General features: G+C 39.6%; 1 protein-coding gene and 4 pseudogenes across 1 annotated transcript; all 5 read left to right on the top strand.

Annotated features, from left to right (window-relative positions):
- Nucleotides 1-8,590: 8,590 nt before the first annotated feature.
- On the top strand, nucleotides 8,591-9,214 carry LOC110286363 (THO complex subunit 4 pseudogene; annotated as a pseudogene).
- Nucleotides 9,215-24,381: 15,167 nt separating this feature from the next.
- LOC110288362 (THO complex subunit 4 pseudogene) lies at nucleotides 24,382-25,089 on the top strand (annotated as a pseudogene).
- Nucleotides 25,090-35,840: 10,751 nt separating this feature from the next.
- LOC110288359 (THO complex subunit 4-like) lies at nucleotides 35,841-42,379 on the top strand. The gene is made up of 2 exons (XM_085837853.1): nucleotides 35,841-36,366; nucleotides 42,348-42,379. The coding sequence occupies exons 1-2, from the start codon at nucleotides 35,841-35,843 to the stop codon at nucleotides 42,377-42,379; spliced, it is 558 nt and encodes a 185-aa protein (XP_085693979.1).
- A 1,268-nt stretch (nucleotides 42,380-43,647) lies between these two features.
- On the top strand, nucleotides 43,648-44,359 carry LOC110288360 (THO complex subunit 4-like; annotated as a pseudogene).
- Nucleotides 44,360-55,992: 11,633 nt separating this feature from the next.
- LOC110288361 (aly/REF export factor 2-like) lies at nucleotides 55,993-56,721 on the top strand (annotated as a pseudogene).
- Nucleotides 56,722-72,089: the final 15,368 nt, after the last annotated feature.

Here is a 72,089-nt window from a genome sequence, read left to right as displayed (position 1 = left end):
AGAATAACTGAGCCTTGCATCCTAGAACTGGATTCAAAATTTAAGTGACCTTGTGCAGATGGAAGACCTGCCCTAAACAGACTGAAGGGCATCTGTACTGGGAAACGAGTCGGGAATCCCAGATCGATTTTCTAAACCACACAAACTGTAGTGAACTGTTAGGCAAACATTTTAAATGAAGACATCACGTCCAGAAAGAGCCAGATGCCCATCAGTAGAGCAATTCTGTTGAGAAACTACCGCAATGGAAGTGGAAATGCAGAGGGCACAATGTGTTTCTGTGCTGCTGAGCAGTCTCTTCCAAGCCAAGGTTCAGAGCTGGAAGAAAGTGGTCTTCAGAGAGCATCCGGCCCTGAGCTTCTGCATCTAAAAGAGTTCACCACAGAATGGAAGAAAATAAATGAAGAGCCACTTTTACACACACATTCTTAAATGTGGGATTGGTTTAAGTCAACACACCCAGTACTTACAAAACATTTTTATACACATTTGGGTGTGGTGGCACATTTCCTTAGTCCCAGAACTGAGCAGGTAAAGGCAGATGGATATCTATGCATCCAAGCCTAGCCTGGTCTGCATATTGAGTTCTAGAGCAGCAAAGGATACAAGGTGAGAACTTGTCTCAAAGAAACCCAAAAGATTATATATGTAACATTGAAATGAGCTTTCAGGCAACAAGATAATATAGACATGGTTCCTGTGAATAAAGGGGGTGATAGTGGTAGTTTTTAGAACAATAATGTGACTTTCTTATTGTGTTAAATGGTAAGGAAATTATTTTTACAACTAATATTTTCAATTGTGTATATGCCATCATTCCTTCACAGTTGAAATTATATAGTAAGCTGAATGTGAATACAAATAAAAATAGAAATTTTTTGAAACTATGAGTCCTAAAGCAACCCCAAAATAAAATAGCCTCACATGAATTAGTCATAACTGTGCCCACGAGTATCAAAGATCAGGAAGCTGATAGCCTCTCAGAACATTTGGACATTAAAAGTCAATAGCCATGTTTATTTGGGGCATAGGTCACGTTACAGCTCTGTTTTACTGGTACTTGAAAGCCAGTCACAAAGGTTTAAGGATATCTTGTTAATGTCACAAAGGATGCATTATGAAAAAGGATTGGATTAAAATTATTGTGTTAAAAAATACCTGATCCCATGGACCTCCTACAAATGAACCCTTCTCATTTCATCTATAATTTAATTCAGACTTAGAGGTGAAGGATTTATAGTCTCTTCTTTGACGTTAGTGCTAACTGAATTTTAATCTCAAGGATGATAAGTGCTCAGAAGCAATTCTCTCTTTATAGAAAGGGAACACTACTATGAGAAAAGGCACACCTAGTTATTATTTACAGTTTGTGGTTTTTTTTTTTCAGTACAGTCAACTTTCCATATAAAGATCCTGCATACATGGATTCAGCCAATCAAAAATTATGGGCAGGGGATTGAACTGGAAAGAAATATAAAAAAAAAAAAAACATTTTTCTTGTCAGTATTCCCTAAATCATCAGCACAGCAACTATTTACAAAGCATTTGTTCTTGGTTAAGCATGCTTAACTTACCTAGAGCACACAGAATGGTCTCTGAAGGTTTTATACAAAAATAACAAACAAACAAACAAACAAACAAACAAAAAAACCCTGAGTATCAGGTACTCCATTCAAATATAATAGAAAATTGTTTAAACCTTTGATTGAAGAAACTTAGTGATGAAATTAAAGGGTAGTGTTGTAAAACAATGAACAATCAATAGGATTCTGAAAGTTGGTCAAGACAGATAAAGTACTTGCAGAAACCTAGAAGCAGCATGGGGTAAAAAATGAAGAGTTGATGTGGCCACAGCCACTTTTGAGTCCAGCAGAAGGAGCAGTCGTTTGAGGTTGTTCTCAGTTTCCCAGTGAGAGATCAGTCTGAATTACATGAGACTCTGTATCTACAAAATACAGTTAAAAAGCAAAAAATGGAGACCACACTTGGAAGGTAGCTCAACAATATTAATTTTAGATAGCATTAAGATATGGTAAAGACAATCTCTCTACAATAAAAATTCAAAAACATTTGCTGCCATAATTGCCTGAAAAGCCAAATACACCAGTTTCCTGAGCTCCTCTACCAGAGCTGTGAGTCCAGACATGTGAAAATGGTCTTTTGCCCCATAACAAATTCTCTGGGAAGCCAGTGCCTCTGCCATGTGACCGCCTGTGTGAGAACAGATTTAGAGGACCGAGCTCCTTCCAGCAGGTAGAACCTGTTTAAAATTAAAGAACACATAAGATTTACAACAAAGCGAGAGACAGATCAGTGACTACCATGACCCACCACCTAACCTGAAGGATTTCCCATCACAATGCAGTTGTAACCACCTATACATCCCTTTTGAATGTAACTCCTTTTCTAACCACAACTGGGGCAACCATTCTTTCTCATGTTTGATCTCTGCTCTGCTCTGTGATTTGCTATGAACAAGAACCAGGAAATCAGCCGGGCGTGGTGGCGCACGCCTTTAATCCCAGCACTCGGGAGGCAGAGGCAGGCGGATTTCTGAGTTCGAGGCCAGCCTGGTCTACAAAGTGAGTTCCAGGACAGCCAGGACTATATACAGAGAAACCCTGTCTCGAAAAAAACAAAAACAAAAACAAAAAAAAAAAAAAAAAAAAGAACCAGGAAATCTCAAAGACAATAGTCAGAGGACAGCATTAGGACAATTTCTAAAGACATTCAAAGGGTCAGTGAATGTATACGTGAAGGTATGTTCAAATTCGTTAGCAATCACGGGGACACAGCTGTTAGAGGTGTTGATGGTAAATAGGTGAGGCATTGTATAATGAAAGCCAAGTGTTAGAGAGGGAAGAGAGACAAGATACAAAATATTCACGCCTGTTGGTAGGAGGGTTCATTCATACAACAGTCTAGAAAACAATCAAGAATCTCTTGTTCAAATCAATGTAGCTTTACACTGTTCTCCTGCTTCCTCCCTGCACCCCCCCCATCCCCAAATTGTTTCATAGTCATTGAATCTGTGTTTGCTCAATGTGACTCCCAAGGACTTTTCTTTGGGGGGGGAGGGATTTGGGTTGGTTGTTTTGTTTGGTAACCTAGCTGTCCTGGAACTCACTGTGTAAAGCAGGCTACTCTCAAACTCACAGAGCTCCTCTTACCGCCACCTCCCAAGTGCTGGAATTAAAAGTGTGCATTTCCAGGCACAGCTTCCTCCTTTCTTGAAAATCACAGTGAGAACTGGAGACATCTTACATCTGGTAAGTGGGTGAGTACAGTGTACGCGGCCTTTCTCCTTGACCTACTGGCCAGTGAGCAGCTGGAAGCAGGACACATGGCTCATAAACATAGGACAGTTTTTAATAATCCAGTCATGGATCTAAAATACCCAGGGATGTGGCACACACCTTGAATCCCAGCACTTGGAAGACAAAGGCAAATTCTCTGCGAGTTTGAAGTCAGCCTGGTCTACATAGCAAGTCCCAGGATAGCCGGAGACTGTCTCAAAAATAAACAAACAAACAAGCCTCCTATCACAATACCACTTTTGCTGAAAGGAAAAAAATACAAAAACCCCTGCAGGACAAAGGTGACTGCTGAGCTGTGTGGTTTGTCGCTGTCCATTCACATTCTCGCAGGAGTCAAGAAGTTGGCAGTTGTGAGCAGACCCTGTTCACTGGAGAGGCCTGTGCAGTAAAGTGTAGATCCTTTCATGTACTGTACTGTACACCTGATACTGTAAACATACTGTAATAATAATGCCTCACATGGAAACGAGAATAGACGTTGGGTCAGCAGCAAGCTGTAGTTTTTAAAAATGTTTTTAGTTAAATGTTGAGGAGAAAAAAAATGGCTTTTCCCCCAAAGTATCCTGTGTGAACCTACAACGCCCTGACCTCTTTCTATCCTCCTTGATTGTATGAATAGCCCTGCAATCAACTCTTAGAACTGGTTTTAACCTTTAGCTGCAGCGGCTGCGCTGCCACGTGTGTATATATATGATGTTGTACATTGCACATACCCTTGAATCTCCACAGTTTGGTCCCCTTCCCAGCTATCCCTTTATAGTATGGCGAGTTAACAAGTTGGTGACCTGCACAAAGCGAGACACAGCTATTTAATCTCTTGCCCGACATTGCCCCTCTTGGTGCGATGCTCTACAAATCTCTGTAAAAAGCCCTTGCTGTCTCAGCAGCCAATCAGCTCACAGTTTATTTTTTTATGGGTTTTTGTTTTGTTTTGTTTCATTTCTAATCGAGGTATGAAAAAGTTCTAGGTTCAGTTGAAGTTCCTGATGAAGAAACACAATTGAGATTTTTTTTTCAGTGATAAAATCTGTATATTTGTATTTCAACAATGTAGCTAAAAACTTGATGTAAATTCCTCCCTTTTTCCCTTTTTTGGCTTAATGAATATCATTTATTCAGTATGAAATCTTTATACTATATGTTCCACGTGTTAAGAATAAATGTACATTAAACCTTGGTTAAAAAAAATGTTTCTGTCCAAAGAACAATGTCAATACCCTTGTTTCATATATACATAATATGTAAAGAGTTGCTGATATTTCAGATTTATTTTTTATAGAACATGATTTTTATAATTTCAACTGTTAATATTCAATGAATAGAATAATAATTTTAAGATGTATTTCATTGTTATGTCTCCCTTTCCATTTCTGATTTTATTAACTTAGTTAGATATTGTCTCTGTACCCTCTGGTTTGTCTGGCTAAAGGTTTATCTATCTTGAACTCTTTTTGATTCTATTTAGTTGATTTTAGCCCTGAGTTTGATTAATTCCTGCGGTTTATTCCTCAGTAGTTCAGTATTCACTATCTATTACTTTGATGTTTCTTATTAGTACAAGCTATTTGCAGTGTCTTTTAGTTTATGTTTTTCTGATCCATTCCCATAATTAGGGTTAGGTTATACATAAAGCTAGGAATGTGATTGAAATTATTATTACTTTTCTCTTTATACCTGCTCAGGAGACACTTGATGGTTTTTCTCATGATTGAAATACTGGCTTTGGCAATCTTGTTAAGATTGTTACTACAAAATCATTATTCTTAGAGATAATTGTTTTTCTATGTCATTAAGAATTATCTCTGGGTTAGAACTTTAGGACTATGGAAATATCTAGCAGGTAATGAAATTGAGGTCACTTTGGTCTACAGATCAACTCCAAGGACACCAGGAGCTTCATGGAGAAAACTTGTCTTTGGTGTGAAAAAAAATCTAATAAAGAATAAGGCTGAATATGGCTGTGGTCACCTTTAATCTTAGTAGTCAAGAGGAAGAGGCAGGCAGATTTTGGTGAGTTTGAGGCCCATGAGAAGAATATAGTGATACCCTGTATCAAAAAAAAGAAAAAAAGAAGGAAGGAAAAAAGGAAGGAAGGAAGGAAGGAAGGAAGGAAGGAAGGAAGGAAAAAAGAAAGAAAGAAAGAAAGAAAGAAAGAAAGAAAGGAAGGAAGGAAGGAAGGAAGGAAGGAAGGAAGGAAGAAAGAAAAAAGAAAGAAAAGAAAGAAAGAAAAAAGAAAGAGAGAAAGAAATGGAAAGGGAAATGATGGAGTAAAGAAAGGAAAGGAAGTACGGAAGAAAGAGAAAGAGGGAGAGAAAGAGACAGAGACAGAGAGAGAAAGAGAAAGAAAGAGAGACAGAGAGAGATCTCAAATATAAAATGTTAAAAAGGATAAAAAAATTATTGGCACGGTCAAAATACTGCTATGTGACCATATTCCAAGCTGCTCTGAGGACTGTAGGTTGGGCATGGTGGCACAGACCCTGTATAACACTATCTCAGAGACGTAAAGGACCTCTGAGAGATCCTGGCCCACTTCAACTACCCAGTAGTACCAGGCCAGCTGGGTTGCACAGTGAAGACCGTCTCAAACACAGAAGAAACAAACAACATTTAGAGGGCTAAGACAATCTGATAATCTCTTAACCCAGAAGTTGAACCCCAAAAGAAACCCTCGCCCAATCTCTGAAAACAAACAGATGATTATGGGGATAAAGTGACCATGATGGAAATTCTTGGTTATCAATGTGATTACATCTGAAATTAATGAAAATCTAAAAAGAGAGGGCACACCTGTTTGGGATTTTTGGTTAATGTGACATGGAAAGATCCACCTCTAAAACAAATCTTGAGGCTGGCAGACACACACCTTTAATCTGAATCTTGCTTTAGGAGGACCCACCTCTAATCTGGGCCACACCTTCTTCTGGAAGCCTACATAAAGAGGCTTCCAGAAGACATGCAAGAGGAAGTGTTTGCTCATTGTCTGCTTGCTCTCACATAGCTAGGAAGTCCATTCCTTCCCTGGGATCCCAACATCTCTACTGAAGACCAGTTGAGACCTCCTGCCTTGTGAACTGAGTGGATTGTGGATTCGTGAATTTTCCAACCATTGTAATAACTGAACGGCAGCTTGTAAGTCATTCAAATATATCCCCTTTTTATATTTAGAAATTCATTTTGACTAATATAGTGATGATGGATTTAATTTAGAAGATTGAGAAGAAAGATATTTCTTTCAAAAATCTTTCTCTGAGCTGGGCAGAGTGGCCCATGGGTTTTATCTGAGAACTCAGAAGAGGGAGGCAAGCATATCTATGATTCTGAGGGAGGCCAGCCTGGGCTATGTATCAAGGTCTACACTATATAATGTGACAAGGTCTTAAAGGAAAACAAAACAAAAACAAAAATGTCTCTGTCTCCACCATCAAAGACATTGAGATGAATCAGAATGGGGCCCAATAAGATTCATTCTAAAGGAGTTGATGGCTGAGCCCAATGTCTTAAACACTAATTCTCTGTATCTCAGTGCCTTCCTTCTTGTTATATAATATCCATCCATTTTATTTTTCTACTTAAACACATTCACAGAGGGCTCTGAGTGTGTCTCAGTGGCAGAATAATTGCTTGGCACATGTACAGCCCTGAGATAGATGCCCAGTAAGAAGACATACAGTTAGCAGGGGTCTGTCTTTGTGGCACCCCTCTACAGGACAGACTTGGATGACCTGTGTGTTGCAGTGATAGAATCCTGTGACCTGTGACTATTTTTTTGGCTTTAATTTTTGTTCCATAGTTTTTTTTTTTCTTGATTTTTGTTTTTCTTATCTAATGGGAGAAGTTATGAAAGGGTTTATTGAATGATTAGGTGTCAAAACCTCATCTAAGCACTTGGGAGGCAGAGGCAGGCAGATCCCAGAGTTGGAGGCTATTTCTGCTCTACACAGAGTTCAAGGACAGCTATCACAAACAAACAAACAAAAGAGAAACAAACAAACAAATCCAACTGATGTAATGGTGTTAAGAGGGATAAACTGTTTGAAGACTTTTAAGAATGAAACTTTCATTCTGATTAGTGGGTATAACACTGAATTAGCCACAGTCTTTTCTAATGGCATCTCTGTTAAAGTTCCCAAACATTGCTCTCTTTTGTATTCTGCCTCTTAATGAATTCTAAGGATTTCTGGTGAAAAAAAGATTCAATTATTAGAGATGATAGGCTTATCTAGGGAGGGGGAGGTTCTTGGGAGTAAAAGAGGAGATTGGAGAGGCTTAACAGCACACTTGAGAGAGCTGAGGCAAGCTACAAGCAGTGCAAAGGGTTCTCCTCTGCAGTCTCCCCTGAGAGAGAAGGCTTGACAGAGAGGTGAGTGAACCACACCAACCAGTCTCTAGGAGCTGAAAGTCTCCGAAGAGTTTTCAATCTCTTCAGAGCTATGAAATAGTTCTTTCCCAAGACTTAAACATAACATTCACCTCTAAATACATTTGATTTTAAATAATTCAGTTTTTGAAATTTGGTTGGTGGTTTTCATTCTAACTATGTTTGTTAACATGTTTTATCTTCTTCTGGTAAAATATTCAGATAATGTCATTTATTTCTGAAGTTCAGGACTTACAAGGCAAACCCTGGAGAGTCTAGAGCTGGCTCTGTGTGCCAGGCTATCATGGAAGTTGGAAAGATCCTCCTGCCTCTGCTTCTTGAGGAGTGGGATTAAAAGCATTTGTTTTTATTATACTGTATTTTGCTTCTGACAATACATCCCTATGTAGACATAAACAAACTGGTGTTATTTTATTTCCTATTCAAATTCTTTCTGGTGTATTTGGTATTGTGTTTCTGTAGCAGGCAGGCTCAGGTCAAATGTCTTATATGAGAGAATTATTCTCTCCTCTGACTCTGGCACCCAGACACTGGGCTCAGCTCACTGGTTTGCTTCTTCCAATATTTACAATATTTTTGTTTTGAAACTGTGGTGTTAAGGAACTGAGTTTGGGTAGGGATCATTCTGAGTAGACCAGAATGGTATTTAACTAGTTCGATTGCTTGCAAAATGGATAGAAGTTACACTTACATATACCAGTTAAATTCAAACCTTTGTGGGTATATACTGATTAAGTTCAAACTTCTTGGTTTTCCTAATCAAGTTCTCAGGAACTCTTCCCTATTGTCTAATGATGCAATATGCTGAAACCACAGATGCACTTTCAACAAAAATTAAAATTTTGTTTTCAAATCAGGTAAGCTGGATCCAGGACCCAATTCCACACCCGCCATGGCTGACAAAATGGGCAGGTCTTTAGAAAACATCATTAAGCTGAACAAGATCCAGCAAGGACGTCACAACAGACCAAATTCCCGAGTGAATCGAGGCACTGGGCCTAAGAGGTACAAGCCCGCCATCACCCATAGTGGCAGAAACAGGCTGACACCATACCACAGACTAAAACAACTTCCAGACAAGTGGCAGCATGACCAATTCCTTGGTAGCTTCAAGGCTGGAAACCACATGGATACTGGTGGGAAGCTGCTCCTGTCAAACCTGCACTTCAGAGTGTCAGATGCTGATATTCAGAAACTCTTTGCTGAATTTGGAACATTGAGAAACTCTGCTGTGCACTATGATCGCTCTGGACGAAGTTTAGGGACAGCACATGTGCACTTTGAAAGGAAAGCAGATGCCCTGAAGGCTATGAGAGAGTACAATGGCGTCCCTTTGGATGGCTGCCCTATGAACATCCAGCTTGTCACCTCACAGATTGATACAAATCGAAGACCTGCACAAAGCAGAAACAGGGGCAACATGACAAGAAACCCTGGCTCTGGATGGTTTGGTGGTGGATGGTGGATTCCTCTTTTGATTCTTTTTATTTCACTTCTTATTTTCCTCCTGTTTTAAAACTCATGTAAAGCTCTTTCTTTCTCTTTTCTCTTTTTTTTTATTTTTTTCCTTTTTTTTTTTTAAATTCTGAAACAGACTTGTTTTATACTGAGTTACCTTGAGGATATATTATAATGCTTGCTTTTGTTAAGGTGCCATTTTCACGTTTACCATAATAAAAATGTGTGTAGAAATAAGCAAGTATTCTAGAGTCATAAAGTAATAAACCAGAGAAATTAGACAAGAAAAAGAGGTCAAAGGGATACAAATTGGAAACGAAGTAGTCTAACTATCACTATTTGCAAATGATATGAATGTATATATAATTGACCCCCAAAATTCCACCCGAGAACTACTAAATCTGATAAAGAGTTTCAGCAAAGTAGCTAGACTTAAAATTAACTCAAACAAATAAGTGGCCCTCCTCTACACAAAGGATCAACAGGCTGAGAAAGAAATTAGGGAAACAACACCCTGAACTATAATCACAAATAATATAAAATACCTTGGTGAGACTCTAACTAAGCAAGTGAAAGATCTGTATGATAAGAACTTCAAGTCTGAAGAAAGCCATGGAAAAACAAATCAGAAGATGGAAAGATCTCCCACGCTCATGGATTGACAGAATTAATATAGTAAAAATAGCCATTATGTTCAAAGCAATCTACAGATTCAATGCAATCCTCATCAAAATCCAAATCAAATGTCCACTGACTTAGAAAGAACAATTAGCAAAGTCACCTGAAATAATAATAATAATAATAATAATAAAAGCATAGAATGGCAAAAACTATTCTCAACACTCTTCTTGTAGAATCAACACCCCTATCCAAAAGCTGTTGTACAGAGCAACTGTGATTAAAAAAAAAAAAAAAGAAAGAAAGAAAGAAAGAAGAAACTGCATTTTATTGGTAGGGTGACAGGCAGGTAAATCAAGGGAATAGAATTGAAGAACCAGAAAAGAACCCACAAACCTATGGTCACTTGATTTTTGACAAAGGAGCTAAAACCAACCATTGGAAAAAAAAAAGACAATATTTTAAAGGAATGGTAGTGTCTCTACTGGCAATTAGCAAGTAGCAGAATGCAAATCATTCCATTCTTATCTCCTTGTACAAAGCTCAAGTCCAAGTGTATTAAGGACCTCCACATAAAACCAGATAAACTGAAACTTATAGAGGAGAAATTGGGGAAGAGTCTGGAACATATGGCCACAGAGGAAAACTTCCTGAACAGAACACCATTGGCTTGTCCTGTAAGATCATGATCAAAAATCGAGACCTCATAAAATTGCAAAACTTCTGTAAGGTAAAGGACACTGTCAATAAGACAAACAAACAAACAAACAAAGCAACTAACATGTTGGTAAAAGATCTTTACCTATCCTACATCCTGTAGAGGACTAATATCCAATATATACAAAAACCTCAAGAAGTTAGACTTGAGAGAACCCTATTCAAAATGGGGAACAGTGCTAAAAAAATGAATTCGCAACAGAGGAATACCATATGGCTGAGAAGAACCAAAAGAAATGTTCAACATCCTTAGCAATCAGGGAAATACAAATCAAAGCAAACCAGAAATACCACTTCACACCAGTCAGAATGGATAATATCAAAACTCAGGTGATAGCAGATGATGGAGAGGTTGTGGAGAAAGAGGAACACTCCTCCATTGCTGGTGGCATTGCAAGCTGGTACAACCAATTTGGAAATCAGTTTGGCAATTTCTCAGAAAATTGGAGATAACACTACCTGAGGAACCACTAATACCACTCCTGGACATATACCCACAAGATGCTCCAATATGTAATAAGGACACAGTTGCCACTATGTTCATTGAATCCTTATTTATAATAGCCAGGAGCTAGAAAGAACCCAGATGTCCCTCAATAGAGGAATGTAATCAGAAAGTGTGGTACATTTACAAAATGGAGTACTACCCAGCTATTAAGAACAATGAATTCATGAAATTCTTAGTAAAATGAGTGGAACTATAAAATATCATCCTGAGTGAAGTTACCCATTCATAAGTGTACACACATGGTATGCACTTAATGACGACCACATAATAACCAAGAAGCTTGTTATTCACAATATACAATTCACAGACCACATGGAGTTGAAATAGAACAAAAATCAAAGTGTGCACACTTCGGTTTTTCTTAGAAGGGGGAACAAGATAGCCATGGAAGAAGATCCAGAGAAAAAGTGTGAAACAGAGACTGAAGGAAAGAGCATCCAGAGACTCCCCCACCTGGGAATCCATCCCATATACAGTCACCAAACCCAGACACTATTTGGATGCCAACAAGTGCTCTCACTGTCTTTCTGCCAGTGTCTGTCAAATACAGAGGTGGATGCTCTCAGCCAACCATTGGACTGAGCATAGGGTCCCCAATGGAGAACCTAGAGAAAGGACTAAAGGATCATAAGGAGCTTGCAGCCTCATAAGAATAACAACATGAACCAACCAGGATCATTAGAGTTCCCAGAAACTAAACCACCAACCATAGAGCACACATGGAGTGACCCATGCCTCCAGCTGCATATGTAGCAAAGAATGGCTCCTCCGTCATCAGTGAGAGGACCTTGGTCCTGAGATGGCTCTATGTCTCAGTGTAGGGGAACCCCGGGACAGTTAAGTGGGAGTGGATGGGTTTGTGACCAGGGAAAGAAGGGATGGGATAGGAGGTTTTCAGAGATGAAACCAAAAAAGGGTATAGATAATATTTGAAATGTAAATCAAGAAAATATCTAATTAAAAAAGAAAATCTCAAAGCCCATGTAAAGAATCTTGTCCCTTTCACTCCATTATAAAACTGCTGTATCATGTAATAGGGAATTTTTATACCCTTGATTTTGCTCCTTCCCTGAAAGATTATCTAGACCTCCCTTCCCTTAAAACATGCAAAGTTCCAAGACAGAAGTAAACATTCCTGTGCAGGATTCCAAAAGCACCCACATGAAAATTTTAGTCATTATACCTTGTCAATAGATAATACGTTTCTTATGTATATTAGCATCATATTTGGAAACTGTCTTAGGCTTTTATATCCTGATGTCATTTTCTTGTGTATTTTTTGCTTGTTTTTTTCTTATTTAGAGATGGGGTCTCACAAGGTAATCCTAGGTGGCCAAGAAATCACTATGTAGTGAAGGTTGGCCTCAGACTCTAAGGATCTGCTTGTCTCTGTCTTTGACTCAGTTCCTACTATCAATAGTTTAAAATGTTAATATAACTCAAAGTAGACCTAGACCCACCAAATGACTGGACACAGACTCTTACCCTCGTATACCCAGGAGAGCACCTGGCATGAGGTAAATTCTGGAATAACCCATGCCTGCCTCAGTAGTTCAGTATTCACTATCTATTACTTTCATGTTTTTTTTTATTACGTATTTTCCTCAATTACATTTCCAATGCTATCCCAAAAGTCCCCCATACCCCCCCCACTTCCCTACCCACCCATTCCCATTCCTTTGGCCCTGGCATTCCCCTGTACTGGGGCATATAAAGTTTGCAAGTCCAATGGGCCTCTCTTTCCAGTGATGGCCAACTAGGCCATCTTTCGATACATATGCAGCTAGAGACAAGAGCTCCTGGGTACTGGTTAGTTCATCATGTTGTTTCAACTATAGGGTTGCAGATCCTTTTAGCTCCTTGGGTACTTTCTCTAGCTTCTCCATTGGGAGCCCTGTGATACATCCAATAGCTGACTGTGAGCATCCAATTTCTGTTTTTGTTTGGCCCCGGCATAGTTTCACAAGAGAGAGCTATATCTGGGTCCTTTCAGCAAAATCTTGGTAGTGTATGCAATGGTGTCAGCGTTTGGAAGCTGATTATGGGATGGATCCCTGGATATGGCAGTCTCTAGATGGTCCATCCTTTCATCACAGCTCCAAACTTTGTCTCTGTAACTCCTTCCATGGGTGTTTTGTTCCCAATTCTAAGAAGGAGCACAGTGTCCACACTTTGGTCTTCATTCTTCTTGAGTTTCATGCGTTTAGCAAATTGTATCTTTTATCTTGGGTATCCTAAGTTTTGGGCTAATATCCACTTATCAGTGAATACATATTGTGTGAGTTCCTTTGTGATTGTGTTACCTCACTCAAGATGATGCCCTCCAGGTCCATCCATTTGGCTAGGAATTTCATAAATTCATTCTTTTTAATAGCTGAGTAGTACTCCATTGTGTAAATGTACCACAATTTCTGTATCCATTCCTCTGTTGAGGGGCATCTGGGTTCTTTGCAGCTTCTAGCTATTATAAATAAGGCTGCTATGAACATAGTGGAGCATGTGTCCTTCTTACCAGTTGGGACATCTTCTGGATAGATGCCCAGGAGAAGTATTGCTGGATCCTCCGGTAGTACTATGTCCAATTTTCTGAGGAACCGCCAGACTGATTTCCAGAGTGGTTGTACAAGCTTGCAATCCCACCAACAATGGAGGAGTGTTCCTCTTTCTCCACATCCTCGCCAGCATCTGCTGTCACCTGAATTTTTAATCTTAGCCATTCTGACTGGTGTGAGGTGGAATCTCAGGGTTGTTTTGAGTTGCATTTCCCTGATGATTAAGGATGTTGAACACTGATGTTTCTTATTAGTACAAGCTATTTGCCGTGTCTTTTAGTTTATGTTTTTCTGATCCATTCCCATAATTAGGGTTAGGTTATACATAAAGATAGGAATATGATTGAAATTATTATTATTTTTCTCCTTACAACCTGCTCAGAAGACACTGATGGTTTTTCTCATTATTGAAATACTGGCTTTGGAAATCTTGTTAAGATTGTTACTACAAAATCATTATTCCCAGAGATAATTGTTTTTCTTTGACTTTAAGAATTATCTCTGGGTTAGAACTTCGGACTATGGAAATATCTAGCTGATCATGAAATTGAGGTCACTTTGGTCTATAGATCAAGTTCTTGGACACCAGGAGCTTCATGGAGAAAAGTTGTCTTTGGAGTGAAAAAAAATTAATAAAGATTAAGGCTGAATATGACTGTGCTCACCTTTAATCTTAGTAGTCAAGAGGAAGAGCAGGCAGATTTTGGTGAGTTTGGGGCCCATGAGAAAAACATACTAATAACCTGTATCACAAAAGAAAGAAAGAAAGAAAGAAAGAAAGAAAGAAAGAAAGAAAGAAAGAAAGAAAGAAAGAGATCAGCGCCGGGGTAGCTGGAGCGCAGGGTTACCTGACATCCGCCAGCTACCCACGACCCCCGCCGCAGGATTTTGGGACTGCTGGTGAGTGGAACACAGCTTCTGCTCCAGTCCAATCACGCGGGACCTGAGACTGCTCTGGTTGGGGAGAGAGAAATGCGGCCTACATAGGGCCACAAGCCTCTTCCGGTCAGAAAAGCACCGGGGCAGCTGGGGCGCAGGGTCAGCTGACACTCGCCAGCTACCCACAACACCCACCACAGGATCTTAAGACTTCTGGTGAGTGGAGCACAGCTTCTGCTCCAATCCAATTGCACGCGGGACCAGAGACTGCATTAGTTAGGGAAGCAGAAAACCGGCCTGAGTAGGACCACAGGCCTCTTCCGGCTGGACCAGCACCGGGGTACTGCCAGCTACCCACGACCCCCGCCACAGGATTTTGAGACTGCTGGTGAGTGGAACACAGCTTCTGCTCCAATCTTTAAACAGTGACAACGACAACAACTAACCCCAGAGATTACCAGATGGCGAAAGGTAAACGTAATAATCTTACTAACAGAAACCAAGACCATTCACCATCATCAGAATCCAGCACTCCCACGTCGCCCAGTCCAGGGCACCCCAACACACCGGAAAAGCTAGACACGGATCTAAAAGCATATCTCCTGATGATAGTAGAGGACTTCAAGAAGGATTTAATAACACATTTAAAGAAATACAAAGGAACACTGGTAAACAGGTAGAAGACAATAAAGAGGAAACACAAAAATCCCTTAAAGAATTGCAGGAGAACACTGCTAAAGAGTTACAAATCCTTAAAGAAAAACAGGATAACATAATCAAACAGGTAGAAGTCCTTAATGAAAAACAGGAAAACACATCCAAACAGATGATGGAAATGAACAAAACCATACTAGACCTAAAAAGGGAAGTAGACACAATAAAGAAAACCCAAAATGAGGCAACACTGGAGATAGAAACCCTAGGAAAGAAATCTGGAACCATAGATACGAGCATCAGCAACAGAATACAAGAGATGGAAGAGAGAATCTCAGGTGCAGAAGATTCCATAGAGAACATCGGCACAACAATCAAGGAAAATGTAAAATGCAAAAAGATCCTAACTCAAAACATCCAAGAAATACAGGACACAATGAGAAGACCAAACCTACAGATAATAGGAGTGGATGAGAATGAAGATTTTCAACTCAAAGGACCAGCAAACATCTTCAACAAAATTATAGAAGAAAACTTCCCAAATCTAAAGAAAGAGATGCCCATGAACATACAAGAAGCCTACAGAACTCCAAATAGACTGGACCAGAAAAGAAATACCTCCCAACACATAATATTCAGAACAACAAATGCTCTAAATAAAGATAGAATACTAAAAGCAGTAAGAGAAAAAGGCCAAGTAACATATAAAGGCAAGCCTATCAGAATTACACCAGATTTTTCACCAGAGACTATGAAAGCCAGAAGATCCTGGACGGATGTTATACAGACACTAAAAGAACACAAATTCCAGCCCAGGCTACTATACCCAGCCAAACTCTCAATTAACATAGATGGAGAAACCAAAGTATTCCACGACAAAACCAAATTCACACATTATCTCTCCACGAATCCAGCCCTTCAAAGGATAATAACAGAAAAAAACCAATACAAGGACAGGAACCACGCCCTAGAAACAACAAGAAGGTAATCCCTCAACAAACCTAAAAGAAGACAGCCACAAGAACAAAATGCCAACTTTAACAACAAAAATAACAGGAAACAACAATTACTTTTCCTTAATATCTCTTAATATCAATGGACTCAACTCCCCGATAAAAAGACATAGACTAACAAACTGGCTACACAAACAAGACCCAACATTTTGCTGCTTACAGGAAACTCATCTCAGAGAAAAGGATAGACACTACCTCAGAATGAAAGGCTGGAAAACAATTTTCCAAGCAAATGGCATGAAGAAACAAGCTGGAGTAGCCATTCTAATATCTGATAAGATTGACTTCCAACCCAAAGTCATTAAAAAAGACAGGGAGGGACACTTCATACTCATCAAAGGTAAAATCCTCCAAGAGGAACTATCAATCCTGAATATCTATGCTCCAAATACAAAGGCAGCCACATTCATTAAAGAAACTTTAGTAAATCTCAAAGCGCACATTGCACCTCATACAATAATAGTGGGAGACTTCAACACACCACTTTCACCAATGGACAGATCATGGAAACAGAAACTAAACAGGGACACAGAGAAACTAAGAGAAATTATGAATCAAATGGATCTGGCAGATATCTACAGAACATTCTATCCTAAAACAAAAGGATATACCTTCTTCTCAGCACCTCATGGTACCTTCTCCAAAATTGACCACATAATTGGTCACAAAAAAGGCCTCAACAGATACAAAAATATTGAAATTGTCCCATGCATCCTATCAGATCACCATGGACTAAGGCTGATCTTCAATAACAAAATAAATAATAGAAAGCCAACCTTCACGTGGAAACTGAACAACACTCTTCTCAATGATACCTTGGTCAAGGAAGGAATAAAGAAAGAAATTAAGGACTTTTTAGAGTTCAATGAAAATGAAGCCACAACATACCCAAACTTATGGGACGCAATGAAAGCATTTCTAAGAGGAAAGCTCATAGCTCTGAGTGCCTCCAAAAGGAAACTAGAGAGAGCACACATTAGCAGCTTGACAACACACCTAAAAGCACTAGAACAAAAGGAAGCAAATTCACCCAAGAGGAGTAGACGGCAGGAAATAATCAAACTCAGGGGTGAAATCAACCAAGTGGAAACAAGAAAAACTATTCAAAGAATCAACCAATCAAGGAGCTGGTTCTTTGAGAAAATCAACAAGATAGATAAACCCTTAGCCAGACTCACTAGAGGGCACAGGGAAAGCATCCTAATTAACAAAATCAGAAATGAAAAAGGAGACATAACAACAGATCCTGAAGACATCCAAAACACCATCAGATCCTTCTACCAAAGGCTATACTCAACAAAACTGGAGAACCTGGATGAAATGGAGAAGTTCCTAGACAGATACCAGGTACCAAAGTTGAATCAAGATCAGGTTAATGATCTAAACAGCCCTATATCCCCCAAAGAAATAGAAGCAGTCATTAATAGTCTCCCAACTAAAAAAAAGCCCAGGACCAGATGGGTTTAGTGCAGAGTTCTATCAGACCTTCAAAGAAGATCTAATCCCAGTTCTTCACAAACTATTCCACAAAATAGAAACAGAAGGTACTCTACCCAACTCATTCTATGAAGCCACAATTACTCTGATACCTAAACCACAAAAAGACCCAACAAAGATAGAAAACTTCAGACCAATATCCCTTATGAATATTGATGCAAAAATCCTCAATAAAGTTCTTGCTAACCGAATCCAAGAACACATCAAAATAATCATCCATCCTGACCAAGTAGGTTTCATCCCAGGGATGCAGGGATGGTTCAATATACGGAAATCCATCAACGTAATCCAGTATAAAAACAAACTCAAAGACAAAAACCACATGGTCATCTCGTTAGATGCGGAAAAAGCATTTGACAAAATCCAACACCCATTCATGATAAAAGTCTTGGAAAGATCAGGAATTCAAGGCCCATACCTAAACATGATAAAAGCAATCTACAGCAAACCAGTAGCCAACATCAAAGTAAATGGTGAGAAGCTTGAAGCAATCCCTCTAAAATCAGGGACTAGACAAGGCTGTCCACTTTCTCCATACCTATTCAACATTGTACTTGAAGTCCTAGCCAGAGCAATTCGACAACAAAAGGAGATCAAAGGGATACAAATTGGAAAAGAGGAAGTCAAAATATCACTTTTTGCAGATGATATGATAGTATATATAAGTGACCCTAAAAATTCCACCAGAGAACTCCTAAGCCTGATAAACAGCTTCGGTGAAGTAGCTGGATATAAAATTAACTCAAACAAATCAATGGCCTTTCTCTACACAAAGAATAAACAGGCTGAGAAAGAAATTAGGGAAACAACACCCTTCTCAATAGTCACAAATAATATAAAATATCTTGGCGTGACTCTAACTAAGGAAGTGAAAGATCTGTATAATAAAAACTTCAAGTCTCTGAAGAAAGAAATTATAGAAGATCTCAGAAGATGGAAAGATCTCCCATGCTCATGGATTGGCAGGATCAACATTGTAAAAATGGCTATCTTGCCAAAAGCAATCTACAGATTCAATGCAATCCCCATCAAAATTCCAAATGAATTCTTCAACGAATTAGAAAGTGCAATCTGCAAATTCATCTGGAATAACAAAAAACCTAGGATAGCAAAAACTCTTCTCAAGGATAAAAGAACCTCTGGTGGAATCACCATGCCGGACCTAAAGCTCTACTACAGAGCAATTGTGATAAAAACTGCATGGTACTGGTATAGTGACAGACAAATAGACCAATGGAATAGAATTGAAGACCCAGAAATGAACCCACACACCTATGGTCACTTGATCTTCGACAAGGGAGCTAAAAACATCCAGTGGAAGAAAGACAGCATTTTCAACAAATGGTGCTGGCACAACTGGTTGTTAACATGTAGAAGAATGCGAATCGATCCATTCCTATCTCCTTGTACTAAGGTCAAGTCTAAGTGGATCAAGGAAGTTCACATAAAACCAGAGACACTGAAACTTATAGAGGAGAAAGTGGGGAAAAGCCTTGAAGATATGGGCACAGGGGAAAAATTCCTGAATAGAACAGTAATGGCTTGTGCTGTAAGATCGAGAATTGACAAGTGGGACCTCATGAAACTACAAAGCTTCTGCAAGGCTAAAGACACCATCAATAAGACAAAAAAACCACCAACAGATTGGGAAAGGATCTTCACCTACCCTAAATCAGATAAGGGACTAATATCCAATATATATAAAGAACTCAATAAGGTGGCCTCCAGAAAGTCAAATAACCCCATTAAAAAATGGGGCTCAGAACTGAACAAAGAATTCTCACCTGAGGAATACCGAATGGCAGAGAAGCACCTGAAAAAATGTTCAACACCCTTAATCATCAGGGAAATGCAAATCAAAACAACCCTGAGATTCCACCTCACACCAGTCAGAATGGCTAAGATCAAAAATTCAGGTGACAGCAGATGCTGGCGAGGATGTGGAGAAAGAGGAACACTCCTCCATTGTTGGTGGGATTGCAAGCTTGTACAACCACTCTGGAAATCAGTCTGGCGGTTCCTCAGAAAATTGGACATAGTACTACCGGAGGATCCAGCAATACCTCTCCTGGGCATATATCCAGAAGATGTTCCAACCGGTAAAAAGGACACATGCTCCACTATGTTCATAGCAGCCCTATTTATAATAGCTAGAAGCTGGAAAGAACCCAGATGTCCCTCAACAGAGGAATGGATACAGAAATTATGGTACATTTACACAATGGAGTACTACTCAGCTATTAAAAAGAATGAATTTATGAAATTCCTAGCCAAATGGATGGACCTGGTGGGCATCATCTTGAGTGAGGTAACACAATCACAAAAGAACTCACACAATATGTATTCATTGATAAGTGGATATTAGCCCAAAACTTAGGATACCCAAGATATAAGATACAATTTGATAAACGCATGAAACTCAAGAAGAATGAAGACCAAAGTGTGGACACTGTGCCCCTTCTTAGAATTGGGAACAAAACACCCAGGGAAGGAGTTACAGAGACAAAGTTCGTAGCTGTGATGAAAGGATGGACCATTTAGAGTCTGCCGTATCCAGGGATCCATCCCATAAGCAGCTTCTAAACGCTGACACCATTGCATACACTAGCAAGATTTTGCTGAAAGGACCCAAATATAGCTGTCTCTTGTGAGACGATGCCGGGGCCTAGCAAACACAGGAGTGGATGTTCACAGTCAGCTATTGGATATATCACAGGGCTCCCAATGGAGAAGCTAGAGAAAGTACCCAAGGAGCTAAAGGGATCTGCAACCCTATTGTTGGAACAACATGATGTACTAACCAGAACCCCAGAGCTCTTGTCTCTAGCTGCATATGTATCGAAAGATGGCCTAGTTGGCCATCAATGGAAAGAGAGGCCCATTGGACTTGCAAATTTATATGCCCCAATATAGGGGAATGCCAGGGCCAAAAGAATAGGAATGGGTGGGTAGGGAAGTGGGGGGCGCTATGGGGGACTTTTGGGATAGTATTGGAAATGTAATTAAGGAAAATATGTAATAAAAATATTAAAAAAATAAATAAATAAAAAGAATGAATTTATGAAATTCCTAGCCAAATGGATGGACCTGGTGGGCATCATCTTGAGTGAAGTAACACAATCACAAAAGAACTCACACAATATGTATTCACTGATAAGTGGATATTAGCCCAAAACTTAGGATACCCAAGATATAAGATACAATTTGCTTAACGCATGAAACTCAAGAAGAATGAAGACCAAAGTGTGGACACTGTGCACCTTCTCAGAATTGGGAACAAAACACCCAGGGAAGGAGTTACAGAGACAAAGTTCGTAGCTCGATGAAAGGATGGACCATTTAGAGAGTGCCATATCCAGGGATCCATCCCATAATCAGCTTCTAAACGCTGACACCATTGCATACACTAGCAAGATTTTGCTGAAAGGACCCAAATATAGCTGTCTCTTGTGAGACGATGCCGGGGCCTAGCAAACACAGGAGTGGATGTTCACAGTCAGCTATTGGATGTATCACAGGGCTCCCAATGGAGAAGCTAGAGAAAGTACCCAAGGAGCTAAAGGGATCTGCAACCCTATTGTTGGAACAACATGATGTACTAACCAGAACCCCGGAGCTCTTGTCTCTAGCTGCATATGTATCGAAAGATGGCCTAGTTGGCCATCAATGGAAAGAGAGGCCCATTGGACTTGCAAACATTACATGCCCCAATATAGGGGAATGCCAGGGCCAAAAGAATGGGAATGGGTGGGTAGGGAGTGGGGGGCGCTATGGGGGACTTTTGGGATAGCATTGGAAATGTAATTGAGGAAAATATGTAATAAAAATATTAAAAATCAAAAAAAAGAAAGAAAGAAAGAAAGAAAGAAAGAAAGAAAGAAAGAAAGAAAGAAAGGAAGGAAGGAAGGAAGGAAGGAAGGAAGGAAGGAAGGTAAAGGAAAATGATGGAAAAAAGAAAGGAAAGGAAGTACGGAGGAAAGAGATAGAGAGAGAAAGAGACAGAGAGAGAGAAAGAGAGAGAAAGAGAGATCTCAAATACAATATGTTAAAAGGGATAAAAATATTGGCATGGTGAAAAAACTGCTATGTGCCCATATTCTTAGCTGCTCTGAGGACTGCAGGTTGGGCATGGTGACACAGACCATTAATTCCTCTCTCTCAGATGCAGGGTATCTCTGAAAGGTTCTGGCCACTTCATTTACCCAGGAGTTCCAGGCCAGCTGGGTTACACAGTGAAGACCATCTCAAACACATAGCAAATAAACAACATTTAGGGAGCTAAGACAATCTAATAATCTCTTAGCCAAGATATTGGAACTCAGAAAGAAACCCTCACACCATCTCTGAAAACAACCAGACATCTATGGTGATAAAGTGACCATGATGGATATTCTTGATTGTCAATGTGATTACATCTGGAATTAACAAAGAGCTAAAAAGAGAGGGCACACCTGTTTGGGATTTTTGATTAATGTGACATGGGAAGATTCACCTCTAATCAAATCTTGAAGCAGGCAGGTAGACACACACCTTTAATCTGAATCTTGCCTAAGGAGGACCCACCTCTAATCTGTTCCACACCTTGTTCTGGAAGCCTACATAAAGATATACAAGAGGAAGTCTTTGCTCATTGTCTGCTTGCTCTCACCTTGCTAGCAAATCCATTACTTCCCTGAGATCCCAGCATCTCTCCTGAAGACCAGTTGAGACCTCCAGCCTTGTGGACTAAGTGGATTCACAAATTTTCCGTCCATAGTACACCATTGGAATAGCCAGACCTACAGCTTGTAAGTCATTCAAATAAATCCCCTTTCTATATATAGAGATTCATTCTGTAAGTTCTGCTTCTCTAGAGATCCCTGGCTGATATAGTGATGATGGTTTTCATTTAGAAGATTTAGAAAAAAGATACGTCTTTCAAAAATATTTCTCTGAGCTGGGCAGAGTGTCCCAATGGTTTTATCTGAGGACTGGGTAGGGGGAGGCAAGCACATCTATGATTCTGAGGGAAGTCAGCCTGGACTATGTATCACGTTCTAGGCTATATAATGTGACAAGGTTTTAAAGGAAAACAAAACAAACAAACAAACAAAAAATGTTCTCTGTCATTTCCACCACAAAAGACAGTGAGATGAATCAGAATGAGGCCCAATGAGTTTCATTCTAAAGGAGTTGATAGTTGAGCCCAATATCTCAAACACTAAGTCCCTGTTTCAAAATGCCTTCCCACTTTTAATATAATATCCATACTTTTTTTTTTTCTTTAAGTCCTTCACAGAGGGGTCCAGGTGTGTCTCAATCACAGACTACTTGCTTGGCATTTTGTAGCCCTGGGTTAGATGCCCAGAAAGAAACACAGTTAGCAGTTGTCTATCTTTGTGTTTCTCCTCTCCAGGACAGTCTCAGTTGCCCTGTCTGTTGCAGTAATAGAATCTTGTGAACTGTGACCACTTTTGGCTTTAGTTTTTGTTCGTTTGGTTTTTTCTTTATTTTTGTTTTTCCTAGCTAATGGGAGAAGTTTAGAAACGGTTTACTGAGTCATTAGGTGTCAGAATATTTCATCTAAACACTTTGGAGGCAGAGGCAGGCAGATCTCTCAGGTGGAGGCAATCACTGCTCTCCAGAGAGTTCAAGAACAGCTATCTCAGACAAATAAACTAAAGAATCCAACTGATTTTATCAAGTTAAGAGGGATAAACTCTTTGAAGGCTTTTAAAAATGAAACTTTCATTCTTTTTAGTGGATATTACAGTGAATTACCCACAGCCTTTTCTTTTAGCATCTCTGTTAAAGTTCCCAAACATTCCTTTCTTTAGTATTCGTTCCCTTTATGGATTGTAATTACTTGTAGTGTGAAAACATGATTCAATTATCAGAGAGGATAGGCTTATCTAGGGAGGGGGGAGGTCCTTGGGAGTATAAAAGGAGTTTGGAGAGGCTTGGACAGCACACTTGAGAGAGCTGAGGCAAGCTACAAAGAGAGCAAAGGGTTCTCCTCTGCAGTCTGCCCTGAGACAGAAGGCTTGACAGAGAGGTGAGTAAACCACACCAAGGAGTCTCAAGGAGCAAAAAAATCTACTAAAATAGTCCAGGTCTTCAGAGCTATGAAATAGTTCTTTCCGAAGACTGAAACATAACTCTCAACTCTAAATACATTTGATTTTAAATAATTCAGCTTTTGAAACTGTGTATTTGGGTGGTGGTTTTCACTCTAATTATATTCGTTAACATGTTTAATCTTCTTCTGGTAAAATATACAGATAGTGTCATTTATTTCTGAAGTCCAGGACATATTAAGCAGCCCTGGACTGTCTAGAGCTGGCTGTGTGTACCAGGATATCCTGGAAATTGGAAAGATCCTCTTGCCTCTGCCACTTGAGGACTGGGATTAAAAGCATTTGTTTTTCTTTTCCTGTATTTTGTTTGTGACAATATCCCAAATTTGTTTGTTGTTTGTTTGTTTTGTTTGTTTTTTCGGTTTGGAAACTGTGGTTTTAAGGAACTGTGTTTGCATACAAATCATTTTGAGCAAACCAGAATGGTATTTAACTAGTTTTATCATTTGCAAAAGGGTTAGAAATTACAGCTACATATGCCGGTTAAATTACAACCTTTGTGGGTATATACTGATCAAGTGCAAACTTTTTAGTTTTCCTAATCAAGTTCTCGGGATCTCTTCCCTATTGTAATGATGCAATATGCTGAAACCACAGATGTACTTTCAACAAAAATTAATTTTTTCAAATCAGGTGACCTGGATCCAAGGCTGAAGAAATCCATGCACTCCATGGTTGACAAAATGGACATGTCTTTGGAAGATATCATTAAGCTAAACAAGATCCAGCAAGGACTTCATGGCAGGCCTGATTCCTGGGTGAATAGAGGCACTGGGCCTAAGAGGTACAGGCCTGCCATCCAGCATGGCAGCAGGAACAGGCTGGCACCATACCACAGACCAAAACAACTTCCAGACAAGTGGCAGCATGACCTCTTTGTTGGCAGCTTCAAGGCTGGAAACCACATGGATACTGGTGGGAAGCTGCTCCTGTCAAACCTGCACTTCGGAGTGTCAGATTATGATATTCAGAAACTCTTTGCTGAATTTGGAACGTTGAGAAATTCTGCTGTGCACTATGATCGCTCTGGACAAAGTTTAGGGACAGCACATGTGCACTTTGAAAGGAAGGCAGATGCCCTGAAGGCTATGAGAGAGTACAATGGCGTCCCTTTGGATGGCTGCCCTATGAACATCCAGCTTGTCACCTCACAGATTGATACACAACGAAGATATGCACAAAGAAGAAACAGGGGCAGCATGACAAGTAACCTTGGCTCTGGAAGGTTTGGTGGTGGAGACACCAGAAGAGGGACACTTGGAGGCAGCCAGGGAACATGGAGAGGCACCAGCAGGAACTCGAAGCAGCAGCAGCAGCTATCTGCAGAGGAGTTGGATGCCCAGCTGGATGCTTATCAGGAAAGGATAGACACCAGCTAAACAACTGAGCAAATCTGCATAAGAATGAGACCCAGAGGCCTGGTCTGTGACACTTAGACCAAGGCTTGGCTACTGGACCTTGCAGACAATGGTGGATCCTCCTTTGCTTCTTTTTCTTTGTCCTGTTTTAAACCCATGTAAAGCTCTTTCTTTCTTTCTTCTTTTCTTTCTTTCTTTCTTTCTTTCTTTCTTTCTTTCTTTCTTTCTTTCTTACTTTTTTTAAATTCTGAAATATACCTGCTTTTGACTGAGTTATTTTGTGGATAAATTGTAGTGGTTGCTTTTGTAAAAGTGGCATTTTCACCTTTGCCAGAATAAAAATGTGTGTAAGAATAAACAAGTGTCCCTGTGTCATAAAGTAATAAGAAATCATTGATAACTTATTTTTGTGGTGAATGAGTAATTTTCTCACTGTTTGGGTATCTCTAGGTCTGGGCTCTAGAATTTAGGCCAAAGGTCATGGCATTTGCTTAAAAACATTTACAAGTCTGGCCTAAAAATAGAGTTGTCACCCAAGAGAGTGTAATTAAAGCTGGGTTAGAATCCTGTTACATGGTATAACTATTTTAGTGGCTCAATAGAGCTAAGTTTTTCAATCTTCCCTGGAAGTCAGCAAATATTCTACATCTTGGGGTCTCAAAGAGTGACATTTGGGGACTATGTATTTTACTACCAAGGAATGTATTATGACATTGCTGGTTGAATCTGGAGGGAACTGGAATTTGGGGTTTTTATATGCAAGGGCAGAGAAGTTAAATTCTCTTCAAAATTTAGAGACTCAGCCAGGTCATGGTGGCACATGCCTTTAATCCCAGCACTTTGGAGGCTGAAGCAGGCAGATTTCTGAGTTCCAGGCTAGCCTGTTCTACAAAGTGAGTTCCAGGACAGCCTCGGCTATAGGGAGAAACCTTGTCTCACAAAAACAAAAACAAAAAAATTTAGAAACTAAAACATTCAGGGACTGGTGGTAGACACAAGACAGGGTAGTCATGGGCCACCCTGTGACTGCAACTATAATACCAAACAGTTAACTTGACCCGGGTCACATAAGAGGTAACTGCTATTGTTGTTGAAAACAGAAAAAATGAAAAAAATCCTAGCACATCGCCCAATTAATGGTCTGGTCTTATTTCAATAAGCTTACAAACACGTTGGGAAATTCCATTAAAAAACTAGAAAATGTCATAGACTTATTTTTCTATTCTATTCGATTTAGTCCTTTTATATTTTGTATATTTTATATATTAAATCTTATAAATTTTTTTAAAATGAAGAGACTAAAAGCACAAATATAAAATTAACAGTTGGTTGACTGCTCTCAGGCAAAGCAATAAAAGACTATAATTTTTGCCTGGAGTATATTTAGTTACAAGTCAGTTCTTTAGTCCTTAAAAAAAAAAAAAGTGGCAGTTCATTATGGAAGAATCTTTTTCTATTGTCCTAAAGTTTCTGATCTCTCTTGAAACTTTCCAAGCACATGAAAATAATCTTATTCTTTCTCTCCATTATAATTCTGGGGGTGTCTTAAGAGATGGGAAATTATTATACTCTTTAGATCTTTCCCAGGAAGATTTTCTAGACCTCCCTTACAACATGCCAAGGTTCCAGACCTGCATTCCTGTGCAGGGTTCCAAAGGCACCCATATGAAACATTTAATAATTATACCTTGTCAATAGATAATACATTTCTTATGTATATTAGCATCGTATTTGGAAATTGTCTTATGCATGTATATCCTGATATCATTTTCCTGTGAGTGTGTTATTTAGAGATGGGGTCTCACAAGGTAATCCTAGAATTCACTTTGTAGACAAGGCTGTCCTCAAACTCTTAGGATCTGCTTGTCTCTGTCTTTGAGTCAATCTCTAGTATCATGAAGTAATTTAAAATAGTTTAAAATTTTAATACGGTTCAAAGTAGATCTAGATCCTCCAAATGACTGCACACAGACTCTTAGCCTACTCTCTTTTTTTTTCATTTCTTTATTTCTTTTTTTTTAATTAGGTATTTTCTTCATTTACATTTCAAATGCTATCCCAAAAGTCCCCCATACCCTCTTGCCCATTCCCATACACACCCACTCCCACTTCTTGACCCTGGAGTTGCCCTGTACTGAGGCATATAAAGTTTGCAAGACCAAAGTGCCTCTCTTCCCAATGTTGGCCGATTAGGCCATCTTCTGCTACATATGGAGCTAGAGACAAGAGCTCCGGGGATACTGGTTAGTTCATATTGTTGTTCCAGATATAGGGTTGCAGTCCCCTTAGCTCCTTGGGTACTTTCTCTAGCTCCTCCACTGGGGGCCCGTGTTCCATCCAGTTGCTGACTGTGAGCATCCACTTCTGTGTTTGCCAGGCACTGGCATAGCCTCACAAGAGACAGCTATATCAGGGTCCTTTCAGCAAAATCTTTCTGGCGTATTTAATGGTGTCTGTTTTGGAGGCTGATTATGGGATGGATCCCTGGGTGCAGCAGTCTCTAGATGGTGCATCCTTTCGTCTCAGCTCCAAATTTTGTCACTGTAACTCCTTCCATGGATGTTTTGTTCCCAATTCTAAGAAAGGGCAAAGTGACCACACTTTGGTCTTCATTCTTTGTGAGTTTCTTAACAATTGTTTTAAGTGACCAACCATAATTTGGGCATCCATTAGCCTGTGTGTGGAGGTGAGAGAACTCAAAAGAGCTTGTTCTCTCCTTCCACCTTCCACGATGTCGGTCCTAGGGACTTAACTTAGGCCATTTGGCTCTCAGGCACATGCTCTCCCCTACTGAGCCTTCCCACCTAGTTCTCCATTTTGATTAGAGGCATGAACCGAGACTTACCAGAAATATCCTTATTGCTGCTATTGCTACTGATGCAATCACAGTTCTTGGAACTACAGAGGGAAAAAAGGTTATGTACTCAGTGCACTAGACATAGAAGGTTTTATATCCCTGGGTGGCACCCACTTTAAGTAACCAAAGGCATAAAGTATGCCATCACTCTGCCTTCAGTGACTAGTGTCCTTCAGACAGCAGCAGCAGCAAACCCTGGGCATTCTCAGGCACTTCTACCCAGCATAACCATCCTGGTGACTCTGGAGATCTGAATGCTTATCTTGCACCCTGCAGATTCTAATTTTATGAAAATAAAGGGGAGTCTAAGAAAGCAGTTTTCAGGTTTGACTGGCTCATTTCACTGAGTTTCTTCCCACCCGTCCTTTTATAAACTGGGGAAATGTCTTTGATGGAATCCTTCTAGTGCAAGTAAAATGTCATTGTTATGTTATATTGACGGTATAAAGGATGTCACTTGAAGTTGCATGGAGAAAAAAGCTGTGTTGCTATTGAGGACTTCCCCTGGACTCTGAGGAAAGGGACACTTCTGTGGCCCCTTGGATGGAATTTTTTTTTATTCTCCCTGAGTTCTGCTTCCCAAAGTATAAAATTAGATGATCTTGTACTCCTTTGACTTGTTTTTAAGACAGGGTCTCTATGTAACCACTGGGTGACCTAAAAATCATAGAGATCTGCCTGTGTCTGCTTTCTGATTTCTAGGATCAAAGTATGTTACACCACAACGGACCGTACTGAGGATTTTACAGAACTCTAATTTGTTTGTGACACTAGAGATCCATCTAGACTTGTATGTGTTAAACAAGCTCTCTGTGAAGCAACTCCCCAAGCCAGGACTAAGCCAACCTAAACTCAGATGGCCATGGTGGCATATGCCTTTTCTTCATTCCAATGTTTGAGTGTGCTGCTCCCTCCCCTTCCATATTTATCAAGTCACCATTGCAGTAGTTCGATTTGGTTACTTCTTTGATTTAATAGTATTCTAAAAATATATGAATTTTGACTATCGCTCAAAAACTTCCCGATGATGCCATTAACTTCTAGATAAAATTCCAGAGTCTTTAGCAAGCCGTTGTAGTAAATCTCCAAACCCAAAAACGCCCAGTTAAAGAAATCACTACTCAATTAACTGGAATAGGAGATACACACCTAGATTGGGCAGATATAACACTACCCTACTCTATTCCTATTTATAAGATACCATATAACTGTGGTTTCTCCAGGCAATGTGCTTCTGCTCCATTCTCCTTCCACCTCCTAAATTGTCCTCTCTCTCCTCTCCTCTCTTGTCTCCCCCAAATTTTTTGCTCCACCTTCCCTCCCACTGCACAATCACCAGTTCTAGGCTTTATTTGGAAAGTTAAGATGTGGCAAAGGTTCAGAGGCACCTGTACCTGTGATTCACTCCTAGTGTCCATCCTTCCCAGTAGTGTGGAATTAGCATCAAAATACAAGACTAGGGCTATTTGAAACACTTCCCCCTTCCTTCTAATTACAAGACTCTTTTATCTCAGATATAAATTGAGCACAATGATTAACATTTTGTAATTTATAAAGTACAGGCTAAACCTAATACCCAGTCTATCATTTTTGTCAATTAAATAGCACCACTGTCATCTATCTTAACTTGACATAATTCTACACCTGATTCATGCCCTGGCTTAGATTGTGTGCCATTTGAAAATCATGAGATCCAACTGTAAGGCATTTTATCAAATAGTGATCAAGGGGGAAAGGCTCCTTGTTTGCGGGACCATCTCTGGGCTGGTAGTCTTGGTTCTTTAAGAAAGCAGGCTGAGCAAGCCAGGGGAAGCAAGCCAGTAAAGAAAATGCCTCCATGGCCTCTACATCAGCTCCTGCTTCCTGACCTGCTTCAGTTCCATTCCTGACTTCTTTTAGTGATGAACAGCAGTATGAAAGTGTAAGCTGAATAAACCCTTTCCTCCTCAACTTGCTTCCTGGTCATGATGTTTGTGCAGGAATAGAAACCCGGACTAAGACAATCACCTTGTAAGGTGTGAAATAAATTGCTTAGGTCTTGAGTGGCCAAGTCAATCACAGGCCACAGCCAGTTGATATCTCCCAGTGCCTTCTGGAAATCATTAAGGGTCCTTAACTGGTTTCTTCTGATTTGCACCTTTTGTGGCCTAACCCTTTGCAAACTTCTTTTATACCCCCAAAATTAATAGAATCCCTTCTTTGTACTTTTTGAGGGGTGAATTGCAATCCCAGGAAGGCAAGGTTTTTTTGTTTGTTTTTTTTTTTTTACTTCATCAAACATTCTTTCCACGATACTTACCTCTGAATCAGTTTATCTTATCACCTTATCTTATCAGCTTATCTCGATCAGTCATCAAAAGCAGGGTGGTGGTGGCACACGCCCTTAATCCCAGCACTTGGGAGGCAAAGGCAGGCAGATTTCTGAGTTCGAGGCCAACCTGGTCTACAAAGTGAGTTCCAGGACAGCCAGGGCTATACAGAGAAACCCTGTCTCGAAATACAAAAACAAAAACAAAAACAAAAACAAAAAACAAACAAACAAAACCAAAAAAAAGATGTCATCAATATAATGAAAAATAATGGATTGGGGAATTGTTTGTGAATTATCTGCAATGGCTGTTGTAAAAATATTGACACAAGGTATGGCTATTTACCATTCCTTGTGGCAGGACTTTCTAATGATTTTTGAAAGATTTATTTATTTATTATATGTAAGTACACTGTAGCCATCATCAGACACACCAGAAGTGGGTGTCAGACCTTGTTACAGATGGTTGTAAGCCACTATGTGGTTGCTGGTATTTGAACTCAGGACCTTCAGAAGAGCAGTCAGTGCTCTTACCAAGGAGCCACCTCTCCAGCCCACAATGATCATTTTTTTTTGGTGACCTCTACTGAAGATAGGTACTGGGAAAGCAAACATTTTCTTATCACACTTATGTAGAGAAATGGTGAAAAATTAATCTTTCAGATCAATCACTATGATGGGCCATTCTTTAGGCATCAAGGAAGGCAATGGAATCCCAGGCTCCAAAGAACCCATTGGCTGATTAATAAACCTATTAATCACTCTGAGATCTGTCAACATTCTCCATTTGGCAGATTTTTTTTTTCTTAAATGACAAATACTGGAGAAGTCCAAATGCTGGTGGACTCCTCTATGTGCTAAGCCTTCTGCTGCTCTTGGACTTGCTCTTTTAATGCCTGTAGTTATTCTTTTTTCATAGACCATTGATTATTTCAAATGGGTTGGTCATTCAACCACCTTAGTGGTAAGGATAAATATGAGCTTTTTATAAATTGCTGATATTTTAGAATATATTTGTAGAACATAATTTTAATATTTTCAACTGTTAATATTCAACAAACAGAATAATGATTTTAAGATGTATTTCATTGTTATGTCTCCCTTTCCATTTCTGATTTTATTAATTCCAGTATTGTCTCTTTTCCCTCTGGTTTGTCTGGCTAAAGGTTTATCTATCTTGAACTCTTTTTGATTCTACTTGGTTGATTTTAGCCCTGAGTTTGATTATTTCCTGCGGTCTACTCATGGGCGTATTTGCTTCTTTTGGTTTTTGGAGCTTACAGATATGCTGTCAACCTGCTAGGGTAGGCTCTCTTCAGTTTCTTTTTGGAAGCACTTAGAGCTTTTGGTTTTCCTCTTACCACTGCTTTCATTGTATCCCATCAGTTCTGGTATGAAGTGTCTTCATTTTCATTAAATTCTAAAAGGCCTTTAATTTCTTTCTTTATTTTGTCCTTGACCAAGTTATCAGGAGTAGAGCATTGTTCAGCTTCCATGAGAATGTGTGTTTTCCCTTGTTTTTGCTGGATATTTTAGATTTCTGTTGCAAGAAAAATTACAAAGGACTGCCATAGACTTTTCACCTAGATTCCCCAGATAGGAGCTTCCTGTGACATGTTTTAGGCATCTCTATTTATGAATAATATATTATCATATACACTTAACTGGTTACAAGTAAGTTACAGCTGTGTTCCAAACCATTTGGTGTCCTGAAAGGGCCATAAACTTCAAAGGAAAAAAGAACACTGGTGTATAACTGAAGTACAAATATTAGAGTCAAGCGTTAATATAATTCTGTCTACTCATACACAATTGTGAGTTTCCTCAATTTCCCAGGTAGTGTTTTGATGGAAAATATAATTCTTTATCAATGTGAAAATAGCAGTTCAGTCTTCTCTTGGTCTCTGTTTTGAGATGAAGCTTACATAGATCACTCTAGCTTCAAACTTCTTAGGCACCCCTAGGTGACCTTGGACTCCTGGTCCTGCTGTGTCTATCTGCCACATGCTGGAATTACCCATGCCTGGCTCAGTAGTTTAGTATTCACTATCTATTATTTTGATGTTTTTTATTAGTAATACAAGTAACTTGCAGTGTCCTTTAGCTTATGTTTTTCTGCTGCATTCTCATGATTGCAGTTACATATTCCTATGGATGTCCCGGAAATGATTATTTTTCGCTCCATGCACCTGCTAAGGAGCCATGTGATGATTTTCCTCAATATGAAAATGCTAGCTATGGCCCTTTTGTTAAGATTGTAACTATCAAATATTTGTTCTCAGAAATAATTGTCATTCTTTGCCCTTAATAATTGTCTCTGTGATAGTACTTTAGGATTATGTAAATATCTACCAGGTCATGAAGATGAGGCAAGCCTACAGATCAAGTTCCAGGACAGAGCTTCACAGGGAAAACTTGTCTTTGGAATAAAAAAAACAAAACAAAATATATTGTAATACAGAATAAGGCTGAGTATGGCTGTGCCCTGCTTCAATGTTAATAGTCAAGAGGAAGAGGCAGGCAGATGGAAGTGAGTTTGAGGACAATGAGAACCACACAATGAAACCCTGTATCAAAAAGAAAAAAAGAAAAGGAAAAGAAAAAAAGGAAAAAGTGAGGAGAAAGGAAGAAAGAAAAGAAGAAAGAAACAAACAAACAAAGAGCAAGAAAGAAAAGAAGAAAGAAAGAAAGAAAGAAAGAAAGAAAGAAAGAAAGAAAGAAAGAAAGAAAGAAAAGAAAAGAAGAAAAGAAAAGAAAGGAAAAGAAAAGAAAAGAAAAGATAGAAAAGAAAAGAAAAGAAAAGAAAAGAAAAGAAAAGAAAGGAAAAATGAAGGAAGGATAGAAGGAAGGAAAAATGGAAGGACAGAAGTATGGAAGAAAGGAAGAAAGCACTCAAAAAAAATTTTTAAAAAGATTAAAATATTGCTTTAGCCAAATATACTTCTATGTGCCATATTCCAAGCTGCTCTGAGGACTGCAGGTTGGGCATGGTGACACAGACCCCTTATACCACTATCTCAGAGACATAAGGACACCTGAGAGATCCTGGCCCACTTCATCTACCCAGTACTACCAGGCCAGCTGGGTTACACAGTGAAGACCATCTCAAACACAGAACAAATAAACAACATTTAGAGGACTAAGACAATCTGGTAATCTCTTAGCCCAGAAGTTGAACCCCAAAAATAAACCTTTGCCTAATCTCTGAAAGCAAATAGATGACTATGGGAATAAAGTGACCATGATGGATATTCTTGGTTTTCAATGTGATTACATCTGAAATTAATGAAAAACTGAAAAGAGAGGACACACCTGTTTGGGATTTTTGGTTAATGTGACATGGGAAGATCCACCTCTAAAACAGATCTTGAGGCAGGCTGACACACACCTTTAATCTGAATCTTGCCTTAAGAGGACCCACCTCTAATCTGGGCCACACCTTCTTCTGGAAGCCTACATAAAGACATGCTGGAGGAAGTGTTTGCTCATTGTCTGCTTGCTCTCACCGAGCTAGGAAGTCCATTCCTTCCCTGGGATCCCAGCATCTCTACTGAAGACCAGTTGAGACCTCCAGCCTTGTGAACTGAGTGGATTGTGGATTCGTGAATTTTCCAACCATTGTAATAACTGAACGGCAGCTTGTAAGTCATTCAAATATATCCCCTTTCTATATTTAGAAATTCATTTTGACTAATATAGTGATGATAGATTTAATTTAGAAGATTGAGAAGAAAGATATTTCTTTCAAAAATCTTTCTCTGAGCTCGGCAGAGTGGCCCATGGGTTTTATCTGAGAACTCAGGAGAGGGAGGCAAGCATATCTATGATTTTGAGGGAGGCCAGCCTGGGCTATGTATCAAGGTCTAGACTACATAATGTGACAAGGTCTTAAAGGAAAACAAAACAAAAACAAAAATGTCTCTGTCTCCACCATCAAAGACATTGAGATGAATCAGAATGGGGCCCAATAAGATTCATTCTAAAGGAGTTGATGGCTGAGCCCAAAGTCTTAAACACTAATTCTCTGTATCTTAGTAGCTTCCTTCTTTTATTATAATATCCATCCATTTTATTTTTCTACTTAAACACATTCACGGAGGGCTCTGAGTGTGTCTCAGTGGCAGAGTAATTGCTTGGCACATGTACAGCCCTGGGTTAGATGCCCAGTAAGACATACAATTAGCTGCTGTCTGTCTTTGTGGCACCGCTCTACAGGATAGTCTTGGATGACCTGTCTGTTGCAGTGATAGAATCCTGTGACCTGTGACTATTCTTTTGGCTTTAATTTTTGTTCCATAGTTTTTTTTTTTCTTGATTTTTGTTTTTCTTATCTAATGGGAGAAGTTATGAAAGGGTTTATTAAATCATTAGGTGTCAAAAATTTTCATCTAAGCACTTGGGAGGCAGAGGCAGGCAGATCCCAGAGTCGGAGGCCATTTCTGCTCTACAGAGAGTTCAAGGACAGCTATCTCAAACAAACAAACAAACAAACAAACAAATCCAACTGATGTAATGGTGTTAAGAGGGATTCAATAATCAGAGAGGATAGGCTTATCTAGGGAAGGGGAGGTCCTTAGAGTATAAAAGAAGGTTGGAGAGGCTTGGACAGCACACTTGAGAGAGCTGAGGCAAGCTACAAAGAGAGCAAAAGGTTCTCCTCTGCAGTCTGCCCTGAGACAGAAGGCTTGACAGAGAGGTGAGTGAACCACACCAACGAGTCTCTGGGAGCCATGTGCCTCCTAAGAGAGTTCAAGGTCTGCAGAGCTATGGAATAGTACTTTTCCAAGACTTAGACATAACATTCAACTCTAAATACATTTGATTTTAAATAATTCAGTTTTTGACAGTGTGTATTTTCATTGGGTTATGGTTTTCATTCATATTATGTTTGTTAATATGTTTTATGTTCTTCTGGTAAAATATACAGATAGCGTTCATTTCTGAAGTCCTGGTTGTCCTAGGTAGCCCTAGACTATCTAGAGCTGGCTTTATGGACATGGTTATCTTGGAAGTTGGAAAGAACCCCCTGCCTCTTCGGCATCTTGAGGACTGGGATTAAAAGCATTTGTTTTATTTTCCTGTATTTTGTTTGTGAAAATATTTCCCTATGTAGACCTGGAAAAACTGGTTATATTTTGTTTTCTATTCATAATCTTTATGGTGTGTTTGGTATTGTGATACTACAGCAGGCACTTAGAAGTCAAAAGACTTGCATGGGTGAATTCTCTCCTCTGACTCTGGCACCCAGAGACTGGACTAAGAACACTGGGTTTGTTGCTTCCAATATTTACAATTTTTTTCTATTTTGAAACTGTGGTGTGTTTGAACTGTGTTTAAGTAGGAATCATTCTGAGTAGACCAGAATGGTATTTAACTAGATTTCTCATTTGCAAAATGGAGAGAAGTCACAGTTACAAATACCTGTTAAATTCAAGCCTTTCTGGGTATATATTGATTAAGTTCAAACTTGTTGGTTTTCCTAATCAAGTTCTCAGGAAATCTTCCCTATTGTTTAGTGGTGCAATATGCTGAAATAACAAATGTACTTTCAACAAAAATTAAAATTTTGTTTTCAAATCAGGTAAACTGGATCTAAGACCTAAATCCATGCCTGCCCTGGCTGACAAAATGAACATGTCTTTGGAAGACATCATTAAGCTGAACAAGATCCAGCAAGGACGTCACAACAAGCCTGATCCCCGAGTGAATCGAGGAGCTGCGACTAAGAGGTACAGGCCCACTATCACCCATAGTGGCAGCAGGAACAGGCTGGCACCATACCACAGACGAAAACAACTTCTAGACAAGTGGAAGCATGACCGATTCCTTGGTGGCTTCAGGGCTGGAAACCACATGGATACTGGTGGGAAGCTGCTCCTGTCCAACCTGCACTTCAGAGTGTCAGATGCTGACATTCAACAACTCTTTGCTGAATTTGGAACGTTGAAAAAATCTGCTGTGCACTATGATCGCTCTGGACGAAGTTTAGGGACTGCATATGTGCACTTTGAAAGGAAAGCAGATGCCCTGAAGGCTATGAGAGAGTACAATGGTGTCCCTTTGGATGGCCGCCTTATGAACATTCAGTTTGTCACCTCACAGACTGATACACAACGAAGACCTGCACAAAGCAGTAAAAGGGGCACCATGACAAGAAACCCTGCCTCTGGAGGGTTTGGTGGTGGATGGTGGATTCATCTTTTGATTCTTTTTATTTCATTTCTTATTTTCTCCTGTTTTAAAACTCATGTAAAGCTCTTTCTTTTTCTCTTTTTTTCCTCCCTCTCTCTCTTTTTTTTCCTTTTTTTTAAATTCTGAAACAGACTTGTTTTATACTGAGTTATCTTGGGGATAAATTATAATGCTTGCTTTTGTGACAGTGTCATTTTCACATTTACCATAATAAAAATGTGTGTAGAAATAAACAAGTATTCTAGAGTCATAAAGTAATAAGCCAGAAATTGGACAATAAAAGGAGGCTAAAGGGATACAAATTAGAAGCGAAGAAGTCAAACTATCACTATTAGCAGATGATATGAAAGTATACATAATTGATCCCAAAAATTCCACCAGAGAACTACTAAACCTGATAAAGAGCTTCAGCAAAGTAGCTGGACTTAAAGTTAACTCAAACAAATAAGTGGCCTTCCTCTACACAAAGGATAAACACCCTGAGAAAGAAATTAGTGAAAAAACACCCTAAACTACAATCACAAATAATATAAAATACTATGGTGAGACTCTAACTAAGCAAATGAAGATCTGTATGATAAGAACTTCAAGTCTCTGAAGAAAGCAATGGAAGAACAAATCAGAAGATGGAAAGATCTTGGATTGACAGGATTAATATAGTAAAAATAGCCATTATGTTCAAAGCAATCTACAGATTCAATGCAATCCCCATCAAAATTCCAAATCAATTCTTCACAGACTTAGAAAGAACAATTAGCAAAGTCCACTGGAACAATAATATAATAATAAAATAATAATAATAAAGCATAGAATAGCAAAAAGTATTTTCAACAATAAACACACTTCTTGTGGAATTAACATCCCTATCCAAAAGCTGTACTACAGAGCAATTGTGATTAAAAAAAAAAAAAAAAAAAAAAAAGCATGGTATTGGTACAGTGACAGGCAGGTAGATCAAGGGAATAGAATTGAAGACCCAGAAAAGAACCCACAAACCTATGAATACTTAATCTTTGAGAAAGGAGCTAAAATCAACCACTGGAAAAAAGATAATATTTTCAAGGATTGCTGGTGGCTCTATTGGCAGTTAGAAAGTAGAAGAATATAAATCGATCCATTCTTATCTCCTTGTACAAAGCTCAAGCCTAAATGTATTAAGGACCTCCACAAAAAAACAAAACAAACAATAAAAAACAGATACACTGAAACTGAAAAATAGAAAGTGGGGAAGAGCCTGGGACATGGCCACAGGGGAAAACTTCCTGAACAGAACACCAGTGGCTTGTACTGAAAGATCATCGATCAATAACGGGACCTCATAAAATGGCAAAGCTTCTGTAAAGCAAAGGACACTGTCAATAAGACCAAAAAAAAAAAAAAAAAAAAAAAAAAAGCAACTAACAGATTGGTAAAAGATCTTTACCTATCCTACATCCTGTAGAGGACAAATACCAATGTATACAAAAAACTCAAGAAGTTAGACTCGAGAGAACCCTATTCAAAATGGGGAACAGTGCTAAAAAAAGAATTCGCAACAGAGGAATACCATATGGCTGAGAAGAACCAAAAGAAATGTTCAACATCCTTAGCAATCAGGGGAAATACAAATCAAAACAAACCAGAAATACCACTTCACACCAGTCAGAATGGATAATATCAAAACTCAGGTGATAGCAGATGATGGAGAGGTTGTGGAGAAAGAGGAACACTCCTCCATTGCTGGTGGCATTGCAAGCTGGTACAACCAATTTGGAAATCAGTTTGGCAATTCCTCAGAAAATTGGAGATAACACTACCTGAGGACCCACTAATACCACTCCAGGACATATACCCACAAGATGCTCCAATATGCAATAAGGACACAGTTGCCACTATGTTCATTGAATCCTTATTTATAATAAGCAGGAGCTAGAAAGAACCCAGATGTCCCTCAACACAGGAATTTAATCAGAAAATGTGGTACATTTACAAAATGGAGTACTACCCAGCTATTAAGAACAATGAATTCATGAAATTCTTAGTAAAATGAGTGGAACTATAAAATATCATCCTGAGTGAAGTTACCCATTCATAAATGTACACACATGGTATGCACTTAATGACGAGCACATAATAACCAAAAAACTTGTTATTCCCAAGATACAATTCACAGACCACATGGAGTTGAAGAAGAACAAAAATCAAAGTGTCCATACTTCGGTTCTTCTTAGAAGGGGGAACAAGATAATCATGGAAGAAGATCCAGAGAAAAAGTGTGAAACAGAGACTGAAGGAAAGAGCATCCAGAGACTCCCCCACCTGGGAATCCATCCCATATACAGTCACCAAACCCAGACACTATTTGGATGCCAACAAGTGCTCTCACTGTCTTTCTGCCAGTGTCTGTCAAATACAGAGGTGGATGCTCTCAGCCAACCATTGGACTGAGCATAGGGTCCCCAATGGAGAACCTAGAGAAAGGACCAAAAGATCATAAGGAGCTTGCAGCCTCATAGGAATAACAACATGAACCAACCAGGACCATTAGAGTTCCCAGGAACTAAACCACCAACCACAGAGCACACATGGAGTGACCCATGCCTCCACCTGCATATGTAGCAGAGGATGGCCCGTCCATCATCAGTGGAAGGACAGGCCCTTGGTCCTGAGATGGATCATATCTCAGTGTAGGGGAACGCCGATACAGTTAAGTGGGAGTGGGTGGGTTTGTGACCAGGGAAAGAAGGGATAGGATAGGAGGTTTTCCCGAGAAAAAACCAAGAAAGGGAATAATATTTGAAATGTAAATAAAGAAAATATCTAATAAAAAAAGAAAATCTCAAAGCCCATGTAAAGAATTTTATTCCTTTTACTCCATTATAAAACTGGTGTATCATGTAATGGGGAATTTTTATACCCTTGATTTTGTTCCTTCCCTGAAAGATTATCTAGACCTCCCTTCCCTTAAAACATGCAAAGTTCCAAGACAGAAGTAAGCATTCCTGTGCAGGATTCCAAAGGCACCCACATGAAAATTTTAGTTATTATACCTTGTCAATAGATAATACGTTTCTTATGTATATTAGCATCATATTTGGAAACTGTCTCAGGCTTTTATATCCTGATGTCATTTTCTTGTGTATTTTTTGCTTGTTTGTTTCTTATTTAGAGATGGGGTCTCTCAAGGTAATCCTAGCTGGCCAAGAAATCACTATGTAGTGAAGGTTGGCCTCAGACTCTTCGGATCTGCTTGTCTCTGTCTTTGACTCAGTTCCTAGTATCAATAGTTTAAAATGTTAATATAACTCAAAGTAGACCTAGACCCACCAAATGACTGGACACAGACTCTTACCCTCATCTACCCAGGAGAGCACCTGGCATGTGGTAAATTCTGAAATAACCCATGCCTGCCTCAGTAGTTCAGTATTCACTATCTATTTCTTTGATGTTTCTTATTAGTACAAGCTATTTGCAGTGTCTTTTAGTTTATGTTTTTCTGATCCATTCCCATAACTTGGTTTAGGTTATACATAAAGCTAGGAATGTGAAAATTAATAATAATTTTCTCCTTATACCTGCTCAGGAGACACTTGGTGGTTTTTCTCCTGATTGAAATACTGGCTTTGGCAATCTTGTTAAGATTGTTACTACAGCCGGGCATGGTGGCGCACGCCTTTAATCCCAGCACTCGGGAGGCAGAGGCAGGCGGATTTCTGAGTTCGAGGCCAGCCTGGTCTACAGAGGGAGTTCCAGGACAGCCAGGGCTATACAGAGAAACCCTGTCTCGAAAAACCAAAAAAAAAAAAAAAAAAGATTGTTACTACAAAATCATTATTCTCAGAGATAATTGGTTTTCTTTGACATAAAGAATTATCTCTGGGTTAGAACTTTAGGTCTATGGTATATCTAGCAGGTCATGAAATTGAGGTCACTTTGGTCTACAGAACAACTCCAAGGACACCAGGATCTTCATGGAGAAAACTTGTCTTTGGAGTGAAAAAAAATCTAATAAAGAACAAGACTGAATACGGCTGTTCTCACCTTTAAACTTAGTAGTCAACAGGAAGAGGCAGGCAGATGTTGGTGAGTTTGAGGACCATGAGAACAACATAGTGATACCCTGTATCAAAAAAAAAAAAAAAGAAAGAAAAAGAAAGGAAGAAGGAAGGAAGGAAGGAAGAAAGGAAGGAAGGAAGGAAGGAAGGAAGGAAGGAGGAAGGAAGGAAGGAAGGAAGGAAGGAAGGAAGGAAGGAAGGAAGGAAGAAAGAAAGAAAGAAAGAAAGAAAGAAAGAAAGAAAGAAAGAAAGAAAGAAAGAAAGAAAGAGAGAGAAAAGAAAAGAAAGAAAGAGAAGAAAAGAAAAGAAAAGAAAAGAAAAATGATGGGAAAAAAGAAAGGAAAGGAAGTATGGAGGAAAGGGAAAGAGAGAGAAAGAGACAGAGAGAGAAAGAGAGAGAGATCTCAAATATAAAATGTTAAAAAGGATAAAAAAATATTGGCATGGTCAAAATACTGCTATGTATCCATATTCCAAGCTGCTCTGAGGACTGCAGGTTGGGCATGGTGACACAGACCTTTAATTCCACTCTCTCAGACACATGGGGATCTCTAAAAGGTTCTGGCCCACTTCATCTACTCAGGAGTTCCAGGCCAGCTGGGTTACACAGTGAAGACCATCTCAAACACACAGCAAATAAACAACATTTAGGGGGCTAAGACAATCTAATAATCTCTTAGCCCAAAATTTTGGGACTAGAACAAAACTCTCACCTCATCTCTTAAAACAAACAGATGTCTATGGGGATAAAGTGATCATGATGGCTATTCTTTTTTCAATGTGATTACATCAGGAATTAAGGAAGAGCTAAAAGAGAGGGCACACCTGTTTGGGAGTTTTGATTAATGTGACATGGGAAGATCCACCTCTAATCAAATCTTGAAGCAGGCAGGTAGACACACACCTTTAATCTGAATCTTGCCTAAGGAGGACCCACCTCTAATCTGGGCCACACCTTATTCTGGAAGCCTACACAAAGACATGCAAGAGGAAGTGTTTGCTCATTGTCTGCTTGCTCTCACCTTGCTAGGAAGTCCATTCCTTCTCTGGGATCCCAGCATCTCTCCTGAAGACCAGTTGAGACCTCCAGCCTTGTGGACTAAGTGGATTCACAAATTTTCCATCCATAGAACACCATTGGAATAGCCAGACCCAAGCTTGTAAGTCACTCAAATAAATCCCCTTTCTATATATAGAGATTCATTCTGTAAGTTCTGCTTCTCTAGAGATCCCTGGCTGATATAGTGATGATGGTTTTCATTTAGAAGTTTTAGAAGAAAGATACTTCTTTCAAAAATTTTTCTCTCAGGTGGACAGAGTGTCCAAAGTGTTTTATCTGGGGACTCAGTAGAGGGAGGCAAAAACATCTATGATTCTGAGGGAGGCCAGCCTAAGCTATGTATCACATTCTAGGCTTCATAATGTGACAAGGTTTTGAAGGAAAAAAAAAAAAAAAAAGAAAAAGAAACAAAACGAAATGTTCTGTCATCTCCACCACAAAAGACAGTGAGATGAATCAGAATGAGGCCCAATTAGTTTCATTCTAAAGGAGTTGATGGTTGAGCCCAATGTCTTAAACACTAAGTTCCTGTTTCAAAATGCCTTCCCACATTTAATATAATATCCATACATTTTATTCTTTTTCTGTAAGTCCTTCACAGAGGGATCCAGGTGTGTCTCAATCACAGAGTACTTGCTTGGCACTTTGTAGCCCTGGGTTAGATGCCCAGCAATAAACACAATTAGCAGTTGTCTGTCTTTGTGATTCTCCTCTACATGACAGTCTCGGTTGCCCTGTCTGTTGCAGTAATAGAATCTTGTAAACTGTGACCACTTTTGGCTTTAGTTTTTGTTCGTTTGTTTTTTTCTTTATTTTTGTTTTTCCTAGCTAATGGGAGAAGTTTAGAAACGGTTTACTGAGTCATTAGGTGTCAGAATATTTCATCTAAACACTTTGGAGGCAGAGGCAGGCAGATCTCTCAGGTGGAGGCAATCACTGCTCTCCAGAGAGTTCAAGAACAGCTATCTCAGACAAATAAACTAAAGAATCCAACGGATTTTATCAAGAAATCCGTTGATTTCTATAAGAGGGATAAACTCTTTGAAGGCTTTTAAAAATGAAACTTTCATTCTTTTTAGTGGATATTACAGTGAATTACCCACAGCCTTTTCTTTTAGCATCTCTGTTAAAGTTCCCAAACATTCCTTTCTTTAGTATTCGTTCCCTTTATGGATTGTAATTACTTGTGGTGTGAAAACATGATTCAATTATCAGAGAGGATAGGCTTATCTAGGGAGGGGGAGGTCCTTGGGAGTATAAAAGGAGTTTGGAGAGGCTTGGACAGCACACTTGAGAGAGCTGAGGCAAGCTACAAAGAGAGCAAAGGGTTCTCCTCTGCAGTCTGCCCTGAGACAGAAGGCTTGACAGAGAGGTGAGTAAACCACACCAAGGAGTCTCAAGGAGCAAAAAAATCTACTAAAATAGTCCAGGTCTTCAGAGCTATGAAATAGTTCTTTCCGAAGACTGAAACATAACTCTCAACTCTAAATACATTTGATTTTAAATAATTCAGCTTTTAAACTGTGTATTTGGGTTGTGGTTTCCATTCTAATTATATTTGTTAACATGTTTAATCTTCTTCTGGTAAAATATACAGATAGTGTCATTTATTTCTGAAGTCCAGGACGTATTAAGCAGCCCTGGACTGTCTAGAGCTGGCTGTGTGTACCAGGATATCCTGGAAATTGGAAAGATCCTCCTGCCTCTGCCTCTTGAGGACTGGGATTAAAAGCATTTGTTTTTCTTTTCCTATATTTTGTTTGTTACAATATCCCAAAATTTTTCTTTGTTTGTTTGTTTTGTTTGTTTTTGGGGGTTTGGAAACTGTAGTTTTTAAGGAACTGTGTTTGAATATCAGTCATTCTGAGCAAACCAGAATGGTATTTAACTTCTTTCATTTGCATAATGGTTAGAAATTACAGCTACATATGCCGGTTAAATTCAAACCTTTTGGTATATACTGATCAAGTTCAAACTTTTTAGTTTTCTAAATAAAGTTCTCAGGAACTCTTTCCTATTGTCTAATGATGCAATATGCTGAAAGGACAGATGTACTTTCTACAAAAATTAAAATTGTGTTTTCAAATCAGGTGACCTGGATCCAAGGCTGAAGAAATCCATATACTCCATGGCTGACAAAATGGACATGTCTTTGGAAGACATCATTAAGCTGAACAAGATTCAGCAAGGACTTCATGGCAGGCCTGATTCCTGGGTGAATAGAGGCACTGGGCCTAAGAGGTACAGGCCCACCATCCACCATGGCAGTAGGAACAGAATGGCACCATACCGCAGACCAAAACAACTTCCAGACAAGTGGCAGCATGACCTCTTTGTTGGCAGCTTCAGGGCTGGAAACCACATAGATACTGGTGGGAAGCTGCTCCTGTCCAACCTGCACTTCGGAGTGTCAGATGCTGATATTCAACAACTCTTTGCTGAATTTGGAACATTGAGAAAATCTGCTGTGCACTATGATGGCTCTGGACAAAGTTTAGGGACAGCACATGTGCACTTCGAAAGGAAAGCAGATGCCCTGAAGGCTATGAGAAAGTACAATGGTGTCCCTTTGGATGGCCGCCCTATGAACATCCAGCTTGTCATCTCACAGACTGATAACACAACGAAGAACAGCACAAAGAAGAAATAGGGGCAGCATGACAAGAAACCCTGGCTCTGGAGGGTTTGGTGGTGGAGGCACCAGAAGAGAGACTCTTGGAGGCAGCCAGGGAAGATGGAGAGGCACCAGCAGGAACTCAAAGCAGCAGCAGAAGCAGCTATCTGCAGAGGAGTTGGACACCCAGCTGGATGCTTATTGGGAAAGGATGGACACCAGCTAAACTACTGAGCAAATCTGCACATAAATGGGACCCAGAGGCCTGGTCTGTGACTCCTAGACCAAGGCTTGGCTACTGGACCTTGCAGACAATGGATTCCTCCTTTGCTTCTTATGCTTTTTCTTTTCTCCTGTTTTAAAACCCATGTAAAGCTCTTTGTTTGTTTGTTTCTTTCTTTCTCTCTTTTTTTCTTTCTTTCTTTTTTTAAATTCTGAAATACACCAGTTTTTTACTGAGTTATTTTGTGGATAAATTGCAGTTGCTTTTGTAAAAGTGGCGTTTTCACCTTTGCCAGAATAAAAATGTGAGTAAAAATAAACAAGTGTCCCTGTGTCATAAAGTAATAAGAAATCATTGATAACTTATTTTTGTGGTGAATGAGTAATTTTCTCACTGTTTGGGTGTCTCTAGGTCTGGGCTCTAGAATTTAGGCCAAAGGTCATGGCATTTGCTTCTTAAAAACATTTACAAGTCTGGCCTAAAAATAGAGTTGTCACCCAAGAGAGTGTAATTAAAGCTGGGCTAGAATCCTGTGACATGGTATAACTATTTTAGTGGCTCAATAGAGCTAAATTTTCTCAATCTTCCCTGGAAGTCAGCAAATATTCTATATCTTGGGGTTTCAAAGAGTGACATTTGGGGACTATGTAGTTTACTACTAAGGAATGTATTATGTCATTGCCTGTTGAGTCTGGAGGGAACTGGAATTTAGGGTTTTTATATGCAAGGGCAGAGAAGTTAAATTCTCTTCAAAATTTAGAGACTAAGCAAGGTCATGGTGGCACATGCCTTTAATCCCAGCACTTTGGAGGCTGAAGCAGGCAGATTTCTGAGCTCCAGGCCAGCCTATTCTACAAAGTGAGTGCCAGGACAGCCTCGGATATACAGAGAAACCTTGTGTCACAAAAACAAATACAAAAACAAAAAAACAAAAAAATTTAGAAACTAAAACATTCAGGGACTGGTGGTAGACACAAGACAGGGTAGTCATGGGCCACCCTGTGACTGCAAATATAATGGCAAACAGTTAACTTGACTCCGGTCACATAAGAGGTAACTGCTGCGACGGGCGTGGTAGCACACGCCTTTAATCCCAGCACTCAGGAGGCAGAGGCAGGCAGATTTCTGAGTTCGAGGCCAGCCTGGTCTACAGAGTGAGTTCCAGGACAGCCAGGGCTACACAGAGAAACCCTGTCTCGAAAAAACCAAATAAATAAATAAATAAAGAGGTAACTGCTATGGTTGTTGCGAACAGAAAAAATGAAAAATATCCTAGCACATCGCCCAATTAATGGTCTGGTCTTATTTCAATAAGCTTACAAACACGTTGGGAAATTCCATTACCAAACTAGAAAATGTCATAGACTTATTTTTCTATTTTATTTGATTTAGTCCTTTTATATTTTGTATATTTTATATATTAAATCATAATTTTTTTTAAAATGAAGAGACTAAAAGCACAAATATTCAAGTTAACAGTTGGTTGACTGCTCTCAGGCAAAGCAATAAAAGACTTTATAATTTTCACCTGGACGATATTTAGTTACAAGTCAGTTCTTTAGTCCTTAAAAAAAAAGTACAGTTCATTATGGAAGAATCTTTTTCTATTCTCCTCAAGTTTCTGATCTCTCTTGAAACTTTCCAAGCACATGAAAATAATCTTATTCTTTCTCTCCATTATAATTCTGGGGGTGTCTTAAGAGATGGGAAATTATTATACACTTTAGATCTTTCCCAGGAAGATTATCTAGACCTCCCTTCCCTTACAACATGCCAAGGTCCCAGACCTGCATTCCTGTGCAGGGTTCCAAAGGCACCCATATGAAACATTTAATAATTATACCTTGTCAATAGATAATACATTTCTTATGTATATTAGCATCGTATTTGGAAATTGTCTTATGCATGTATATCCTGATATCATTTTCCTGTGAGTGTGTTATTTAGAGATGGTGTCTCACATGGTAATCCTAGTATTCGCTTTGTAGACAAGGCTGGCCTCAAACTATTAGGATCTGCTTGTCTCTGTCTTTGACTCAATCCCTAGTATCATGAAGTAATTTAAAATAGTTTAAAATTTTAATACAGTTCAAAGTAGATCTAGACCCTCCAAATAACTGCACACAGACACTTAGCCTCATCTCTTTTTTTTTTCATTTCTATTTTTTATTAGGATTTTCTTCATTTACATTTCAAATGCTATTCCAAAATTCCCCCATAGCCCCCCCCCCACTCCCCTACCCACTCACTCCCACTTCTTGACCCTGGCATTCCCCTGTACTGAGGCATATAAAGTTTGCAAGACCAAAATGCCTCTCTTCCCAATGATGGTCTATTAGGCCATCTTTGCTACATATGCAGCTAGAGACATGAGCTCCAGGGGTACTGGTTAGTTCATATTGTTGTTCCACCTATAGGGTTGCAGACTCCTTTAGCTCCTTGGGTACTTTCTCTAGCTCCTCCTTTGGCGATCCTGTGTTCCATCCAATAGCTGACTGTGAGCATCCACTTCTGTGTTTGCAAGGCACTGGCATAGCTCACAAGAGACAGCTATATCAGGGTCCTTTCAGCAAAATATTGCTGGCATATGTAATGGTATCTGCTTTTGGAGGCTGATTATGGGATGGATCCCCAGGTGCAGCCGTCTCTAGATGGTCCATCCTTTCGTCTCAGCTCAAATTTTGTCTCTGTACCTCCTTCCATGGGTGTTTTGTTCCCAATTCTAAGAAGGGGCAAAGTGACCACACTTTGGTCTTCATTCTTCTTGAGTTCTGTTTCCCAAAGTATAAAATTGGATGATCTACTCCTTTGACTTGTTTTCAACACAAGGTCTCTATGTAGCCACTGGGTGACCTAAAAATCATAGAGATCTGCCTGTGTCTGCTTTCTGATTGCTAGGATCAAAATATGTTGCACCACAACGGACCATACTGAGGATTTTACAGAACTCTAATTTGTTTGTGACACTAGAGGTCCAGTCTAGACTTGTATGTGCTAAATAAACTATGAAGCAACTCCCCAAGCCAGGACTAAGCCAACCTAAACTCAGATGGCCATAGTAGCATATGCCTTTTCTTCATTCCAATGTTTGAGTGTCCTGTTCCCTCCCCTTCCATATTTATCAAGTCACCATTGCAGTAGTTTGATTTGGTTACTACTTTGATTTAATAGTATTCTAAAAATATATGAATTTTCACTATTACTCAAAAACTTCCCGATGATGCCATTAACTTCTAGATGAAGTCCAGAGTCTTTAGCAAGCCGTTGCAGTAAATCTCCAAACCCAAAAAGGCCCAGTTAAAGAAATCACTACTCAATTAACTGGAATAGGAGATACACACCTAGATTTGGGCAGATACAACACTACCCTACTCTATTCCTATTTATAAGATCCCACATAACTGTGGTTTCTCCAGGCAATGTGCTTCTGCTCCATTCTCCTTCCACCTCCTCCATTGTCCTCTCTCTCCTCTCCTCTCTGTTCTCCCCCAAATTTTTTGCTCCACCTTCACTCCCACTGCACAATCCGCAGTTCTAAGCTTTATTTGAAAAGTTAAGATGTGGCAAAGGTTCAGAGGCACCTGTACATGTGATTCTCTCCTAGTGTCCATCCTTCCGAGTAGTGTGGAATTAGCATCAAAATACAAGACTAGTGCCATTTGAAACACTTCCCCCTTCCTTCCAATCAAAAGACTCTTTTATCTCAGATATAAATTGAGCACAATGATTAACATTTTGTAATTTATAAAGTACAGGCTAAACCTAATACTCAGTCTATTATTTTTGTCAATTAAATAGCACCACTGTCATCTAAACTTAAAAGACTTATAATTCTCCAGCTGATTCATGCCCTGGCTTAGATTGTGTGCCACTTGAAAACCATGAGATCCACCTGTAAGGCATTTTATCAATTAGTAATCAATGGGGAAAGGCTCCTTGTCGGTGGGACCATATCTGGGCTGGTAGTCTTGGTTATATAAGAGAGCAGGCTGAGCAAACCAGTAAAGAACATGCCTCCATGGCTCCTGCTTCCTGACCTGCTTGAGTTCCAGTCCTGACTTCCTTGGTGATGAACAGCAGTATGGAAGTGTAAGCTGAATAAACCCTTTCCTCCTCAACTTGCTTCCTGGTCATGATGATTATGCAGGAATAGAAACCGGGACTAAGACAATCACCTTGAAAGGTTTGAAATAAATTGCTTAGCTCTTGAGTAGACAAGTCAATCACAGGCCACAGCCAGTTGATATCTCCCAGTAACTTCTGGAAATCATTAATGGTCCTTAATTGGTTTCTTCTGATTTGTATCTTTTGTGGCCTAACCATTTGCAAACTTCTTTTATACCCAAAAATTAATAGAATCCCCTCTTTGTATTTTTTCAAGGGTAAATTGCAATCCTAGGAAGGCAAGGTTTTTTTGTTTGTTTGTTTTTTGTTTTGTTTTACTTCATCAACCATTCTTTCCACGATACTTATATCTGGATCAGCTTATAAGATGTCCTCAATAGCCGGGCAGTAGTGACACACGCCTTTAATCCCAGCACTAGGGAGGCAGAGGCAGGCAGATTTCTGAGTTCAAGACCAGCCTGGTCTACAAAGTGAGTTCCAGGACAGCCAGGGCTATACAGAGAAACCCTGTCTCAAAAAACAAAAAACAAGCAAACAAACAAACAAAAGATGTCATCGATATAATGAAAAATAATGAATTGAGGAATTGTTTGTGAATTATCTCCAATGGCTGTTGTAAAAATATTGACACTAGGTACAGCCATTTATTTCCTTATGGCAGGACATTCTAATGATTTTTGAAAGATTTATTTATTTATTATATGTAAGTACACTGTAGCCATCTTCAGACACTCCAGAAGTGGGTTTCAGACCTTGTTACAGATGGTTGTAAGCCACTATGTGGTTGCTGGTATTTTAACTCATGACCTTCAGAAGAGCAGTTGGTGCTCTTGACCAGTGAGCCACCTCTCCAGTGCACAATGATAGCTTTTTATTGGGCAACCTCTATTGAAGATAGGTACTGAAAAAGCAAACATTTTCTTATCACATTTATGTAGAGGAATGGTGAAAAATTGATCTTTCAGATCAATCACTATGATGAGCCATTCTTTAGGCATCAAGGAAGGCAATGGAATCCCAGGTTCCAAGGAACCCATTGGCCGATTAAAATCTTATTAATCACTCTGAGATCTGTCAACATTCTCCATTTGGCAGATTTTTTTTTTCTTAAATGACAAATACTGGAGAATTCCAAGGGCTGGTGGACTCCTCTATGTGCTGAGCCTTCAGCTGTTCCTGGACTAGCTATTCTACTGCCTGTAGTTTTTCTTTTGTCATAGACCATTGATTATTCCAAATGGGTTAGTCATTCAACCACCTTAGTGGTAAGGCTAAATATTAGTTTTTAAATTTTTTCTGATATTTTAGAATATTTTTTATAGAACATAACTTCAATATTTTCAACTGTTAATATTCAACAAACAGAATAGTGGTTTTAAGATGTATTTCATTGTTATGTCTCCCTTTCCATTTCTGATTTTATTAATTCAGGTATTGTCTCTGTACCCTCTGGTTTGTCTGGCTAAAGGTTTATCTATCTTGAACTCTTTTTGATTCTATATGGTTGATTTTAGCCCTGAGATTGATTATTTCCTCCCATCTACTCCTCATGGGCGTATTTGCTTCTTTTGGTTTTTGGAGCTTATAGGTGTGCTGTCAACCTGGTAGTGTAGGCTCTCTTCAGTTTCTTTTTGGAAGCACTTAGAGCTATGAGTTTTCCTCTTACCACTGCTTTCATTGTATCCCATCAGTTCTGGTATGAAGTGTCTTCATTTTCATTAAATTCTAAAAGGCCTTTAATTTCTTTCTTTATTTTGTCTTTGACCAAGTTATCATTGAGTAGAGCATTGTCAGCTTCCATGAGAATGTGTGCTTTCCCTTGTTTTTGTTGGATATTTTAGATTTCTGTTGCAAGGAATCTTACAAAGGACTGCCATAGACTTTTCACCTGGATTCCCCAGATAGGAGCTTCCTGTGACATGTTTTAGGCATCTCTATTTGTGAATAATATATTATCATATTCACTTAACTGGTTACAAGTAAGTTACAGCTGTGTTCCAAACCATTTGGTGTCCTGAAAGGGCCATAACCTTCAAAGGAAAAAAGAACACTGGTGTATAACTGAAGTACAAATATTAGAATCAAGCGTTAATACAATTCTGTCTACTCATACACACTTGTGAGTTTCCTCAATTTCCCAGGTAGTGTTTTGATGGAAAAATATAATTCTGGATCAACATGAAAATAGCAGTTCAGTCTTCTCTTGGTCTCTGTTTTGAGATTGAGATAACACAATCACAAAAGAACTCAATTGATATGTACTCACTGATAAGTGGTTATTACCCAGAAACTTAGTATACCTGAGATATAAGATACAATTTGCAAAACACATGAAACTGAAGAAGAAGGAAGACCAAAGTTTGGACACTTTGCCCCTTCTTAGAATTGGAAACAATTACCCATGGAAGGAGTTACAGAGACAAAGTTTGGAGCTGAAACCAAAGGATGGACCATCTAGAGAGTGCCATAACTAGGGATCCATCCCATAATTAGCAACCAAACAATGACTCCATTGCATACTCTAGCAAGATTTTGCTGAAAGGACCCTGATATAGCTGTCTCTTGTGAGACTAGGACGGGGCCTAGCAAATACATAAGTGGATGCTTACAGTCAGCTATTGGATAGATCACAGGGCCCCCAGTGGAGGATCTAGAAAAAGTATCCAAGGAGCTAAAGAGATCTGCAACCCTGTAGGTGCAGCAACATTATGAACTAGGCAGTACCCCGGAGCTCTTGACTCTAGCTGCATATGTATGAAAAGATGGCCTAGTTGGCCATCACTGGAAAGAGAGGCCCATTGGACTTGCAAACTTTATATGCCCCAGTACAGGGGAACGCCAGGGCCAAAAAGTGGGAATGGGTGGGTAGGGGAGTGGGGTGGGGTTATGGGGGACTTTTGAGATAGCATTGGAAATGTAATTGAGAAAAATATGTAATAAAAAAAGGAAAGAAATGTTTTTAAAATAAAGTAAATAATTTCATGAAATTCTAAGGCAAGTGGGAGGAACTATACAATATCATCCTGAGTGAGGTCACCCATTCATAAATGTATACACATTGTATGTACTTACTGATAAATAGATATTAGTCCAGAAGTTTGGAATTCCCAAGAAACAATCATAGACCACATGAAGCTGAAAAAGAACAAAGACCAAAGTTTGGATACTTCAGTCCTTCTTATAAGGGGGAACAAAATAGTTATGGGAGGAGATCCAGAGAAATAGTGTTGAGCAGAGACTGAACGAAAGGCCATCCAGAGACTGCCCCACCTAGGGATCCATTCCATATACACTCAACAAACCCAAACACTATTGTGAATGCCAACAAGTGTTAGGGCCTCTGCCACTGCCTGACAAATACAGAGGTAGATGCTCCCAGCCAAGCAATGGAATGAGAACATGGTGCCCAAAGGAGAACCAAGACAAAGGACCAAAGGAGCTGAAGGAGCTTACAGCCTCATAGGAGGAACAACAATATGAACCAACCAGTGACCCCACAGCTGGAGGAACCAAACTACCAACCACAGAACACACATGGAGTGACTCATGGCTCCAGCTGCATATGAAGCAGTGGATGGCCTTGTCACTCATCAATGGGAGGAGAGGCCCTTGACCCTGAGAAGGTTGAATGTCCAAGTGTAGGGGAATGGCACAACAGGTAAGCAGGAGTGTGTGGGTTCCTGAGCAGGGGGAGGGGTAACGGAATAGGAGGGTTTCAGAGAGGAAATCAGGAAAGGGTATAAAATTTGAAAGGTAAATAAAGAAAATATCTAATAAAAAATTGTCAACGCACATGTAAAGAATCTTATTCTTTTCACAATATTACAATACTGGGGGTGTCTCAGAAAGGGGAAAGTTTTATAGTCTTTCGACTCTGAACTCTCCCTGAATTATTATCATGACCTCTATTCTCTTACAACATTCCAAGTTCCTAAACAGATTAGCATTCATGTGCAGGATTCCAAAGACACACAAAGGCAACATTTAATTATTATACCTTCTCAATAGATAATATGTTTCTTATGTATATTAGCATCATATTTGGGAACATTCTGAGGCTTGTATATCCTTATATCTTATGTATGTGAATGTGTGTGTGTGTGTGTGTGTTTTTGTTATTTAGAAATGAGGGTCTTACAAGGTAACACAATTTTTTTTTTATTTTTTATTACATATTTTCCTCACTTACATTTCCAATGCTATCCCAAAGGTCCCCCATACCACCCCCCACTTCCCTACCCACCCATTCCCATTCTTTTGGCCCTGGCATTCCCCTATATTGGGGCATATAAAGTTTGCAAGTCCAATGGGCCTCTCTTTCCAGTGATGGCCGACTAGGCCATCTTTCGATACATATGCAGCTAGAGACAAGAGCTCCGGGGTACTGGTTAGTTCATCATGTTGTTCCAACTATAGGGTTGCAGATCCCTTTAGCTCCTTGGGTACTTTCTCTAGCTTCTCCATTGGGAGCCCTGTGATACATGGGTAACACAATTTTAAAACGGTTAAAAAATCTGTTTCGCCGGGCGTGGTGGCACACGCCTTTAATCCCAGCACTCGGGAGGCAGAGGCAGGCGGATTTCTGAGTTCGAGGCCAGCCTGGTCTACAAAGTGAGTTCCAGAATAGCCAGGGCTATACAGAGAAACCCTGTCTCGAAAAAAAAAAAATCTTTTCAACAAATATAGTGCTATGTGCCCATATTTCCAGCTGCTCTGAAGGCTGCAGGTTGGGCATGGTGACACAGATATTTAATACCACTCTCTCAGAGGCATAAGGACCTCTGAGAGATCCTGGACAACATGGTCCACCCCTGAGTTCCAGGCCAGCTGGGTGTCAAAGTGAAGACCATCTCATAACCAGAACAAACAAACAACATTTAGAGGGCTAAAACAATCTAATAATCTCTTAGTCCAGAAGTTAGAGTCCAGAACAAAACAGTCACCCCATCTCTGAAAATGAGAAGATGACTATGGGGAAAAAGTGACCATAATGGCTATTCCTGGTTGTCAATGTGATTACATGTGGAATTAACGAAAACCTAAATAGATAAGGCACATCTCTTTGGGATTTTTGCTTAATGTTACATGGGGAGATCCAGCTCAAATACAGATCCTGAGGCAGGCAGGCACACATCTTTAGTCTGAATCTTGCCAAAAGAGAACCAATCTCTAATGTAGGCCACACCTTCTTCTGGAAGCCTACATAAAGATATACAAGAGGAAGACCTACTGTTTACTAATTGTCTACTTGCTCCCACCTTGCTTGCAAATCTATCCCTTCCCTGGGTTCCCAGCATCTCTGCTGAAGACCAGTTGAGACCTCCAGCCTTGTGGACTGAGTGAATTGTGGATTCACAAATTTTCCATCCATAGAAAACCATTGGAATAGCCAGACCACAACTTGTAAGTCATTCAAATAAATCCCCTTTCTCTATGTAGAGATTCATTCTGTAAGTTCTGCTTCTCTAGAGATCCCTGGCTGATATAGTGATGATGGGTTTCATTTTGAAGATTTAGAAGAAAGATACTTCTTTCAAAAATATCTCTCTGAGCTGGGCAGAGTGGCCCATGGGGTTTATCTGAGGACTCAGTAGAGGGAGGCAAGCACATCTATGTTTCTGAGGGAGGCCAGCCTGTGTACTAGGCTTCACAATGTGACAAGGTCTTAAAGGGAAACAAAACAAATCAAAATGTTCTCTGTCATCTCCACCATAAAAGAGGTTGAGATGAATCAGAATGGAGCCCAGTGAGATTCATTCTAAAGGAGTTGATGGCTGAGTCTAATGTCTTAAACACTAAGTCCCTGTACCTCAATGCCTTCCTGCTTTTAATATAATATCCATACATTTTATTCTCCTTCTTAACATACTTCTCAGAGGACTCCGAGTGCATCTCAGTGGCAGAATACTAGCTTGGCAATTGTGCAGCCCTGGGTTAGATGCCCATCAAGAAACACAGTAGCTGTCTGTCTGTGTGACTCCCCTCTAAAGGACAGTCTTGGTGACCCTGTCTGTTGCAGTCATAGAATCCTGTATTTGTGACCATTTTTTTGGCTTTGATTTTTGTTCGATTGCTGTTTTCTTTATTTTTTATTTTATTATCGGCTGGAAGAAGTTTAGAAATTGTTTACTGAGTCATTACGTGTCAAAACCTTTCATCTAAGCACTTGGGAGGCAGAGGCAGGCAGATCTCTCAATTGGAGGCCATCTCGGCTGTACAAAGTTTTCAAGGACAGATGTCTCAAAAAAAAAAAAAAAAAAAAAAAACCCAACAGATTTAATCATGTTAAGAGGGATAAAGTGAAGACATTTTAAAATAAAACTTTTAGTCTGTTATTGGGTATTGCACTGAATTAGCCACTTCTAGCATCTGTTAGAGTTGTAAACATTGCTTTCTTTAGTATTCTGCCTCTTTAAAGATTGTAATTAATTGCGGGGATTAAAAATGATTCAATTATCAGAGATGATAGGATTATCTAGGGAGGGGAATGTCCTTGGGAGTATAAAAGGAGTTTGGAGAGGCTTGGACAGCACACTTGAGAGAGCTGAGGCAAGCTACAAAGAGAGCAAAGGGTTCTCCTCTGCAGTCTGCACTGAGACAAAAGAGGTGAGTGAACCACACCAACGAGTCTCAAGGAACCAAATGCCTCCTCGGAGAGTTCCAGGTCTGCAGAACTATGAAATAGTTCTTTCCTAAGACTTAAACATAACACTCAACTCTAAATACATTTGATTTTAAATACTTCAATTTTTAAAATTGGGTGGTGGTTTTCATTCTAATTATGTTTGTTAACATGTTTTCTCTTCTTCTGGTAAAATATACAGATAGTGTCATTTATTTCTGAAGTTCAGGACTTACAAGGCAAACCCTGGAGTGTCTAGAGCTGGCTTTGTGTACCAGGCTATCATGGAAGTTGGAAAGATCCTCCTGCCTCTGTTTCTTGAGGACTGGAATTAAAAGCATTTCTTTTTATTTTACTGTATTTTGTTTGTGACAGTATCTCCCTCTGTACACATGAACAAACTGGTTTTATTTTATTTTCTATTCAAATTCTTTCTGGTGTATTTGGTATTGTGTTTCTACGGCAGGCAGGCAGATGTCAAATGACTTGCATGGGAGAATTATTCTCCCTCTGACTCTGGCTCCCAGACATTGGGCTCAGCTCACTGGTTTGCTTCTTCCAATATTTACAATATTTTTTTTAAACTGTGGTTTTAAGGAACTGTGTTAGGGTAGGAATCATACTCTAGTAGGTCAGAATGGTATTTAACTAGTTTGATCATTTGCAAAATGGATAGAAGTTACACCTACATATACCAGTTAAATTCAAACCTTTGTGGGTATATACTGATTAAGTTCAAACTTCTTGGTTTTCCTAATCAAGTTCTCAGGAACTCTTCCCTCTTGTCTAATGATGCAATATGCTGAAACCACAGATGCACTTTCAACAAAATTTAAAATTTTGTTTTCAAATCAGGTAAGCTGGATCCAGGACCCAAATCCATGCCCGCATGGCTGACAAAATGAGCATGTCTTTGGAAGACATCATTAAGCTGAACAAGATCCAACAAGGACGTCACAACAGGCCAGATTCCCGAGTGAATCGAGGCATTGGGCCTAAGAGGTACAAGCCCACCATCACCCATAGTGCCAGGAACAGGCTGGCACCATACCGCAGACCAAAACAACTTCCAGACAAGTGGCAGCATGACCGATTCCTTGGTAGCTTCAAGGCTGGAAACCACATGGATACTGGTGGGAAGCTGCTCCTGTCAAACCTGCACTTCGGAGTGTCAGATGCTGATATTCAACAACTCTTTGCTGAATTTGGAACGTTGAAAAAATCTGCTGTGCACTATGATTGCTCCGGACAAAGTTTAGGGACAGCACATGTGCACTTTGAAAGGAAAGCAGATGCCCTGAAGGCTATGAGAGAGTACAATGGCATCCCTTTGGATGGCCACCCTATGAACATCCAGCTTGTCACCTCACAGATTGATACACATCGAAGACCTGCACAAAGAAGAAACAGGGGCAACATGACAAGAAACCCTGGCTCTGGAGGGTTTGGTGGTGGAGGCACCAGAAGAGGGACACTTGGAGGCAGCCAGGAAAAAGGGAGAGGCACCAGCAGGAACTCAAAGCAGCAGCAGCAGCAATAGAAGCAGCAACAGCAGCTATCTGCAGAGGAGTTGGACACCCAGCTGGATGCTTATTGGGAAAGGATGGACATCAGCTAAACACCTGAGCAAATCTGCACAAGAATGGGACCCAGAGGCCTGGTCTGTGACACCTAGACCAAGGCTTGGCTACTGGACCTTGCAGACAATGGTGGATTCTGCCTTTGCTTCTTATGCTTTTTCTTTTCTCCTGTTTTAAGCCCATGTAAAGCTCTTTCTTTCTCTCTCTCCCTCTTTCTTTCTATCTTTTTTTTTTTAATTCTGAAATACACTGGTTTTGTACTGAGTTATTTTGTGGATAAATTGTAGTGGTTGCTTTTGTGAAGGTGGTATTTTCACCTTTGCCATAATAAAATATATGTAGAAATGAACAAGTATTATTATGTCATGAAGTAATAACGTCATTGATGACTGATTTTTCTGGTGAATGAGTAACTCTCACACAGTTTGGGTCTCTCTGGGTCTCTTTGGGTCTATAGAAGAAAATTTCCCTAACCTAATAAAAGAGATCTGCCATGAACAAACAAGAAGCCTACAGAACTCCAAATAGTTTGGACCAGAAAAGAAATTCCTCCTCTCACATAATAATCAAAACACTAAATGTACAAAACAAAACAAAAAATAAACAGTCAGGGAAAGAGGTCAAGTAACATAAGAAGGCAGACCTATCAGAATTACACCAGACTTCTCACCAGAGACTATGAAAGCTAGAAGGTCCTGGGCAGATCTCATACAGTCCCTAAGAGAACATAAATGCCAGCCCAAGTTACTATACACAGAAAAACTCTCAGTTAACATAGATGAAGAAACCAAGATATTCCATGACAAAATGAAATTTACATGGTATCTTTCCACAAATCCAGTTCTGCAAAGGTTAATACCTGAAAAATGCCAACACAACGAGGGAAACTACACCCTTGAACACCCTAGAAAAAGCAAGAAAGGAATCTTCTTTCAACAAACACATAGGAAGATAACCACACAAACATATAAATAACATCAACAATAACAGGAGGCAAAAATCACTGTTCCTTAAAATCTCTTAACATCAATGTACTCAATTCCACAATACAGAGACATAGACTAACAGACTAGATACCTACAAGTCCCAGCGTTTTACTGCATATAGGAAACAAATGTCCATGTCAAAGACAGACACTACCTCAGAGTAAAGGGCTGGAAAGCATTTTTTTCCAAGCAAATGATCCCAAGAACCACGCTGAAGTAGCCATTCTAATATCTCATAAGATCTACCTTTAGTCATAAGTCATCAAAAATATCAGGAAAGACAATTCATACACATCACAGGAAAAATTTACCAAGAAGGACTCTCAATATTGAAAATCAATTCTCCAAATGCAAGGGCACCCACATTCATACAGGAAACTTTACTGAAGCTAAAAGCACACATTGCACCTCAAACAATAGTTGTGGGGGACTTCAACACCCAATTTTCATCACCAGACAGATCAGGGAAACACAAACTGAACAAAGACACAGTGAAACTAAGAGAATTTATGGACAAATGAATTTAACAGACATCTATAGAACATTTCATCCTAAATTAAAAGACTATACCTTATTGCTGGCAACTCATGGTCTCATATCCAGAACTAAGTGGCCACAACACAGAACTCAAAAGAAAGAAGATTGAAATAATCTCATGCTTCTATCAGACCACTAATTAAAAGGTTCATCTTCAATAGCAACAAAAACAACAGTAAGCAAACATATACAGGGAAGTTGAACAATGCTGTATGATAACTCAATGATAACTTGGTCAAAGAAGAAATAAAAGACTTTTAAGGATGTAATGGGAATGAAGGGACAACATACCCAAACTTATGGGACATAATGAAAGCAGTGCTAAGAGGAAAACTCATAGCTCTAGCTCTGAGTGTCTCCAAAAAGTAATTGAAGAGAGCATATACACTAGCAGCTTAGCAGCACACCTGAAAGCTCTAGAACAAAAAGAACCAAATACACCCAAGAGGAAGACGAGGCAGGAAGTAATCAAACTCAGGGCTGAAAGCAATAAGTCAGAATATGAAGAACTATACAAAAAATCTACAAAACTAGGAGCTGGTTCTTTCTTTGAGAAAATCAACAAGATATCTGAAGTATTAGCCAGACTAAGCAGAGCACACAGAGACAGGATCCAAATTAACAAAATCAGAAATGAAAAGGGAGATATAACAAGGGAAACTGAGGCAACTCAAAAAATCATCAGATCCTACTACAAAACCCTCTACTCAACACAACTGGAAAATCTGAATAAAATGGATAATTTTCCAGACAGATACCAAATACCAAAGCTAAAGCAGGGTCAGATAAACCAACTAAACAATCACAAAAGTCAAAAAGAATCTCCCATGCTCATGGATTGGCAGGATAAATGTAGTAAAAATGGCTATCATGCCAAAAGCAATCTACAGATTCAAAGCAATCCCCATCAAAATTCCAACTCAATTCTTCAACGAATTAGAAAGAGCAATCTGCAAATTCATCTGGAATAACAAAAAAACTAGGATAGCAAAAACTCTTCTCAAGGATAAAAGAACCTCTGGTGGAATCACTATGCCTGACCTAAAGCTGTACTATAGAGCAATTGTGATCAAAACTGCATGGTACTGGTATGGCGACAGACAAGTAGACCAATGGAACAGAAATGAAGACCCAGAGATGAACCCACACACCTATGGTCACTTGATCTTTGACAAGGGAGCTAAATCCATCCAGTGGGAAAAAGAGAGCATTATCAACAAATGGTGATGGCACAACTGGCGGTCATCATGTAGAAGAATGCACATTGATCCATTCCTATCTCCTTGTACTAAGGTCAAATAAGTGGACTAAGGAACTCCACATAAAACCAGAGACACTGAAACTTATAGAGGAGAAAGTAGGGAAAAGCCTCAAAGATATGGGTACAGGGGAAAAATTCCTGAATAGAACAGCAATGGCTTGTACGGTAAGATCGCGAATCGATAAATGGGACCTCATAAGGTTGCAAAGCTTCTGCAAGGCAAAAGACACGGTCAATTAGACAAAAAGACCACCACCAGATTGGGAACGGATCTTTACCTATCCTAAATCAGATAATGGACTAATATCCACTATATATAAAGAACTCAAGAAGGTGGACTCCAGAAAATCAAATAACCCCATTAAAATTGGGGCTCAGAACTGAACAAAGAATTCTCACCTGAGGAATACCAAATAGCAGAGAAGCATCTGAAAAAATGTTCAACATCCTTAATCATCAGTGAAATGCAAATCAAAACAACCCTGAGATTCCATCTCACACCAGTCAAAATGGCTAAGATCAAATTTTCAGGTGACAGCAGGTGCTGGCGAGGATTTGAAGAAAGAGGAACACTCCTCCATTGTTGGTGGGATTGCAAGCTGGTACAACCACTCTGGAAATCAGTCTGGCGGTTCCTCAGAAAATTGGACATAGTACTACCAGAGGATCCCGCAATACTTCTCCTGGGCATATATCCAGAAGATGTCCCAACTGGTAAGAAGGACACATGCTCCACTATGTTCATAACAGCCTTATTTATAATAGCCAGAAGCTGAAAGAGCCCAGATGCCCCTCAACAGAGGAATGGATACAGAAAATGTGGTACATTTACACAATGGAGTACTACTCAGCTATTAAAAAGAATGAATTTATAAAATTCCTAGGCAAATATATGAACCTGGAGGGCATCATCCTGAGTGAGGTAACACAATCACAAAGGAACTCACACAATATGTACTCACTGATAAGTGGATATTAGCCCAGAAACTTAGGATAGCCAAGATATAAGATACAATTTGCTAAACGCATGAAACTCAAGAAGAATGAAGACCAAAGTGTGGACACTGTGCCCCTTCTTAGAATTGGAAACAAAACACCCATGGAAAGAGTTACAGAGACAAGGTTTGGAGCTGTGATGAAAGGATGGACCATCTAGAGACTGCCGTATCCAGGGATCCATCCCATAATCAGCTTCCAAACGCTGACACCATTGCATACACTAGCAAGATTTTGCTGAAAGGACCCAGATATAGCTCTCTCTTGTGAGACTATGCCAGGGCCTAGCAAACACAGAAGTGGATGCTTGCAGTCAGCTATTGGATGGATCACAGGGCCCCCAGTGGAGGAGCTAGAGAAAGTACCCAAGGAGCTAAAGGTGTCTGCAACCCTATAGGTGGAACAACATTATAAACTAACCAGTATCCTGGAGCTCTTGACTCTAGCTGCATATGTATGAAAAGATGGCCTAGTTGGCCATCACTGGAAAGAGAGGCCCATTGGACTTGCAAACTTTATATGCCCCAGTACAGGGGAACGCCAGGGCCAAAAAGTGGGAGTGGGTGGGTAGGGGAGTGGGGGGGAGGGTATGGGGGACTTTTGGGATAGCATTAGAAATGTAAATGAGGAAAATACTTAATAAAAAATATTAAAAATATAGTAAGTTATGCCACAAGGAAAAAAAAAAGTCATAAAGAAACAGAAGCAGTCACTAAATGGCTCCCAACCACAAAAAGATCAGGACCAGATGGATTTAGTGCAGAATTCTATCAGACCTTCAAAAAGGTCCTAATACTAGCACTCTTCAAACTATTGCACAAAACAGAAACAGAAGGAACCCTACCTAATTCATTCAATGAAGCTGCAATTGCTCTGATACCGAAAGCAAATAGACCTAACAAAGAAGGAGTACTTGAGACCAATTTCCATTTTTTTTTAATTCGATATTTTCTTCATTGACATTTCAAATGCTTTCCCCGAAAGTCACCCATACCCTCTCCAGCACAGCTCCTCTACCCACTCACTCCCACTTCTTGGCCCTGGCATTCCCCTGTCCTGGAGCATATAAAGTTTGCGTGACCAAGGGGCACTTCCCACTGATGGCCGACTTCTGCTATATATGCAGTAGAGACAGGAGCTCTGGGGGGTACTAGTTACTTCATATTGTTGTTCCACCTATAGGGTTGCAGACCCCTTCAGCTCCTTGTGTACTTTCTCTAGCTCCTCCACTGGGGGCCCTGTGTTCCCTCCTATAGATGACTGTGAGCATCCACTTCTGTATTTGGACTTCTCTTCCCAATGATAGGGTGACTTCTGCTACATATGCAGCTAGAGACACGAGCTCTGGGGGTACTTGTTAGTTCTTATTGTTTTTCCACCTATAAGGTTACAGTCCCCTTCAGTTCCTTGAGTATTTTCTCTAGCTCCTCCCTTGGGGCCCCTGTGTTCCATCTTACATATGACTGTGAGCATCCACTTCTGTATTTGCCAGGCACAGGCATAGCCTCATAGGAGACAGCTATATCAGGGTTCTTTCAGCTAAATCTTGCTGGAATATGCAATAGTGTCTGGGTTTGGTGGCTGATTATTGTTGGGGCCTGCCTGCAGCTCTCATGTCCGGGTTCAAGCCTGGAAGGCATCTTGGAACTGGAAGAGAAGAGGAAATCTAGGCGGGTAGAGAAATAATGGAATCAAGACAAGCTAGTCTGCTCAAGGTTCAAATTTTTAATGGAGGACACGTTTTACAAAGGAGAGGGGAAAGCCCATTCCCGCCAAACCATCCTTGGAGCCCAGCTGTAGGTGACCATGTGTAGGATCAGACATAGACTGCAGAATAGCTAGGCCTACTCCCAGCAGGTAGCAGCAGCAGCAGTGGAAGAACAATAGAGTGATCCAGGGAGGCAGGCTCCACCCTAGGTGATCTCCTTAGTGGTAAGCAAAGTCAAGGTCTGGATCAGCCTGCTTCAGGCATGTGGGAGGCTACCATTATGGGATGGATCCCCAGGTGGGGTAGTCTATGGATAGTCCATCCTTTGGTCTTAGCTCCAAACTTTGTCTCTGTAACTCCTTCATGGGTATTTTGTTCCCTATTATAAGGAGGAACGAAGTATCCACACATTGGTCTTCCCTCTTCTTGATTTTCTTGTGTTTATCAAATATCTTCCTTGTTCTGTGTTTCTGGGATAATATCCACTTTTCAGTGAGTGCATATCTAATGACTTCTTTTGTGATTGTGTTACCACACTAAGGATGATATCCTCCAGATACATCTATTTGTCCAAAATTTTCTTAAATTCATTGTTTTTAATAGCTGAGTAGTACTCCATAGTGTGTTTCTGTATCCATTCCTCTGTTGAGGAACATCTGGGTTCTTTCTAGCTTCTGGCTATTATAAATAAGGCTGCTATGAACATAGTGGAGCATGTGTCCTTATTACCAGTTGGAACATTTTCTGGGTATATGCCCAGGAGAGGTATTACTGGATCTTCCTGTAGTACTACTTACAATTTTCAGAAGAACCGCCAGACTGATTTCCAGAGTGGTTGTACCAGCTTACAATCCCACCAGCAATGGAGTGTTACTCTTTCTCCACATCTTCGCCAACATCTGCTGTCACCTGAATTTCTGATCTTAGCCATTCTGACTGGAGTGAGGTAGAATCTCAAGGTTGTTTTGATTTGCATTTCCCTGATGATTAAGGATGTTGAACATTTTTTCAGGTGATTCTCAGACATTCAGTACTCCTCAGGTGAGAATTCTTTGTTTAGCTCTGTACCACATTTTTTAATGCGGTTATTGGAATTTCTGGAGTCCAGCTTCTTGAGCTCTTTGAATATATTGGATATTAGTCCCCTATCAGATTTAGGATTGGTAAAAATTCTTTCCCAATCTGTTAGTGGCCTTTTTGTCTTATTGACAGTGTCTTTTGCCTTACAGAAGCTTTGCAATTTCATGAGGTCCCATTTGTCAATTCTTTATCTTACAGCACAAGCCATTGCTGTTCTGTTTAGGAATTTTTGCCCAGTGCCCATATCTTCGAGGCTTTTCCCCACTTTCTCCTCTATAAATTTCAGTGTCTCTGGTTTTATGTGGAGTTCTTTGATCCACTTAGATTTGACCTTAGTACAGGGAGATAAGAATGGATCTATTCACATTCTTCTACAGAATAACCACCAGTTGTGCCAGCACCATTTGTTGAAAATGCTGTCTTTTTCCCACTGGATGGACTTAGCTCCCTTGTCAACATCAAGTGACCATAGGTGTGTGGATTCATTTCTGGGTCTTCAATTCTATTCCATTGATCCACCTTTCTGTCGCTGTACCAATAACATGCAGTTTTTATCACAATTGCTCCTTAGGACAGCTTGAGGTCAGGCATGGTGATTCCACCAGAGGTTCTTTTATTGTTGAGAATAGTTTTTGCTATCCTAGATTTTTTTTATTATTCCAGATGAGTTTGCAAATTGTCCTTTCTAACTGAATGAAGAATTGAGTTGGAATTTTGATGGGGATTGCATTGAATCTATAGATTGCTTTCGGCAAGAAGGCCATTTTTACTATATTGATCCTGCCAATCCAAGAGCATGGGAGATCTTTCCATCTTCTGAGATCTTTTTCAATTTCTTTCTTCAGAGACTTGAAGCTCTTCTCATACAGATCTTTCTTTCACTTCCTTAGTTAGAGTTACACCAACATATTTTATATTATTTGTGACTATTGTGAAGGGTGTTGTTCCCCTAATTTCTGTCTCAGCCCATTTATCCTTTGTGTAGAGAAAGGCCATTGATTTGAGTTAATTTTATCTGCAACTACTTTGCTGAAGTTGTTTATCAGCTTTAGTAGTTCTCTGGTGGAATTTTTAGGGTCACTTATATATACTATCATATAATCTGCAAATAGTGATATTTTGATTTCTTCCTTTGCAATTTGTATTCCCTTGATCTCCTTTTGTTGTCAAAATGCTCTGGCTAGGACTCCATATTGAATAGGTAGGGAGAAAGTGGGCAGCCTTGTCTAGTCCCTGATTTTAGCAGGATTGCTTCGAATTTCTCTCCATTTAGTTTGATATTGGTTACTGGTTTGCTGTAGATTTCTTTTATTATGTTTAGGTATGGGCCTTGAATTCCTGATCTTTCCAAGACTTTTATCATGAATGGGTGTAGGATTTTGTCAAATGCTTTCTCAGCATCCAACATGACAATCGTGTGGTTTTTGTCTTTGAGTTTGTTTATATAGTGAATTACGTTGATGGATTTCTGTATATTAAACAATCCTTGTATCCCTGGGATGAAGCCTACTTGGTCATGATGGCTGATCGCTTTGATGTGTTCTTCGATTCAGTTTTCGAGGATTTTACTGAGTATATTTGCATCGATATTCATAAGGGAAATTGGTCTGAAGTTCTCTTTCTTTGTTGGATCTTTGTGTGGTTTACATATTAGAGTAATTGTGGCTTCATAGAATGAATTGTTTCTATTTTCTGGAATAATTTGAGGAGTGTTGGAATTAGGTCTTCTTTGAAGGTCTGATAGAACTCTGCACTAAACCTATCTGGTCCTGGGATTTTTTTTGTTGGGAGACTCTTGATGACTGCTTCTATTTCTTTAGGGGATATGGGACTGTTTAGATCATTAATCTGATCCTGATTTAACTTTGGTACCTGGTATCTGTCTAGGAAGTTGTCCATTTCATCCAGTCTTTCCAGTTTGGTTGAGTATAGCCTTTTGTAGTAGGATCTGATGATGTTTTGTATTTCCTCAGGTTCTGTTGTTATGTCTCCTTTTTCATTTCTGATTTTGTTAATTAGAATACTGTCCCTGTGCCCTCTAGTTAGTCTGGCTAAGGGTTTATCTATGTTGTTGATTTTCCCAAAGAACCAGCTCCTGGTTTGGTTGATTCTTTGAATAATTCTTTTTGTTTCCACTTGGTTGATTTCAACCCTGAGTTTGATTATTTCCTGCAGTCTACTTCTCTTGGGTGAATTTGCTTCCTTTAGTTCTAGAGCTTCTAGGTGTGCTTTCAGGCTGCTAGTGTATGCTCTCTCTAGTTTCTTTTTGGAAGCACTCATGGCTATAAGTTTTCTTCTTAGGACTGCCTTCATTGTTTCCCATAAGTTTGGATATGTTGTAGCTTCATTTTCATTAAACTCTAAAAAGTCTTCTTTTTTTCTTCCTTGACCAAGGTATCATTGAGAAGAGTGTTGTTCAGTTTCTACATGAATGTTGGCTTTCTATTATTTATGCTGTTATTGAAGATCAGTCTTAGTCCATGGTGATCTGATAGAATGCATGGGATAATTTCAATATTTTTGTATCTGTTGAGGCCTGTTTTGTGACCAAATATGTGGTCAATTTTGGAGAAGGTACCATGAGGTGTTGAGAAGAAGGTATATCCTTTTGCTTTAGGATAAAATGTTTTGTTAGATCCATTTGTTTCATAACTTCTGTTTCCATGATCTGTCCATTGATGAAAGTGGTATGTTGAAGTATCCCACTATTATTGTGTGAGGTGCAATGTGTGCTTTGAGCTTTACTAAAGTTTCGTTAATGAATGTGGCAGCCCTTGTATTTGGAGCATAGATATTCAGAATTGAGAGTTCCTCTTGGGAGATTTTACCTTTGATGAGTATGAAGTGCCCCTCCTTGTCTTTTTTGATGACTTTGGGTTGGAAGTCGATTTTATTAGATATTAGAATGGCTACTCCAGCTTGTTTCTTCAGACCATTTGCTTGGAAAATTGTTTTCCAGCCTTTCACTCTGAGGTAGTGTCTGTCCTTTTCCCTAAGATAGGTTTCCTGTAAGCAGCAGAATGTTGGGTCCTGTTTGTGTAGCCAGTTTATTAGTCTATGTCTTTTTATTGGGGAATTGAGTCCATTGGTGTTAAGAGAAAGTAAAGTAATTGTTGCTTCCTCTTATTTTTGTTGTTAAAGTTGGGATTCTGTTCTTGCTGCTGTCTTCTTTTAGGTTTGTTGAAAGATTACTTTCTTGCTTTTTCTAGGTTGTAGTTCCTGTTTTTGTACTGGTGTTTTCCAGTAATTATCCTTTGAAGGGCTGGATTCATGGAAAGATATTGTGTGAATTTGGTTTTGTCATGGAATACTTTGGTTTCTCCATCTATAGTAATTGAGAGTTTTGCTGGGTATAGTAGCCTGGGCTGGTATTTGTGTTCTCTTAGGGTCTGTATAACATCTGTCCAGGATCTTCTGGCTTTCATAGTCTATGGTGAGAAGTCTGGTGTAATTCTAATAGGCCTGCCTTTATATGTTACTTGAACTTTTTCCCTTACTGCTTTTAATATTCTATCTTTATTTAGTACATTTGTTTTTCTGATTATTAAGTGTCAGAAGGAATTTCTTTTCTGGTCCAGTCTATTTGGAGTTCTGTAGGCTCTTGTATGTTCATGGGCATGTCTTTCTTTAGGTTTGGGAAGTTTTCTTCTATAATTTTGTTGAAGATATTTGCTAGCCCTTTAAGTTAAAAATCTTCATTCTCATCTACTCCTGTTATCCATAGGTTTGGTCTTCTCATTACGTCCTGGATTTCCTGGATATTTTGAGTTAGGATCTTTTTGCATTTTGCATTTTCTATGATTGTTGTGCCAATGTTCTCTATGGAATCTTCTGCACCTGAGATTCTCTCTTCCATCTCTTGTATCCTGTTGCTCACATCTATGGTTACTAATTTTTTTTTCTAGGGTTTCTATCTCCAGAGTTGTCTTCCTTTGGGTTTCCTTTATTGTTTCTACTTCCCTTTTAGGTCTTGGATGGTTTTGTTCAATTCCATCACCTGTTTGGTTGTGTTTTCCTATAATTCTTTAAGGGATTTTTGTGTTTCCTCTTTAAGGGCTTCTACCTGTTTAGCAGTGTTTTCCTGTGATTCTTTAAGGACTTCTACCTGTTTAGCAGTGTTCTCCTGTATTTAGTTAAGTGAGTTATTAATGTGCTTCTTAAGGTCCTCTACCAGCATCATGAGATATGATTTTGAATCCAAATTTTGCTTTTCGGGTGTGTTGGGGTATCCAGGACTGGCTGAGGTGGGAGTGCTAGGTTCTGATAATGGTGAGCAGTCTTGGTTTCTGTTAGGAAGATTCTTACATTTGCCTTTCACCATGTGGTAATCTCTGGCATTACTTGTTATAGCTGTCTCTGGCTGTGGCTGGAGCTTGTTCCTCCTATGATTCTGTTAGTCTGTGTCAGCACTCCTGGGAGTCGAACTCTCTCCTGAGTCTCAGTGGTCAGAGAACTCCCTGCAGGCAAGCTCTCCTCTTACAGGAAAGGTGCACAGAGGTCTGGAGCTCAGCTCTGCCACCTGGCTGAAGATAAAGGCCCAAGAGGGGCTCTGTAGCAGAAGCTGTGTTGTTGCTTCCGCACGTGCTCTCCTGCAAAGACTGGACTCTGAGGGATCTGGGATACAAGATGGACCTTTCACCTGGTCCGGCAGTCAGAGCCCTCCCTGAAGGCCATTTCTCCACTGGCAGGGAAAGTGTGCAGATGTCTGGAGCTCAGATCTGCTTCCTGGCTGAAGATGAAGGCCCAAAAGGGGCCCTGTCCCAAAAGCTATGTTGCATCTGCTGCCCACGTGCTCTCCTGCACTCAGCCCAATTTCCCTTTTGAATATCAATGCAAAAATAATCAATAAAATTCTTGGCAACTGAATCCAAAAACACATCAAATGGATCATTCATCACAATCAAATAGGCTTCATCCCAGGGATGCAGGTATGGTTCGATACACATGAATACATCAATGTAATCCCCTACTTAAACAGACACAAAGAAATATATATATATATATATATATATATATATATATACATATATATATATATATATATATATATATATATATATATATTCATCTCATTAGATGCTGAGAAAGCATTTGACAGAATCCAACATGACAAAAGTCTTGGAAAGATCAGGAATTCAAGGCACATACCTTAACATACTAACAGCAAACCAGTAGCCAACATCAACCTAAATGGAGAGAAACTTATAAATAATCCCCCTAAAATCAGGAACTAGACAAGGCTGTGCACCCTCTCTCTTCCTATTCAATATAGTACTTGAAATCCAAGCCAGAGAAATTAGACAACAAAAGGAGATCAAGGGGATACAAAATGGAAAGGAAGAAGTCAAAATATCACTATTTGCAGACGATAAAAGAGTATACATAACTGACCCAAAAAACTCCACCAGAGAACCACTAAACCTGATAAACAACTTCAGCAAAGTAGCTGGATTTAAAATTAACTCAAATAAATCAGTGGCCTTCATCTACACAAGGGATAAACAGGCTGAGAAAGAAATTAGGGAAACAACAACCTTCACTATAGTCACAAATAGTATAAAATACCTTGCTGCAACTCTAACTAAGCAAGTGAAAGATCTGTATGATAGATAAGGACTTCACTTGTGCTCTAAGATCGAGAATCAACAAATGGGACCTCATAAAATTGCAAAGCTTCTGTAAGGCAAAAGACACCATCAATAAGACAAAAAGGCCACTAACAGATTGGGAAAGGATCTTTACCTATTCTAAATCAAATAGGAGACTAATATCCAATATATATAAAGAACTCAAGAAGGTGGACTTCAGAAAATCAAATAACCCCATTAAAAAATGGGGATCAGAGCTAAACAAAGAATTCTCACCTGCGGAATACCGAATGGCAGAGAAGCACATGAAAAAATGTTCAGCATCCCTCCAACAATGACACCATTGCATACACAAGCAAGCGTTTGCTGAAAGGACCCTAATATAGCTGTCTCTTGTGAGACTATGCCGGGGCCTAGCAAACACAAAAGTGGATGCTCACAGTCAGCTATTGGATGGATCACAGGGCCCCCAATGGAGGAGCTAGAGAAAGTATCCAAGGAGCTAAAGAGATCTGCAAGCCTGTAGGTGCAACAACATTATGAACTAACCAGTACCCTGGAGCTTTTGACTCTAGCTGCATATGTATCAAAAGAGGGCCTAGTCGGCCATCACTGGAAAGAGAGGCCCACTAGACACACAAACTTTATATGCCCCAGTACAGGGGAACGCCAGGGCCAAAAAGTGGGAATGGATGAGTAGGGGAGTCGGGAGGGGGGGGGGGAGCGGTGTATGGGGGACTTTTGGGATAGCATTGGAAATGTAATTGAGGAAAATAGGTAATGAAAAAAAAAAGAAAAAAAAGTATCAAAACAAAAATGTTCAGCATCCTTAATCATCAGGGAAATGCAAATCAAAACAACCCTGAGATTCCACCTCACACCAATCAGAATGGATAAGATCAAAAACTCAGTTGATAGCGGATGTTAGATAGGTTGTGGAGAAAGAGGAACACTCCTCCATTGCTGGTTGGATTGCAAGCAGTTACTACCACTCTGGAGATCAGTTTGGCAGTTCCTCAGAAAACTGGAGGTAAAACTATCTGAGGACTCACTAATATAGTGATGGTATATGGGATGGATCCCCAGGAGGGGCAGTCTCTGGATGTTCTTTCTTGAAGTCTCTGCTCCACACTTTTTCTCTGGTTCTCCTCCCATGGCTTTTTTGTTACCCCTTCTAAGAAGGACTGAAGTATCCAAACTTTGATCTTTGATCTTTTTCAGCTTCACATGGTCTGTGATTGTATCTAGTGGATTCCAAGCTTCTGGGCTAATATCTGCTTATCAGTAAGTGCATACCATGTGTGTACATTTATGAATGGGTGACCTCACTCAGGATATTTTATAGTTCAACCCATTCGCCTTAGAATTTCATGGATTTATTGGTTTTTTTTAAGATTTATTTATTATTATAAATACACGGTGGTGGCACACGCCTTTAATCCCAGCACTTGGGAGGCAGAGGCAGGCAGATTTCTGAGTTCAAGGCCAGCTTGGTGAGTTCCAGGACAGCCAGGGCTACACAGAGAAACCCTATCTCGAAAATCAAAAAAAAAAAAAAAAAAGTATACTGTAATTGTCTTCAGACACACCAGATGGGGGCGTCAGTTCTCATTACTGATGGTTATGAGCCACCATGTGTTTGCTTGGATTTGAACTCAGAGACTGCCCCTACTGGGGATCCATCCCATATACCATCACCAAACTCAGACACTATTGTAAATGCCAACAAGTAATACAGAAGTGGATGCTCTCAGCCAACCAATGGACTGAGCACAGGGTTCCTAATGGAGAACCTAGAGAAAGGAGCAAAGGAGCATAAGGAGCTTGCAGCCTCATAGGAGGAACAACAATATGAACCAACCAGGACCATTAGCGCTCCCAGTAACTAAACCACCAACCATACAGCACACATGGAGTGACCCATGTGTCCAGCTGCATATGTAGCAGAGGATGACATTGTTGAACATCAAAAGGAGGACTTGCCCTTGGTCCTGAGAAGGCTCAATGCTCCAGAGTTGAGGAATGCCAGGACAGGTTAGCTGGAGTGGGTGGGTTGGTGTGCAGGGGGAAAGGGTATGGTATAGGGGGTTTTCTGAGAGGAAACCAGAAAGGAGATAAAATTTGAAATGTAGATAAAGAAAATATCTAATTAAAAAAGAGAATATTTCAAAACACATGAAAATAATCTTATTCTTTCAGTCCATTATAATACTGGGGGTGTCTAGGAAATGAGAAATTATTATTATTATACTCTTTAGACTCTGATCTTTCCCAGGAAAATTATCTAGATCTCCCTTCCCTTACAACATGCCAAAGTCCCACACAGAAGTAAGCATTCCTGTGCAGGATTCCAAAGGCACCCACATGAAACATTTAATTATTATACCTTGTCAATAGATAATATGTTTCTTATGTATATTAGCATCATATTTGGAAACTGTCTTAGGCTTCTATATCCTGATATCATTTTCTTTCTTTTTTTTTTTTTGTTGTTTTTTTTTCGAGACAGGGTTTCTCTGTGTAGCCCTGGCTGTCCTGGGCTACTCTGTAGACCAGGCTGGCCTCGAACTCAGAAATCCTCCTGCCTCTGCCTCCCGAGTGCTGGGATTAAAGGCGTGCACCACCACACCCGGCCTGATATCATTTTCTTGTTTGTCTGTTGTTATTTAGAGATGGGGTCTCACAAGGTAATCCTAGCTGGCCAAGAAATCACTATATAGTGAAGGTTGGCCTCAGACTATAAGGATCTGCTCATCTCTGCCTTTGACTCAATTCCTAATGTCATGAAGTAATTTAAAATAGCTTAAAATGTTAATATAACTCAAAGTAGACCTAGACCCACGAAATGACTGGACACAGACTCTTACCCTCATCTACCCAGGAGAGCACCTGGCATGTGGTAAATTCTGTAATAACCCATGCCTGTATCAGTAATTTGGTTTCACTATCTATAATTTTGATGTTTTTTTGTTAGTACAACCTACTTGCAATGTCCTTTAGTTTATGTTTTTCAGATACAGCCTGGTGATTAGGGTTGGGTTATACATATTGCTAGGAATGTCCCTGAAATGATTTTTTTTTTCTCCTTGCACCTGCTCAGGACACAGTTGATGATTTTGCTCATTATTGAAATACTGGATTTGGCCCTTTTGTTAAGATTGTTACTACCAAGTCTTTATTCTCTGAGATAATTGTTTTTCTTTGCCATTAACAATTGTCTCTGGAATAGTACTTTAGAATTATGTAAATA

Source organism: Mus caroli, unplaced genomic scaffold, assembly GCF_978045245.1.
Source record: "Mus caroli unplaced genomic scaffold, Mus_caroli_1 scaffold_1, whole genome shotgun sequence".
In the NCBI taxonomy this organism is placed as follows: Eukaryota; Metazoa; Chordata; class Mammalia; order Rodentia; family Muridae; genus Mus; species Mus caroli.
This window is presented reverse-complemented; position numbering and strand designations above follow the sequence as displayed.

Coding starts and splice junctions, on each gene's coding strand:
- LOC110288359 (XM_085837853.1), top strand. CDS start 35,841: ATGCCTGCCCTGGCTGACAAAATGAACATGTCTTTGGAAGACATCATT. Junction 36,367..42,347: donor ACGAAGACCTGCACAAAGCA/GTAAAAGGGGCA, acceptor TGTTTTTCCTAG/CTAATGGGAGAAGTTTAGAA.